The sequence below is a fragment of the Culex pipiens genome, chromosome 3 (assembly GCF_016801865.2).
Source record: "Culex pipiens pallens isolate TS chromosome 3, TS_CPP_V2, whole genome shotgun sequence".
NCBI lineage: Eukaryota > Metazoa > Arthropoda > Insecta > Diptera > Culicidae > Culex > Culex pipiens.
The window spans coordinates 173,890,632-173,951,579 of NC_068939.1; the positions used below are offsets into that span (position 1 = coordinate 173,890,632).

At 36.2% G+C, this 60,948-nt stretch overlaps 4 protein-coding genes across 4 annotated transcripts; 2 read left to right on the top strand and 2 right to left on the bottom strand.

The window, feature by feature from the left end:
* Nucleotides 1-7,604: 7,604 nt before the first annotated feature.
* On the top strand, nt 7,605-20,403 carry LOC128093313 (uncharacterized). The gene is made up of 2 exons (XM_052709643.1): nt 7,605-7,847; nt 20,273-20,403. Exons 1-2 carry the CDS (start codon nt 7,605-7,607, stop codon nt 20,369-20,371), a joined length of 342 nt encoding a protein of 113 aa, XP_052565603.1. The 3' UTR covers nt 20,372-20,403.
* Nucleotides 20,404-20,584: 181 nt separating this feature from the next.
* LOC120417051 (protein ultraspiracle-like) lies at nt 20,585-43,787 on the top strand. Its single transcript, XM_039579004.2, has 7 exons — nt 20,585-20,718; nt 33,593-33,974; nt 34,529-34,730; nt 34,800-34,949; nt 42,604-42,774; nt 42,841-43,066; nt 43,127-43,787. The coding sequence occupies exons 1-7, from the start codon at nt 20,625-20,627 to the stop codon at nt 43,369-43,371; spliced, it is 1,470 nt and encodes a 489-aa protein (XP_039434938.1). The 5' UTR covers nt 20,585-20,624; the 3' UTR covers nt 43,372-43,787.
* A 1,057-nt stretch (nt 43,788-44,844) lies between these two features.
* Nucleotides 44,845-55,747, bottom strand: LOC120417050 (uncharacterized). Its single transcript, XM_039579003.2, has 9 exons — nt 54,598-55,747; nt 54,404-54,540; nt 53,759-54,344; nt 53,420-53,698; nt 47,767-47,863; nt 46,132-46,871; nt 45,939-46,075; nt 45,228-45,813; nt 44,845-45,162 (listed from the first exon to the last, which is right to left on the bottom strand). Exons 1-9 carry the CDS (start codon nt 55,314-55,316, stop codon nt 44,877-44,879), a joined length of 3,567 nt encoding a protein of 1,188 aa, XP_039434937.2. The 5' UTR covers nt 55,317-55,747; the 3' UTR covers nt 44,845-44,876.
* Nucleotides 55,748-58,559: 2,812 nt separating this feature from the next.
* LOC120417044 (esterase E4-like) lies at nt 58,560-60,465 on the bottom strand. Its single transcript, XM_039578992.1, has 4 exons — nt 59,747-60,465; nt 59,554-59,690; nt 58,906-59,491; nt 58,560-58,845 (listed from the first exon to the last, which is right to left on the bottom strand). The coding sequence occupies exons 1-4, from the start codon at nt 60,463-60,465 to the stop codon at nt 58,560-58,562; spliced, it is 1,728 nt and encodes a 575-aa protein (XP_039434926.1).
* Nucleotides 60,466-60,948: the final 483 nt, after the last annotated feature.

Consider the following 60,948-nt stretch of genomic DNA (forward strand, 5'->3'; position numbering starts at 1 on the left):
CAATCTGTAATTTTTTTTTGTTGAAAAAAACATTTGGCTTCTCTTAAAATTTAAAAAATTAATTTCGGAAACATCGAAAAATTTAAATAATGTGCAAATTTTAAAAATGATATAAAAAACCCCGAAACAAGTTCAATGGCTTCTAAAATAGATTGTTTGGTGGTATTATGCAATTTCGTGCCGATTTACAATATTTAAAAAATAACGAAATATTTGTGAAAACTTTCGATCTTTCCAAAAAAACTTTTCAAAGATTTCAAAATTTTCTCTTATATTTGAAAGGACGAAAAGTCCGTATTTAGAAACTTTTCAAACTTTTACTCGATTTTATATCTTGAAATATTTTTTCGGATGCATCGGAAAAAAAAGAAATAATGTGCAAATGCGGATATAAAAAGGACCTCAACGGTTACTAAAATAGTTTTGTTTGCTATTGTGCAATTATGTGCCGATTTCCAATAATAAAAAAATCAAAACATTTCGATGCCCGTGTGCTCTCTTGTACTAAGCTTTCTAGGATGCTTAAATAGATAGAACAAGAAAGCACACTGGCATCGATTTGTAAAAGTTCCGATTTTTCCAAAACCATCCAAACCATCCATAGTTTTAAAATTTTACTATCCACCCTAATATTAAAAAAGGGCGAAAAATCTATATTCAGGTAATTTTCAAACATTAGGTGATATTTTAAAAATTTGAAAATATTTTTTTGGGAGCATCGGAAAAAAATAAAAGATGTGCAAATTTCAAAAAGACCAAATTAACGATTTTTAAAATAGTTTTTTTTTGCTATTGTGCAGTAACAAAAAAGTTTAGTTAAGGTCAATGCAATTTGTAAAATGTTTTCGTTGAAAAAGTTGTTTGATCATTTGTAATCTATTTTAAATACATTGTACAATGTTTTTTTTTGCGATTATGGTCAAATAGGATACTTTAAGGTTTTTTTTTATTCAAATTTAGGTTTTTGAAATCACAGGTCGGAAAAAGATTACATCACAGAAAATGAAAAGAAAATCATTTTTTTTCATGAATTCTTTGCAATTTTAATTTTTTTTTTACACATGCAGTACTGTTAGAATATTTAAAGCTTTATGCTTTATTTTATACTCTTTGTTTAAAAATTAGGAAAGTTTTGCTTTCCGATAAAAAACATTTTCATGATTTCATGATCAAAATGAAAATCAAAACAAAATAAGAATTAATATCTATTAAAAATGCCAAAATCCGCAATTTTCATAAAATTCATTAAAAAATATTCTTCAAATATCTTAAACCCAATAGTACCACAATAGAGTCATCCACCCTCATCACTCCAGTGCGCTACATATCTTCGTTAGAGGCGAGAGTTTGCTTCTTGTAGCATACTTTGGGCCCGCCGCTGGCTGGCTCGCTCAAACAAACCGCCAAAAATATCCTCTCGGCGGAGAAAGCAAAAGTCGAAAACCAAGCCAAAAGTGCTTCTCTTGTCGGACATGATGCAATCAATTCTAATTGAGCAAACGCCACACTTTTGACACACACAGCCAGACACAACGCTGTTCGGCTTACCCTAGGTCATGGCACTTTCGGAGGGGGAGGCAGAACACATAATATACTACCCCTCTTCCCACTTGCCCCTCAATTTAGGGTACTTTTCACCTGATCGGTGATGATGCTGCTGCGGTGTGCGGTTTCAGTTTTGTGTGTTTTTGATATATTTGCGCCAAACGGGTGATTGATCCTTGCCACAAACAAGTTGGCTCTCTATTTCTATCTCTATTTTGTGCTGTGTAGGGCGTGGAACACAAATCCCACTTTGCGGAGCAGGTCAACGGGGTTGGCTGCTGTTTTGTTGTTGTTTGTGCGATGCTTGATGATACCAGGATTAGGATACGACACACTGTAGTCAAGTGTCAATTAGTGGAATGAGTTTAACGGTGGACGACCCTATTGCAGTGGGATCATGTTTTTGGTTTTCTATTTGTTGGATTGGAATGAACTTAGTTGGTTGTTGACGTTCTAATCAATTGATTTACACTTCGTATTTTTTAATTTTCTTAAGGAGCTATTACACTACCGCAAACAAACTAACTCGAACTATTTCGTGTTTGACAGTTTGCCAGACTCGCAAACTCGCAAACAAGGCAAAATGTATGCAGGCTGACGTTTGAACAAACAAATCCAGGCAAACAAACAAGGCAAGCAAACTGTCAAAAAGTGCGAGTTTGTTTGTTTGTTTGCCATAGTGTAATAGGTCCTTAACTTTTAAAATCAAATTCGAATTCTGCGACCCCATTTAAGTCAAATTTGAATAGTCGATTGCTTTAAAAATTACAAAATGCATTATTTTAATATGTCATCGCCGCTTTTTTGGCCACCATCTTGGATTCAAAAATTCAAAATCACTTTATAGTAGTTTGGGAGTCATACCTAATCTCAGCAATCAAAAATAAGTCAGTTTTTTTTTTTCGTGATTCGATTATCCGAAGTGAAATTGTTCAGAGGCCTTCGGATAATCGAGTCTGGACTGTACTACCTTAGGAATAGTTAATTAACCTATTTTTACCATTTATAATAAATATTTCCTTTTATCTTCTTATTTCAGGTTCGTATTCATCAACAATAAATCAGTTTTTAGCAGTTGTGTAAGTAACATAACCAATTTTTGACATTTATTTAGAATTTCGCAACTTTTTTTTGAAATTTTCAATGTTGTATTTATTTGATTGGGATGGAAGTTATCCATGCAAAAAATTTTAAACTCTTTTAAGGAAGCAAAACAAAAAAAAAGCTTACTAAAATTTAAATCTTCACTGATTTTTTCTGAAAATCCTGTTGTAAATTATTGAGATTACATTGTATAATGTTATTTTATTGATTTAAAAATTCAATAATTATTTTTATTTTTAACCAATAATTCTGAGTCTCACATCTTAATTCACCTTAACGGTACACATCAACCATAGCTTTTGCACCCAGATTTCTGATACAGACATTTTAGTATCTTCAAAAATACGGGAACTATCAGTATGATTTTTTATTCATCCCCTAAATTACTGTATTCAAAGTTATTTACAACAAAGTTTGACTATTTTTACAATCAGATTCTTGCAGGATTGGGTTCGTAAGTTTGACAAATTTGGAATAAGAAGACAACAACTTCCTTGGCTGCTGTGCACCCTTAATTCCAAGCATTTTTTGGCTAATTTACTAAGTCTCACAAATCTTTATTGTATTACTCTTAATCTCTGTTACTTGCACTGTACCCAGCGTAAAGATAAACCATTAAACGCAGTCAAATCTCCACCCACGAGCTGATTCTTTCGTCCTTGAGCCAGAGCCAGAGAGTATCACACGAAGGAACCACGAAGCATCTGTTGATATAGAGGGAGGGCAGCAACAAAAAAGAATCTATTAGCGGGATAAGAAAGGGAGAAAATAAAACCCTCACCATAACCATACAAAAGTGAAATTGAAAAAGATTGCAATATATGACTCCACTTGGCAGTGGTGTAATGTCACTTAAAAAGAGAGAAAAAAAAACAAACAAAGCAAACTGCGAAACTTCTGTATTTGTATTTACAATGTTGAGCGCTGTGCTGCCAACAACTACATAAAAATAATAATTATATTATTGAATTTTGTAAGTCACCAAAGCTGGATAATAAATGCAGTCAGTCATTGAAATGACGGCTACGCTAGTAGTACTGGTAATTTTTTTGTTTATTTGAATTTGTAATTTTCTTTTTTTTTTTGTTAAAAGTGCCAAAACAACATTCCTGGAGTTTCTTTTAAAAACTCCAGATTTAAAGAAAAAACGACAAAAAACGACAAAAAAAAAAATTAAATGAGAAAAATATATTACAAAAAATATGTTCTAACTTCTTGTCCAACTTTTCTCGCTAGTGTTGCCATCCAGAATAATTTAGTCACATTTTCATTAAGACACACATAACACTAGGTATCACACAGTTTGTAGCGAAATTGGATATCAAAAACAACAACAAGCAAAATAAAACTTCATATTCCTACATATATAAACATCAAGACGCAGACTCCACGAGTTTTAATTTGTTGCTGTATCTACAGTTATGTGTGTGTGCGAATGTATCGAAATGTGCTTCACACCGACACCACACCAAACTGCTTTTACTCTTTATCCCGTTTTCCGCTACTCGTCGTCGTCATCATTGATCATCTCGTCATCAGCGTCATTGAATCGCTCGATTCGCGCGAACCATCGAATCGTTTGATAGTGTGTGTGGTTGCACTATCGCTAGACTGGTTCAAGTTATTGCAACACAAAGACTTAAAAAAACATTTATATTTAAACTTTTTCTTTAAATTAATTTTAAAGGATTTTTTTCCATTGTTTAAAGTTTATTTCAAGACCGTTAAATATAAATATATTTGAAGGTTTTTGTAAAAAGCTCAACAATAAAAAAAGGCCAATGCGATTTTTTTTAACATGTTCTTGTCTCTCGGCCCCCTTTAAAATTTTCTCCGAAAAATCAGGGGGCAAAAAAATATAATGTTGGAAAATTGAATTTTAATTGAAAAAACTTGATTATGAAGTTTTGGTACTGTATTCCAAATAATTTTTTTCACGTTTTTTAGTGAAAATTTAAATGTCTAGCGATATTATTTTGCCCCCGGATATTTTTACACTGGAACGCCCAAGTTACACGGGCACCCAAGCCTCCCAAAAAAGGTGGAACGGTAACTTCAACTCGCTAGTTCTCGGGCATTATTCAACCAATCGGGACGATTCTTGTTTCCAGTGATTTGTAAGAATGTCTAGATGGTCCTAAAATTTTGCAGAACTTGATTTGAACAAATCTGTAATTTCTGCGACCGAAAACATCGTTCCACCTTTTTTAAAACGACTGCCTCCGCGGAATTTTTGGCAAATTTTTTTTACACGCGAAAAAAAAAGTTAGAACGATGTTTTTGATCGCAAAAATTAAATATTTGATCAAATTAGGTTCTGCAAAGTTCAAGAATCATCTAGACATCCTAACAAAACACTGGAAAGAAGAATCATCTTGATTGGTTGAGTTATGCCCAAGAACCATTGAGTTGGAGTTACCGTTTCAACTTTTTTGGAGCCTTGGGCATTTGAATGTTAAGGGAAAATTAGAATATAGAATTTGTAATACACTTCATAAAGTTTCCTAAGACATTTTTTATATTAAATTAAATAAAGGAATTTAAATCTCTCTAGAAAATTATATTATTGGGACGTAAAACTTTCGGAAAAAAAATTCATTGATAAATCGCCCTTTTTGATTAAAAATACATAAATAAACGTTAAACAATGCATTTTAAATAGTTTACAATCAATTGTACATTTTTTTCCAATGAAAATTTCAATTTTCAGCAATATTTTTTCCTCCTTATTTTCTGAAGGATGTTTAAGGGGTTACATACATGTAAATCGCCAAAAATGTCAGAGGTTGTTATGAGCATACACTTTAACTTTTTATAAATCTGTTTCCAGGACATTAAAATATACATTTTCATTTATTAACAAAACAAATTTGAAGACATTTGGTTGTATGATTGCCGAGATAAAGCTATTTGAAGTTAGCAGTTTCAAAAAACGGGTGCCACGATATCTCAACACTGCTTTGACCAAATCGGCTCAAAATTTTGGTGAAGCCTCATTAAACCGGTCCCGTGTCCATGACGAAGGCCGATTTTCAAAAAGTCTATTTTAAAAAAAAAGATAAAAATATTTTAAAGTTTTTCATATAAAATATCGCCAGTTTTTGATTTTTGTATTTTTTGAAAATGCAAAATTTCAAAATCGGGCTTCGTCATGCACACGGGATATGTCTTGGGAGTCTTCACCCAAAATTTCATTCAATTTGGTCCATCCCATCTAGAAAAATCGTGGCACCCGTAAATCAACTTGGTGTTCAGAGAAAAACGCTCACAAAGTTTGACAGTTCGCTTTGCGCATGGCAAAATTTGGAGCTCAAATTGTCTATAACTCACTTAAATCATGAAATATCTTTATGAAACTTTCAGGAGTGCTTGAAAAGCACCTTTTAAGTGGATTTAACAAATTTCTGTAATATGAAATCTTGAGATTTTCTACATGTATGTAACCCCTTAAAAGGGGTAGGACAAAAAATAAATAAAATTTGCAATGGCCTTAGTTAAAAAAACAAACCTTAAATGAAAAAAAAAAAAATGTTTTTGCAAAACAAAACTATGCGGTGCTTTGCACCAAGACTTCACTAATAAATAAAATATTTTTAAATATTTAATATTTGGCCAGTAGTATTTTAAATTGTTTTCAATTGATTGTCTTCATTGACATTCTGAAATTTAAAAAATAAAAGTTTTTTGCCCCCTGATTTTTTTGGCTGATTTTTAGAAGACATAAACTTTCAAATGAGCATCGACTTATAAATAATAAGAGATTGCTTAAAAGTAAATATAAGGTTTTAAAACATTGAAATTTGACCAAAAAAAATCACTGTTGGTTGGTTTGCACAATAATTTTATAGATTTCAAAATGTAATACAATGAATCAAAAAATTCAGAATTTTACTTCACCATACTTTTTAAACCTTCTATATCTTGTATTTAAATTTGCTTATTTGTTTAATGATCGTTTTGAGAGCAACTATTGTTTTTTGCTAAATTTTTGATTTTTTGCCGTTTTTTTTTTCTTTTTAACATTTTCAAATTGTTGGTTTATTTGTTTTCTTGCAAATATTCCAACAATCGAAAAATATAAATAATAATTTTATAAGGGTTGAAAATTCAGCTAAGATCACATATTTTTGTCATTTTTAAACTTGGTGTGGGTGGCAAATAAAAACTTAATTTCAAATTTCGTGCGTACAAAATTCTAACATTGAAGCAAAACGTATCACAATGTTCATTACACATGACTCGTGCCCGAGAGAAGAAAGCCATGCTTCCCTCGGATTTTTTTCTCTTGATGAACGTCCAATGATTTTCTTTTGATGATGATTATTCCATCGCTGGACATGAGTCAATAAGTGCGTTATACAGTTGTATGGAAAAAAATAAAGTTTTTCAAATTGAGTAGGCTCAAAAGAATTTTCTGGGCAAAAAAGGGTTTTCTCATACTAAATCCCATACAAAATTGAATTGCTGTGATGTAAAAACGATTTTGTTATTACACCCTAATGAATCATACTGCCAAAGATGCACCAAAATTTAAAAAAAAACTTGACGTAAACTTTGAAAATTATTTGCAACGGCCTAAACAAAATTTTTATTTTTTTGTTTTTTATGTGTTTTTAACCGATTTGAGTCAGTAGTATTCAAAAACACCCAAAAAGCAAAAAAAAAAAGTTTTGTTTATGGACCATTAAAAAAACTCTAGAAATCTAGAGTTTATTTTAAAAGGTCCAATAAGCTATTGTGTTTCATATGTTTATAGGTCCTTTTCAAAAAAAAGCTCTAAGAATGTTTATGTAATAAAAATCGCAGATTTTGAACCAGTCTATTGTGCACTTCGTCCGTATGTATCTGTGTTTTGGTGCAACACCGTCATCATCATCATCACCGTCGTCGCCGTCGGTGACTCCAATGAAAGGCAAACTTTGCCAATAGAGGAGAGACACCGGCGAGCGCTCGGAATGAGCGATTCTGGTCTACCTTGTGTGGCTCTCTCTCAGCTCGGCTCAGCAGCAGCAGCCGAAGTTGGCCTCTCGGAAAGTGCGCGCTCGTGCTCGTCGCTCGGTGGCAGTCCACTTCCAGCCGGTTCGCTAAACGGTTGCATCCGCGCGAGAACAGAGTGCCGGGCGAGATCGTGGAGAAGATCGTCGTCGGTGATCGTGGGAGAGCAGCAGCAGCACCGACGGGGGAGGAAAAGAAGAAAAGTGCGTGGAAAACTGCGATTTCGCTGACTTGATTTCACTATCACTATCTTTTTTTTGTTGTATCGTGCGCTCGCGGTTTCGTTACATATGGTTGCAGTTTGTGGAGGAAAAGAAGAAAAAAGAAGAGGAAAATTGGCGCAAACAATGAAACAAACAAAAAAATAAGTGAAAAAACAACATTGGAAGAGGCTTGCTTGCAATCAAGAAAAGAAAGAGTGTTTTTGGTGCGTAATTGCAAGAGGTTGGTTTCGCTTTCATCCGTTTGTGGAACCGTTTCCGGTGTGCTGTTAGTGGATGGGGAGGGCCACTCACGATCCTGCTAAAGGAGAAGATTCTACGCAGTGGATGTGTGATTGGAGAAGGCTGAGTTGAGCTGTAGGATCTACCCGATATTCTGCGATGGAAAAATTTACTAGCTGAATTTTTCTTCTCGTTTTTTTTTATGAGGACAGTGAAGAGGAATTTAAAATCAAAGTTACCAAAAAACTTAATTTATTTTTGGCAGATTTTTTCAAGAACATAAAATTCAACAAATATGTCAACGGCCCAAGTAGTACCTGTAAACAAAATTAATTTTTTTTTGGCTTTTTGGGTGTTTTTGAATGCCCCTGACTCAAGGCGGTTCCAAAAACACACAAAAAGCAAAAAAATATTTTTTTTTGTTAATAGTACCTTTTAAAAAAATACTTCAGATATGAAAATTAAAAAAAAAACTCATTGGGAATAAAATAATACTAAAAATAGCAAATTTTCAAAAGAAAATGATTATAGGCAAAACACTACCTATACAAAATAAAAACAAAATAAATTGTTTTATGAAATATTAAAAATAAATTCAGAAAAACATAAAACAAGAAAAGTAATATTGTTGTAGATTAAAAGTTTTATTATTGGTTTTTGGTTAAAGACACTTTACCACTGCAGTGGAATTCGTGTCGTAAACTTTTTCATGGTTTTAGTAATTATCTATTTATTTTGATTTTAGCTTAGGCCGTTGCAAATATTTTTTGAAGTTTATTTCCCTCGACTCTGACCAAAGTCAAGGGGAGGGGCAAAAAAAAAAGGTTTAAAAATTGAATTTACGAGCCACGTTTTTTACATTTGCATGAAAAATGTGTTTAAAAATGCATTATACACATGTTCAGTTGTTATTTTTATTGCAAAAAAAAAAAGTTTTTGCGGTTCTGTACATTGGATTTTCATAAAAATTCAAATTATGTTTAATCCAGCCCAAACATGCTAAATATGATTATCAATGCATAAAAATGCGTTTTAGATTGTTTTCAGTTGATTTGACTTCTATTTTCAATAAAATTTTGATGTTCTTGAAAAAATAAATTTTTTGTTCCCTGATTTTTCGGACCAATTTTGAAGGAGGAGGGGGTAGGGGGGCACATAAACTTTGAAAAATATTTGCAACAGCCTTATAAAACAAATTTAAATGATGTTTATGTCAGATGCTTTAAGCCATTTCACAATTCAATTCAAAGTTTTTTTCCCCCAATCTTGAAAAAATTCTTTAAAAACAGAGGACAAAAAAATATTGCTGGAAATTTAAATTTTCATTGCAAAAACTTGTAAAATTTACTACTTTGCTATTTGAAATACGTTTTTGATTATTTTTAATCAAATAGGGCACTTTTCGACTTTTTGCATATTTTGAATTTTTGAACCACAGATCGGAAAAAGACACAAATCATTAGAAAAAAAATATTAAGCTCATTAAAAAATTTAAAATGTTCAGTAGTAGAATAAGTGTTATCTTTTTGTGATACTTTTTGGTTCAAAATTTTGAAAATAGGATTGGCCTTAAGAAGCTGCAATAAAAGGATTTAGATTTTTGCCAAGGCTGGTTCAAAATTTATTTGAAGCTTTTGTCATTAGGCTTTGGTCGAGGTCAAGGTTGCCGCCTTTTTAAAAAAATAAAAATAATAAACTAAATTTCAAATTTCAAGCTTGATTAACAAAATTTTGAAACAAAATTTATCATAAAATGCTTTATACATAATTACAGTTACGGTTACTGTAAAAAAAAAGCAAAATATCAATGATGAAAACATTTTTTTTCAGAACTTTAACGTCTTTTACCGCTTTTGTTGCCAAAATTCTAAACTTGTTGAATAATTAAAAGGTGTTTATTGTATTGAAAACTCATAAATAAGCGTTTAACAGTGTAGTTTACAATAGATTTTTCATGTTTTTGCAATGGAAATGTGAATTTTGTCTACCTTTTTTTGTTGCTTTCTAATTTTAGGGGAAATTTTTAAGGGGGGGGGAAATAAACTTGAAATATTTTTTTTGCAATTCCGTCGTGAAACTACTTACTTTTCCTGTCATTCTTGAACGACGAAATAGCCTACTTTTCTGTACCAAAAATAACAGAATCGAATAGCAACACTTTTCAAAATAAATGCTGAAAAGTTCTACTTTTCAGCACTGAAATGGGTGCTGAAAAGTTGAACTTTTCAACACTTGTTTCGAAATGTATCACTTTTCAACTTTTTTTTATTCAAACGATTTATTGACAAAATACATGAAAATTTGACTTAAAATTTCGTGTTTTTCGGAATTGCAAAAAATGTTGTATGGAACTCGATGCAATACTTGAATTTTTCAGCACTCGTCGTATTTTTCCAACTCGGTGAACCTCGTTGGATAAATGTACGACTCGTGCTGAAAAAATCCTCTTTTTGCAACTTGTTGCATAAACTACTATTTTGAAATTAACTATTAAATATTGAAACAATAAATAAATAAAATAAAATGAAGCCAAATACACAAAAACTGAAAACAAGTATTTTTTTTTAATTTAGGGTGATTTTTTTTAGTTAATTGGATAGACCTAAGAAAAAAAAATTTAAAAACTTTTTTTGCTTGGTTAAAGAAGGCCGAAAGAACGCAATTATTTAACAATTCTTATCAATTTATTATTTTTGTGGTTTGGGTGGGTGGGTCGAGAACAGAACACTGATGAAGTCTGCAAGTAGTAGACGAAATACGTGTCTGTCAAGATATTAAAAATATATAGCGGAATTAAAAAGAACAACTCGTCTCTTTGTATTCATATTATTATTTTTTCTTCTTTTCTATTTATTTCCCATGGCCACAAAAGTAATAATATTTGAAACAGTGCAGTATTCAGTATTATAATATTTTTTTGCAATTTTGTTAAGATCTGATCGAACTTAAATTTCCAAGCTGTAAAAATGTTTTTATTTTTTTTTATTTTCGGTGAGAATAGACAAGACACAACGAAATTTGTACATCGATTTTCAAATTTGATGCTTTTTGGTGCTCTAAAAACCCAGTTGATGGCACTTTTTTCAAAACGCATTTGAAGATTGATGCATTTTTTGAAATTTTTCCATAAGAAATATAATTATTCGGTAGGCTTAAATTGACTTTAATTGGATGAAAAAATGCTGAAAAATGTACTAAAAATTTAGTTAGGTGTTAAAATTTACAAAATCAGGTGTTAAAAGTAACAAAATCGAGTATAGTTTGCAAAAGATTTTTTTAAACATACATTATAAGTTGATTTTGTTTAGTCTGATTCCATTGAATAAATGAATATTTTTCAAACCATGATAAGTAAAAATTTTAAGCCAAACTTTAACAAACAAAAAGACTGTTAAAACGCTGTTTTTTACTAGCCGATAACATTGACAAAAGCCACACGAATTTGCATGGATCCAACACATTTGTGTGTTCAATGTCGAACGAGCAGCCGATTTGCATGAGCTTGGAGTTGTTGACACCCGCACAAGACTTTAACAAAAGTTGTGCAGCAGCAATTTGCATGCACAAATGTTACTTTTATTTCTTTTTAATTATTTTTTTAGCTTTTTCAGTTATTTTTATTATTATTTTCAAAATCAAAATGTTTATATTAATTATTTGATTGATGATTTTAATGAAATAAAAATTTGAAAAATATTTTCATCGCTCCATACATTTATCTCACATTTCGTCGACAGTGTCTATCCAGGGAAGATCCTCTCCAAGTGAAGGAAGTTGAGTGACATTTATGGGTGACATTTTAACGCTGTCGCGCATCAACATTTTGATTCTCGCGCGTTCTGAAATAACGTTTTTTTTACCAACAAAAATGCGTGTTTTCATTTTGCGAATGAATATTTTTGCAAGCGCAACTTAAATCATCGTTTTGACAACGTGCATTTGTGCCGTTCGTCGTTAATCGCGCCGGATTCAGCAAATTTCGAATCGAAATTCAACAGAAACACTTTAGCGTTCTGCACTTTGGTCGGAATCGGCAAAAAGTTTAACCTAATTAGTTAGAAAACGTCACAAAACAGACGGCGCACTTTGTGTGTACAAATTCCTCGAAAGCAGCGACTCTGGTGGACTGGTTCTGGGTAGAAACCTGGTCAAATTAACCGACAACACATCAGCGGAAAGTAGCGCCAGCACTTTTTTTTACGTTTGCTTTTCTTTTCAGCATGCGAAATTACTACACTCAACTGTACAGTGAAACAATCTTGATAAAATTACATGTAAAACTTTTTTTCACTGAAAACAATAAGTTTTTTTTTAATGTTGAAAAATTTGATGGTTGAACATTACCTCTTTATCCATGTGATTTAATCTCAATTTATGTTGAATATGTGAAATTACACATGAAAAGATGTAAATTTACATGTTGCTCAATTTCAACATAAATTGAGGAAAAATTACAACCGAATAGAAGTAAATTTACACGAACAATTTTGACACCTTTCTAATTTCTTTTTTTTACTGTGCAGATTTTCAGTTGCATTCGTGTGTGTTCGTGAGTGTGTGACACCCGGTGCGCGTTGCACTTCACAGGCAGATTCTGTGTTTTATTGCACACATTTTTAATTTTTATTGCATCGTTTGCGTCGACTTTTGTCGCCGGAGATGTGTCGTCCTCTTCGTCGGCCGCGGCGTCCCTGTGACAGCTTCAGTCCGGACAGACGACCAACAGTGTGTGTGAGTTTTGCATATAAATTAAATCTTGTTCGGCTTTGTAAATGCATTCTCACTAGTAGGGGCTCACGCGGTGTGTTGCTGGCAAAAAGTCACAACACGAAACGAAGTGTGTCAACAGGATGAAAGGAAAAGTTAATGAATCGTGTAGACTTTTTTTTGCTGATTTTCTGCATTTTGATTTATTTTTCAAAATTTGGTCTCATTTAAATCTTATCTTTTTCGCAAAAAATATGTTTTTTAAATTAATTCAAATTTAACTATTTTCTAAAATTAAGTCTCTCTGCAAAATTTTAGTCAGATCGGTTGTTGGTTGAAGCTTGTGCAACTATATTTTAATTTTGAGGATTTTTTTTTGCAAAAGTATTTACCAAACCAAGATTTAGTATGCTTAGTACACAGGACTAACCCTGCCCCACATTTTCGTAAATTGTTGTCCAAAGGCAAACAAACTAATTTTATGTTTCATAAATGCAAAAAATAATAATAAATAATAAAATATTAAATATTAAACATATTAAACATATTTGTTTTGCTTTCGTTATCTTTAAATCAGTAATTTACATGGAAAAAAATGCATTTAAAACATATTTTTAACTTTTTAATATATATTTTATAACATTTTATAATTATTTTTTCCATTTTCAATCAAATGGGTCAAAGTCAAGGGACATGAACTTCAAAAAATATTTGCAGCAATCTTACTTGAATGAAAACTTGCATAAATAATTCAAACAATTGAAATAAAAATCGATAGAAATTTTCAGTAGCTTAGGACGAAAATGGTCAAATTTTCATACGAGGCATAACTTTCTTAAAAAAAGTTCCATTTTATAAAAAAAATCTCTTCATACACAGTAAAACAAAGCTGTCAATATTAAATAAGGAATATTGACAGATTTTCTGTCAAAAAAAAAAATATTTAGAAGAAGAACACAGAAAAAAAATTATGGTAATATTCATCAGGAAATGGTGACAGATTTTGTGTAAAAAAAAGTGTAATATTACATCAGAAAATGATGAATTTTTATCAGTTTCTGGTGAATATTCATCAAATTCACATTTTTACATATTTTTTAGGTAATATTACTCAAAAAAGAGGTAATATTCAACTAATCCTACTGTTTACCTAATCTTTCATCATTTTTTTCAAGTTTCAAAAATTATACTTTTTTACTGTTATTCTGTTATTTTTGTTGATTATAATAATGTGCAGGACAGATGACATGAAAACTGTATCTTATTTCAGATATAATATAATTATGACTTTTTTTTACTATGTAACCGATTTCTCTGTGCAAAAATATCCGTTCTAGCCTATTTATTCTTCTTCATATACAATATAAAAAATGAGTAAATTTGCTCGTATTGATGTAATATTACTCCGTTCATGTTGAAAATTTGAAATTATCTTAGAAGAAATACCCTCAAATGTGTAATATTACACATTTTCTGAACTTTTGTAAATTGCTAATTTATTTGTATTTTTACTCAGAACAAAAGTGCGAATTCACTCGAACCGGAAATGATAAATCACATGTAATCTCAGTTTGTGATTTTTTTTGGTAGATTCGACGTAATCGGCTGATTCACACATAAAATCATGTTTTTACTTATGATTTGTCGCAAAATTACATCAAATTGCATTTAAATTTCAATTTGGAAATATTTTTTTTGCAATTCCGTCGTGAAACTACTTACTTTTCCTGTCATTCTTGAACGACGAAATAGCCTACTTTTCTGTACCAAAAATAACAAAATCGAATAGCAACACTTTTCAAAATAAATGCTGAAAAGTAACACTTTCCAACATTTTTTTGATTTAAACGATTTATTGACAAAATACATGAAAATTCGACTTAAAATTTCACTCAATGGGTGTTTTTCGAAATTGCAAAAAATGTTGTATGGAACTCGTTGCAAAACTTGATTTTTTCAGCACTCGTCGTATTTATCCAACTCGGTGAACCTCGTTGGATAAATGTACGACTCGTGCTGAAAAAATCCTCTTTTTGCAACTTGTTGCATAAACTACTATTCTGTGTACTTTTTATAATGTGTAATTAAAACTTGTTCAAGTATAATTAAGGTAAAATAACACATCTTACAATTCATCCCATAATCAATATACATACTGAGAAAAACACCTTTAGTAAGTACTTTGAAAAAGAAAACAGAGTAAATAAGTGAACATTGAGTGAACCTAGTTGTACCACAAAGTATGTTCAATTATCAGATTCGGATGTTACTATTACCTATAAACTTTTTACACAGAAAAAAATGAATTCCCAAAATCGTAAATTGTGTTCATGAATTTAAGAACCACGAAGGATTTTTTCATGATTATGGTGCATTTGCACTATAACCGTGAATATATAACTTCGTGGTTCTAAATTCATGAACACAATTCACGATTTCAAGAATTGACTTTATTCCGTGTAATATCAATATTCAACTTAATGGTGTCTCGGTTATTACGCCAAAATCCCTAACTATAAGTTAGTTCAATTCTAATCCTGTTTTGAATAAGTTTTCCATAATTTTGATTTTTATTCAAATTGGCAACACTGCTTAAGTTGCAATTTTTTCTTACGTTAAAAGTTGTTGTTGGTCCCCTAAACCAGAACATAAAATAGAAGAAGAAGACAACTTAAATTTTAATTGATTGTGTTAAAAACTTGATTCAAAAGATGACTTTCCTTAATCAAGTCTACTAGAGTTGTTTTTATTTCAAGATGAGTCCAAAATTTCTTTTTTCTTGACAACACTTGCATTTTCTTCATCAATGTATTGATAAATGTAAAGCTATACCTTAAACGCAAACTGCAGTCTCCAGGTTTATGTCTCTCCTCTCGGAACTACCACTCTGAACGAACGAAAACCAACTTACCTTGAGAGAGTTCCTCTTACCGCAAGTGCCGCGAGATGCAGTCTCTTCCTCTGCACTTCTGTCGACTTAAGGTGGAGGGGACTAAGATTTCTGTAGAATTCACTTTGCCCTGCGGACATCGTTTCGAATCAGCAGCCCAGTATGGGGAAAGAGAGGTGTGCAATTAATCCTTTTTCCCCTTCAATTCAGGTTACGCAAGTAAATTTGATTACTGGTCAGATATGTTATTTTTTAAGGTATCCCTGCAGCAGAGCTTGTCCTACTAGAGCTCAATCTTGATTCCAATTGTGCTCGAACGCCTCCACTCACTTCCAACCAGTCGTAAGGCGAGCTGCTACTTGCGGGTACCGTTGATTCAGAACGGAACGCAATGCTGCTCAGTCCCTGTCACCCCGTACGGGGAAACCTGTCATATCAGTCAACTTTTCCCTCCCGTTGTTTGGTTGCATCCAGTATATGGATTTGCATCTGCATATTAATAAAACGAGAGTTCGGAAAGGAGTATACCTTTCAAGATCGTACAGTGCATGTGAATGGAAAAGTGTCGAGTAGGGGGTAGCTGGTTCTGTTTTGGTCTTATGGTTATGCAAGGGACTTGCTATGAAAATCACGTTCAGCAATTTCGAAGAAGTCGAGTAGTACCTCAAAGTCCTTCTCGCAGCTGCTTAGGTAATCCAGATGATTGTAGTATAAGACAGGTAACACCACTCTGGAGGCAGGAGGAAAGATAAGTGGTTCCGATCATAGATCCAGCCGAGTGTTGATACTCGTTCTGGACAACCCAAGGTCATCCGGACTGCTGCAGAGGAAAACCGCATGCATGAAAACGAGAGAATTGCATGACATGTCGTTACTTGGGTGGACTACAACTGTGTACTACAGTGTGGTAATTAATATCACGAAGGGTAGTATGCAGTGCAAATCGTGACATTGTTTAGTCCATTTCTTAAAAACTCCTCAAAACCCTCAACTTCAGACGGGGTTCTTGTATAAGGATTCTACCGTCTCGACCAGAATAGCTCCCACCCTCCAAATAAGGCCCAAGCTCAAACCCATTCGTCAGTCGTACACCACTTTCGGTCATCGGTTTTCACCTTACCCGTTGTACCGTCTTGTTCTTCTTGCGCGTGGTGATGGTGACCTTGAAAATCGCGAGCTCTCGCGGTTTTTTTGCTTCTCTTTTCTCTGCTGGTTGTTGTTGTTCGTCGTCGTAGTGATTCTCGTTGTTTTGGCTTTTGTGCCTCTTTTTTTGGTGGATTTTTTTTTCGTACCTTCTTTGGCACAGTAATGCTGGAATGGGTTTTGAGGCATGGTACACAAACACATGAAAATGGGCGAATGTGTGTAGGGCAGAGAAGATATGCAGCTTTGCAAGTGATTTTTGGTGAGTGGTTTCGCTTCAAAGTTTGGGGGAATGATGATGGACTGTAATGTAATTTATGTTTTTTTTCAAATAATGTTTAATATTAATTTTTTTTTCGAAGAAATTTTGGGACATATTTTGACGTTCGTATTTTTCAAACTTAATTACAATAACAAATAAATAATAATTATATTTCAACAATTTCTAATTTTCTGAGCAAGTACTACAGTGCAGACTCGTTTATCCGAAGTTCGATTATCGGAAGGTTTGTATGGGACTTCGGATAATCGAAACATGAAAAAATATATACATATTTTGCGTATTTTTTTATTTTCCTTTTTTTCAATATATTTCATACCCGCCATTTTGGCCGCCATCTTGGATTTAAAAGTTCTAAATCACTTTAGAGTAGTTTAGGGGTCTTACTTAAGCTCGACAATCAAACATAAGACAAAAAAAAGAAATCCTTTTTTTATTCGATTATCCTAAGTCCAAACTAAGTACAACTTTTGCGTATTCATCGGTTTCTTTAGATATCATTTTATTTATTTATTTTTTTAAAATCAGGGCTCTTTAATAATAATGGCCGGAAAACTCAAATCTGTTCGAATTCTTCAAGAGTTTGAACCATTTGATGATTTTTTTGAAAAATTGTGATTTTTGAAAATAATCTGAAATATTTCAAAATTTCAAAAATCGTTTTTAGATGCAAAATGCTTTTTACAATATTTTTTTGAACTTCAAGAACCAAAAGTAATTTTCTGAAAAGGTTATAATAGTAATGAACTAAATTTTATTTTTTTTAGTTTCACTTTTTCAGACACATATTTCAGATGTGCTTTTCCTACATAAAGTTATTTAAATTCCAAAATCTTACTTTTTTCAAAAATTCACGTTAGGCTGCCTATAACTTAAAAACGGTGCATTTTATCAAAAAATATGTTGAGTAATTTTCGAAACCAAATTTAATTTTGCTTGTAAAATTTTCATTTGAAATTTTGACAATATTTCAGTTTTTTTTTCGAAAATCATGTTTTCCCAAAAATCTTTTTTTTTTCCAAAAATCTTTTTTTTTCTAAATATCTTTTTTTTCCAAAAATCTTTTTTTTCCGAAAATCTTTTTTTCAAAAAATATTTTTTTTTTCAATGTTGTTTTCCAATGTTTTTTTCCTCCAAAAATGTTTATTTTCCGTAAAAAAAAAATTTAAAAAATCCATATTTTTTTTCAAAATTATTAGTTTTTCCTAAAATCAGGTTTAAAAAAAAAATGTATCCGGTGCCAGATTTTGCACCACCCTAAGCTCTTGCGCAAAAGATTCAGTCCTCTTAAACACGTGAAAAATCGAAAATAAAATTTTGGGAATTCAACTTTTCGTAATAAAACGTCAATAAAAAAACGGGATTTTTTTCCGGGTCCCTATGTTTTCTGAAAAGTCCTAAGCATAACCTATTTTATCAGATAATAAAAAAATATATTGTGATTTGATTACATTTCTGCATTTTTTTTAAATTGTCCAATTATTATTTTTGCTATTTTTTCAACGTTATGACTGATTTGTAACACTTTTTCTTCACTTAAAAACAAGCAAAATAATTTAAATGGACCAATGTCGATTTATAAACAGAGAGTCTATCCTGCTCACGTAAGTTGATGTTCCATTAGGAACGAGCAGGATAGACTCTTTGTTTTCATTGTGACATCGGCCCATTTAAATAGTTTTGCTTGAAAAGATAAAAAAGCCCAAGTTTTAATTCAACACAGTTTTGCAATTAAACAATAGAATTTCAGAAAAAAACCTCTGATTATTGAGAAAATTTTGAAGGGCGTCTACCTACCTGTAAATCGAAAGAGAGGCTCGAAGTGATCACGATGTTGGTAGTGAAGTTAAGAAAATTAATTATCAAAGTGCTTAGTTCCAAATCCGGTTGGTTACAATATCACTGAGTCACATTTTGACATTTTTTCCAACAGAATCGCGTTTTAATGTTTGACCTAAAAAAAAATAATTAGAGCACGCAATGTAAACAATAATAAACACATTTTGTTTGGCTGCCCATACTGTGCATTTTTCAGAAGTTTGGTTGAATTTGGTTGCCGGAGTCCCGAGTTATAATAAAAAAAAAGTTTACAGTAGTCGGGCATGCACGAGTGTCAAACGCGTTTTGACCTGAAATCCCGTTGGCCAGTTGTCGCACTTACAGGATTTTTCAGAGTGTGTCAAGTTGTCACGATCTGATCGAGACTTCTTTCATGTAAAGAGCGGCAACAATGCAGGGAGTCTTTTTCTGGGTTTTGTTGAATATCTCAGTATTGACTTCGGATTTTGGAGATCTGTGAAGGTGAAAAGGTGAGGCATCGCACAAAATTGCGTTTTAACTTAATGTGGCACAAAATCGACGTGCGACAAAATGCTGTCAGATCGTCGTCCTCAAACTTCGATGAAAGAGATACTGGCAGTTTTGTCAGAGGATTTTAATTCTCCGGTTTGAGTACACAGAATCCACATATGACTCAACAAATCCAAACAATCGATCTGTTCAAGTACCAATCCACTACACCTTTCTTCCATTAACGTACGGTCTCTTAAAACGCGTCATCATCACCACAACCAATATAATAATAACGCACGTTGCATCACCCGGGCCTGGTCGCGTGCTAATTGAAAGCCCTAAATCAGCAACAACAGCCTGCAGGCTTGCTTTCTTTCTTTCTCCGTTTTTCAAGGTTATCACCTTTGCGGTGTGTACAATGGTACTTTCTTTGTTCCTTCCGTTTCCTTTGTCTGCAATAACACCACCACCATTACGAGAGTTGGCTGATAACGCCAAAGTCGCGTGGGCTTTCGAGGGGGAGAGACACGTTGGACCTATTTCGACCTAGCCTCAGTTTCAGAGACTTTCTGTTCTGTTAATCCCCAAGTTGGTGCATCTACCCTACCGGCTGTCCCTCCAGCTGTAGTGCCCTACAAACCGGGCGTTTCTGGTGTTTGTTCACCGTAATTAGTTCAGCAAACCTCGTAATTCCGCGACGAGTCTGTCTCAGGGTCATCGCGTCAGTTAACCCAATTCCGGGAGCGCTCGCGAGCAATCTCCCGAAGGTTGTCTGAGTGTTTACTCCTGCTCCTCCTCCAACTCTTGGGGGAGGGATTCCTGCGCCATGACAAACAATAAATCATCCAATTTTATGCAACTGCATCGGGGCAGGGCGTCCGCAGACGTCTGCAGATCTTCAGCTCAACTCAGTCCAACGCGTGCGACAACAAGTTGGTTCTCAATCAACCTTATTCATTCAGTGTTCAGTGATGGCTCGATCGTGCGCAGAAATCAATTGTCAAAATGTAGCGGAATTCCACGACGTCAGCTGAATTAGGCCAAAGTTACCGCAGTGTACAGTGAAAGTGAAGAACGCAAAACACCAGATTCTTCAAATTCTTGCGAAGATCATTGAGCCTACCACGTCGCTGAATCATCGCAGTGGAATTCCAAAAAAGTGCAGTGATTTGTGCAGAAGAACCCGGCGAGAGCAACCTCGGGGAGTTTCTCGGAACCTAGAGCTATGCTGAAGAAGGAAAAACCGATGCTTTCTGTAGCGGCGATTATTCAGGCGCAGGGTCGCTGGGACCGGACACTGCCGCTGGCAGGGCTGGCAGGTAAATTGTTTTTGGGGAGATCGGTTTGAAGAAGAGAAATAAACTCTTTCCTTTTGTAATACCGTATGAAGATATCAATATCTAAACAATGTAGAGTTTAAAAAAATGTTAATATTACCGTTATTTGAAAAAAACATTTCTTTTTCGAAAATTCACAGCTCCATTATCAGATTTTGCACCATCCTAAATTCTAGCGCAAAAGATACCTTTTAAAGTTCTCTAAAACATATAAAATATCGAAAATAAAAGAATATATGATTGGAAATAAACAAAAAATTACTAAAAAGTGAATCTAAAAAATAAAAAAAATCTTATTTGATTTTTTTTTCAAGATGCATCGTTTTAAATATTTACTTACATTTGTATGACCAGCAAGCAAATTTGTATGGAAAAAATAAAAAATGCAAAATGGCTACTTTCGACATAAGAAATACTTGGACAAAGTTTCTTCAAAATAAAACTCAATACAATGTTTGAAATTTTGATAAAGTTTACAAAAGTGTTTATGTTATTAATTTTTGTTTAATAAATTCTTTTTTTATGGTCTTTGAAGTCTCTATAATTTTTTTTTTCAAATTCAATTAAAAAAATCATTTTTGCACAGCATAGCACAGAGGCATCGTTTTATAAATTAAATTTTCATGAAATTGATTTCCACAAATTTATTTTTCATGATAGTAATTTTCATAAAATTAACTGCCATAAATTAAATTTTCATATTTTATTTTAATTTTTTATTTTTTTGAATTATATTTTTCATATATTTCAAATTTAATGCTATTTAGGGCGGTACTAGAAGCGTTTTCAAAGATTTTAGCCCGACAAAAAAAACATCTATTTTAACCGATGGTTGATCATCATGTATTTAAGAAATGTTATTAGTATGGATTTTAAGGATGGATGGGTTTTAAGAACAATAGACGTAATTTTTGGATCACCCTAACTAACCATAGAGTTTAATCGGTTTAATCAAACAGTTTTTTTTATTGGTTCATTTATAAAAAAAAGTTTGATTTTGCATTTTTAATCTTTCCTTTTTTTTTTTCAGCCCTCTAAAAAATAAAAAAAAACGTAACTCAGTGTGTGAAAGTCAGTAATTGGCAAACATGATGACAAAACATGCAAACTGATTTATTTAACCCTCTACAACCCAACCCCGCCTTTGGACGGGCTTCGATTTAAAAAATCGCCAAAAATCAATTTTTCAACGAATTTTTGATCTTTAAAAAGCATTGGAAAGAAGAACTCCTAAAAATATTAGAAAATGTATGGGTTGGAAGTTTTACTAGTTTTATGTGACTTTGCCAATGTTTTTAAACTTTGGCTGTGTTTTTTACTAACATTTCCTATATTTTAAGTAAAAAGAAGTATGCTGTAATTTTTCTAGTGTCCCAGACTATGCCTCTACGCAATTTTTTACAATTTATATGATAATGGTGCCATTTTATAGCAGAAAATGTGAAAAACAAGCAAAAAATTGAAAAAGTCACTGTAGAAACAATAAAAAAATAGATAGGCAAAATGTAATGATAGGGGGTGGTAGAATAGGCCAAAGACTACCAAAAACAAACTTAAAAATGAAAATTAAAATACTAAAAATGAAACAAGAAAAACATAAAACAAGAGAAGTAAAGTTTTTCGTAGAACAAAAGATGCTCAAAATGACCTCCTAAACACGGGAAAAATAAAAAAAAATCGAAAAAAATGGGCAAGAGAGGGTTAAATTTTTTAATTTATTTCAAGTTTTTGTCTCCACGCCTTTTATTTTTTTTTCAAAAACCAGGGGGCTATTGCTAAAAAAAATTCATTAAAATAACTTTTTTTTTTCGATATGTCCAAAACTTGAATTTAGTACGTTAGTATATATTTTAAATTCAACATACTAATTCAATTTTTGGACAGATCGAAAAAAAGAAGTACATCTTAAGGATTTTTTTTCTTGAATTTATTGTTATTTTGTGAAAGTAGCATAACTGTAATTACAAATAACTCTGTGCTACTTTTTGCTAAAATTTTAAGCATAAGCATAGCATTGTTATTTTGTGAAAGTAGCATATAATTGTAATTATTTACAAATAACTCTGTGAAAATTTTAAAAAAGTAAGCTTGAAACTTCAAAAATATTTTTTTTTAATTCTAAAATTCTAAAAAATACTATTATTTTAGAATTCTTTTATATTTTTTTGGCTTTCAAAACCGTTTGTTTTACAGCATACCCGAGCAGACGGAAATTACATGGGAATATTTTTTTTTTGATATTTGAAAATACTAGGCCTATAACATTTTATGTTATTTATAACAGGATTTGTTATTCATCGTTATGATTTTTTTTTGTTATTGGATTGTTATTTTAATAACAGACTAATAACATCTTTAGTTATTCTTCGAACAAATCTTTGTTATTATTTTTTGTTATTTTAACAACTAATCCTATCATCCTAATAACAGTTGGAGGTATTCTTGCATAACAAAAAATGTTATTCCCAAATTTTTCCGGCTTTCAACCAATATCAGCCCGAGCAGACGGAAATAACTTGGGAATAACATTTATTGATATTTGAAAATACTAGGCCAATAAGATTGTATGTTATTTATAACAGGATTTGTTATTCGTCGTTATGAGTTTTTTGTTATAAGATTGTTATTGTAATAACAGACTAATGGCATTTTGAGTTATTCTTTGAACAAATCTTTTTTATTATTATTTGTTATTTTAAGAACTAATCCGATCATCCCAATAACAGTTGGAGGTATTCTTCCATAACAAAAAATGTTATTTCAAAGTTGTTTTGGCTTTCAATCAATATCAGACCAATAACAAATTTTGTTATGATAACATAAACTGTTATTAAACCCTTATGCAAAAATGTAATTTTCAAGAAGATTCCATAACACTTTCTGTTATTTTAACAGTATTTGTTATTGAAATGGCATGAATTTTGTTATTACCGTCTGCCTGGGAGACCAAAAAACAAGTTTTAAGTTTGTTATTAAACTTTTTTGCAAAGATGGATTTTTCAAGAAGATTCCATAACACTTTCTGTTATTTTAACAGTATTTGTTATTGAAATGGCATGAATTTTGTTATTACCGTTTGCCAGGAACAAGCATGACCGGTGAAATAATGCATTTAATTTTGGACTCAAATCTAAAATGGTAAAGTTCATTGAAAAATATAAACGCACTTTGATTTAAAGTTAAATTGAAACTATTTCGTTTGAATTGAAGCACCATATTGTTGAGAACGGGGCTATAAATTATAAAATAATATTCTACAAATCGTTGAAATTAACGTGATTCTGTTGCAAGGGGGCACCAGTTCCAATTTAGATACATTGGCCCTATGTTTTCCTGTAAGTAGCTTTTTATATATTTTTGTTCAAACCTCGATTACGATAAGAGATTATTGCAACCACTTCAACAAGACATGTAGAAACTGCTATTACGGTTAACACATGATTACACCTGGACAGATGTTTCTATTTGCGTTGAAAATTCTCTTCTCCACTGTCAAGACTCAAGAACAACTTCTAATTCAGCTCAATGAAGCCGTTCTTTACATTGTACAAGCCTGCTGCAAGTTGCAAGAACAAGTATGTCTAATGCCTGTTTGCGTTTAGATATAAATAATAATAAAAGTTGTTGCGTATACACAAGCCTCGAAGAGAACCAGCTGTCCCGGTTTTACCTACAGGGCTTGTTGTGTACAATTACTCCGGATACCAGAAACTTGCTTCTCCTTCTGACACTTTGTTCGGGCCCAAATTGATTGTGCACTTGCACCTTACAATTACGCTCTGGGGCCAGACCTCTGCAGGGATCCCAGACGTTCGCCAGATGTGACGGGGATCTCCCCCTGGGATGTACAGACTGATCCCAGCCGAACTGATAAAGAATGCGTTTTTTCAAGTACGTCGAAGTAACCAATTAACCATTAAAAATCCATTGGAAATTTGATACTTTTACAAGATTCGTTGAATTGCTTCAAGGTTACTTTTTTGCTGTGTACATTTAAATTCGGTCTGAATCGAGAGATCTTCTCGAGCAAATCTCGCCCCCTGCTCCAGTCAGTTTGTGCACATCAGGAAGATTGCAGCAGACTGCACACAGGAGAGACGGGACGACCCAGAAAGAAAGATGATGATCTAACTGCATTTCAAGGTTGGGGATGTTATTTTTTCTCTTTGCATCGTTGTGAAATTGTGTGGTCTGGTGAGGATGCATCTTTTTTGCCTTCGACAGTCTGCTCCGGTGCATGTAAATTTGCATCGCAAGTGCAACTTGAATGAAATCTTTGTGGCTGCTGCTTTTGGCATTGGCTTGGGGAGTGAATCGTGGCATTGTAGAATGCACAGTTTGAAATATTAAATCTAAATCAGCTTTTAAAAAAACTTCCAGATTTATATTGTTAAATTTCTAAAAGTACCAACTCTTCATCGAATAACGTCTCCTTCGTGAGAAGCGCCCTGAAAAATGACGTTTAATGTTTGTTGATGCCAAATTTGCATGCTTGGTGCAGCTACAACAAAACTGCGCCGAAATACAATATCCAAGACACGTTCACCGATTTCTGCACTGGTCAGCTAAACGAGGCAATTTGTCCACCGTAGGAGGGGAGCGTTCCGATTACAAACTTGGTGTTTTGTTTTCTAGCAAAGAGCCGCCTCTTCGAGTGCACAAGTATAACGTATGACGGCAATGACTTTGAGAAATTGGTCGTCACGAGCATGACATTGGATACAGGATTATGGCGAAGTGGTTTTGTAATCATATAAAAAAAAGACGGACAAAAAAGACAAAAAAGACAAAAAAGACAAAAAAGACAAAAAAGACAAAAAAGACAAAAAAGACAAAAAAGACAAAAAAGACAAAAAAGACAAAAAAGACAAAAAAGACAAAAAAGACAAAAAAGACAAAAAAGACAAAAAAGACAAAAAAGACAAAAAAGACAAAAAAGACAAAAAAGACAAAAAAGACAAAAAAGACAAAAAAGACAAAAAAGACAAAAAAGACAAAAAAGACAAAAAAGACAAAAAAGACAAAAAAGACAAAAAAGACAAAAAAGACAAAAAAGACAAAAAAGACAAAAAAGACAAAAAAGACAAAAAAGACAAAAAGACAAAAAAGACAAAAAAGACAAAAAAGACAAAAAAGACAAAAAAGACAAAAAAGACAAAAAAGACAAAAAAGACAAAAAAGACAAAAAAGACAAAAAAGACAAAAAAGACAAAAAAGACAAAAAAGACAAAAAGACAAAAAAGACAAAAAAGACAAAAAAGACAAAAAAGACAAAAAAGACAAAAAAGACAAAAAAGACAAAAAAGACAAAAAAGACAAAAAAGACAAAAAAGACTAAAAAGACTAAAAAGACTAAAAAGACTAAAAAGACAAAAAAGACAAATAAGACAAAAAAGACAAAAAAGACAAAAAAGACAAAAAAGACAAAAAAGACAAAAAAGACAAAAAAGACAAAAAAGACAAAAAAGACAAAAAAGACAAAAAAGACAAAAAAGACAAAAAAGACAAAAAAGACAAAAAAGACAAAAAAGACACAAAAAGACAAAAAAGACAAAAAAGACAAAAAAGACTAAAAGACAAAAAAGACAAGAAAGACAATACAAGATAATCATAGAATTGAAATTACCGAATATTACCTAGTTAGTTGTTGAACTAATGATTTTAAAAGTTGGTTTGAACTAAATTATGAAATGAAACTCAAAACAAATTTACTTGAGAAAATTTCACTTCTTTTTCTAACAACTCAATTTCCCGCGTCAAATTAAGTTTTAAAAGTTAGCCGGGAATGCTCAACAGCAGCAGCACCCCCTGAGGCAACTATTTTTAAAACTCCGTTATCGCAGCCAACCTGCCAGCTGCTTCCCCTCGCCGATATCCTTCAAACCCATTAGGGTGGAGCCTTTTCGCTGCCACCCACGCACACACCAGTTGCGCGTCAACCGGACCGTCCTTGGGGAAGGCTAACAGCGAAAATCACCAGCAACAACAACAGTTTAGCTATAACACACCGAGCTCAATCGAGAAAAAATTGACTAAGGTCATGAAGGTTGTTTGGGATCGATAAAAAGCATGTACTGCAAAATGTGTGTATGTATTTTTACATAAGGACACAAGCTGCTAGTGCGCAGCGGTTTTATGTACCTATTATGTGTAGGGGAAGGTGGGGTGGTGGTTCCTGAAGGTTAGACGAAGAAAGCCTTTCACTCGGCTTCTTCCGAACGTTACATCCATCGGTATGTACTGCTACGTTTGAGAAAGAGATAGAACTTTGTGTGGCGTATCGCGCATGCTTGTCTACTCCAGCGCAAGGATCTTCTTCGGTTTCATTGTTGTTTTGTTGTTATTTTGGTGAATGAAGTTAGTGTGATTGAATAGAGTGTGCTTGTGACAGTGTTTCTATCTGTCTGTATTTTCTGTTTGGAATAAGTTTATTTTTTAACTTTGTTTTATTCTCTGTTTAAAAAATACTATGGCCTTCCCAATATCAAAAGGTATCAACCATGTAGACCGTTACCACCACCACCTCACCACAGAATCCGCAGTTATCACTTGTCTCGTCGAAGCGGAACGTCATCGTCATTGAACGGATATTCCCAAGTTCTGCGATGATGTTCGTGTTCATGACGCGATATATCCAAACAATGTATCTCTTTTTCTTCATCAGTTTTCACTTTTCGCTTCTGCCCCTCCCCCTGCTGGTTGGGCGAACTGAACAATACTGAGTTTTGATATTGTAGGAGGCAAGAAGAAAAAAAAAATGCAATGCTGCTTCTTTTCTCCGGTGGAATGTTGTTGTTTGTTTTGATTCGTATGTGAACATTTGAACATTAATTTGTGCTTCCAAAGAATACTTTTTTTCATTACATTTTATTGTTTTGGTCACCGAGATCTGCTTTTAAATGGCTATAACTCAAAAACGGTGCACCAAATCGAAATTTTACAAAAGTCCTTTGAAATGAAGATTTTGTGTGTATATTTATTATACTTTCCAAAAAAAAAAACACTATTTTTTCAAAAAATCGTATTTTGGCAAAAAATAAACGTCCGTCATACCATCTCCTAAGTTGGCACAATTAAGGGGTTAAAAAAATTTTTTTTTTAGAGTGTAACTATTTTTTTCTGAATAGTCCTACACGGAGAAAAATGAGTTCCCAAAATCGTGAACAAGCGTTCATGCAAATGGGAACCACGAATTAAGTGTTCAAATCCCATGGCACGATTTTCAAAAACGTACCATGGGATTTGAACACTTTGTTCGTGGTTCCCATTTGCATGAACGCTTGCTCACGATTTTGGGAACTCGTTTTTCTCCGTGTAATCGTAGCCTACAATTTCGCCAAAGACACCAAATCGATCAGAAAATCCCTTCTTGAGATACAGATTTTCCGATTGTTTTTATACCTTTTTCTTATGGACAGCCTCCAAATTTGTATGAAGACTAGGGTGTCCAGAAAAAATGACCCCCTGCTCCACAAGCGAAAAACGGTTCTTTGGGTTATTTTAAGCATCTTTGCCAATTTTGAACGAAATTGGTTGAGATTAACCCTTTGATACCCGAGCCTGAAGTTGGTGAAAAAAAGGTTTTTCATAAAAAAATGACTTTTCTAAATCGCTAATAACTTTTCAGGATCGAGTTTTACAGCTTTGATATGCTCTACAAAGTTGTAGAGCATTAAATTTCCATTGAGAATCTCACTTTTGGGAATATTTGGATGGCAGTAGCGCACCCCCATTGTGCTCATATTTGACCCATAGTCCTGTGGAGCGAAAAAAATGTGCCATATTCTGGGCACCCCCACAAAACAAATAATCTGTTTTTTTTTTGCGAAATTATAGAGAACTGCTCATATCTTAGTATGCTTGAAAAAAACGCAAAATTTTGTATGGATTCTTGATAAACAGTCCGGAGGATGGTTTGGAACTTTTTTCATTTTCTTACTTTTAACATCAAATTCGAGTTCTGTGACCCCATTTTAGTAAAATTTTAGTTGTTGATGGTCTTTCAGCATACCAAATACATTTTCTCAGTATTTGGACACCGCCATTTTGGCCGCCATCTTGGATTTAAAAATCCTGAATCACTTTAGAGCATGTTTGGGGTCATATTCAAGCACAATAAGCAAAAAAAATTATTCATGATTCGATTATCCGAAATGAAATTTTTCCGAGGCCTTTTTTTGTTAAAATAGTAAACCTATATCATTTTCAATATTCTCATTTCATTTCAATTTTCATCGCATTTTATTTAACGAAATAATTTTTGTTTTACTATGTTTTTGGGAAAAAAATAATGTTTTAAAAATTCTATACTTTTGAAAATAATTTGACTTTTTTTTATTATGGATACCAATAGACTAAAAATTGCGTATAGATTCGCACAAATTTAAAATTCTTTTTTTTTCATTCAAACATAATTACCGTAATTTTTAAAAATGTTCTAAATTTCTTAAAAATGCGAAAATATGCGCCCTTAAATAAAAAAAAAGAGTTAAAAAAGTACATTTATTGTAAGAAATTTTAGTATTTCACATTAAAAACTGAAGCTCAATTTTAAAATAAAAAAAAAAGCTTTTTTGATAGCGCGCATCACAAAAAATTAACATTTTGATACCCATCTTGTAAATGGCGAACATCTGATTGATCTTTTCAGATAAAAAAAAATTGTGAATTTTGAAACCATGACTTACTTTTAAAATGGCCCTTTTGAAATGTGTGTCTTGATTCTAAAATTTACAAAATATTTTTTAAGTTGCTGAGAGATTGGAAATGTTTGAATGAGACTTAAAAAAAATCAAAATTTTCTTTTTTTTTTTCTTTAATTCGCTGCATTTTTTATTTTTATTTTTATTTTTATTGAACATTTTCTATTTTTTTTGTTTTTTTTTCTGGAATGAACAATCATGGACACTATTTTACAAAATCGAAAAACGTGAATTTTTCAGTTAAAATTAAACTTGAAGTGGCTATATCTTGAAAACGGTGCACTTCATCAAAAAATCTTTAAAATTACTTTTTTTTTAATTTCTCTTGTGTCCAAAAAACACATAAAAACAACATAAATAATTGTCTCTATGTCTGAAAAGTTGGGGTTTTTTGCCCCTGAAACATATCAGATAATTTCAAAAATAATAAAAACATTGATTTTGGGAAATAGATTTTTTGTGAAAAGTTTATTTAAAATTAGACTTGTTTCCTTGTTCCTTTTTTTTCTGAACAGTCCTCATCAATACGTACAACTTTTCTGAAGACACCAAATCAAAAAATTCTTCAAAATTTACAGATTTTATGGGATTATTAGGTATACGGTCGTAATACAATGACCTTACATCTTTTAAAAAATAAACAAATGCAAGTTTAATACTTTGAACAATATCCGCAAATGCCACATTGAAGTCTACTGATTAGATTTGAAACATGTTTTTTCATTGATACACAACATCAAAGCTACCAATGCTACATGATGCGCATTCTAATTTTTCCACTTTGTAATGCAAAGCTCGTGCTGCCTGCCGGTTGGTGTTGAGCCTAATTTGCAATTTAAATTTGCAACCGAATTTCGGCGCAACCTTGGACTATATATCCGACAGTATTATGCTACAAACGGCATTCGCAGTAATGTTGACGTACGAAAACAAAACAAAATAAAGCATTTCTTCTGCGTCACGCGAATTTTATCCGAATTTGGGAAAAAATTGATTGATGATCAGATTATGCTAATTTGCACTAGCTACAACTTCCTGGTGAATTTGGCAGCTTTTTTTTCTCTCCAAATTTTCATTGTCTGTAGATCAGTCCAGCGATCCGGCGCGATCTGGTTGACCAGAACAAAGTGACAGTACAAAACTGGCAGCAGACCGTATAGAAAGGCTACGGAATGAGAATGGCCCGGTCGGGCCGGAGCATTGTGACTTTAGTTCTGCCAAATAAATGTACACTGGCCTGCGAAAGAAACAAAACGCGCAAACAATTATATCGGCGAATTAAATCAGTGTGGCATATAATGACACTAATGATATACGATTTAATTGAATTTATTCTCGCCGTTTTTTTGTTGTTGTTTTTGTGGTCAGCCGGCACGGCGATGACCACCAGGATTTTTTTTTTGTCTTTGGCAGCTAAGTAACAAATTGTCCCATAATTTGTTGCTATAAAGGTTTGTGATGCTAGTTTGTAACCGATTGTGGCATTATTTGTTGGAAAATTGATTTGAATTTTGATAGCAATTAAATAAAATTATTCTCAAAAATGCAGATAAATAACCTGCAGGCCAAGGATTGATACCTAAGAGCATGCAATGGCACTGACCTTGTTGCGTGCTCTTCGGTTGACGTCCACGTAAGGAACATCCTGGAAGGAGCGCAACTAACTACATCCGTAGTTCTGTTAGATCATCCGAATTATCTTGATCAGAACAGTATAGCTCTGGTTCCTTGCGAGTGTCCTATTTTCTTACCTCCACGTTGGCTTGGTTTTCATGATGACCTAGCTGGTGGCCTGTGGAAACGGATCGTAATTCTTTGACCACCGCGGGTCAGAGTCGAGACGGCTAAAAGAAAGGGGCGCGACAATGTGGGAAAGGGAAGTAATTTGTGATTGTAGACGGTATTGTTTCGATTCGCAGTATGTTGAGTCAACTGCTGTGGATGTACCTGAAGCATCGCACAACGGGGTTTCTCTTCTTTTCATTCTCAGCTACCACCTATCTCCTATTTTTATTTTGCTCTACTGATTCTCACTTCTTCATTCATTCTTCTATATTAATCATTTGATTTTGATTTTACTAACTTTTGATTCTCTTATCTCTCAAAGCTTTTCCACTCTTTTTTACCAATTGATACTGCTGTAACAAACTTTGTTTTTTCCTTAAAAATATACGTTTCCTAAATGTACAAGTAATATCAAGTCTATTTATCATTCGCCTAATCTTTTTTGATTTTATTGCGAATTTATTTATTTGAATAATTCTTTATCTGTCCTATAAATTATCATTACTATAATCTTAGCTTGTTTTGTATCTCTTTTTATTAACTATTGTCTAATTTTACATCTAATACATCTAGCTTCTCATTTTTATTCTTTAAAATACGCTCATCATTCTCTTACTATTGATTCTTGATTTTTGTAAAATAAATTCTCTTTTACTGTCTATTGTTTTCAATCTTCACCCTTTTTTTTCAAACAAGTGAGGTTCAAGCCCTTACTCAATTTATGGAATGATTAAAGGATTAACACAAATATTACTATTGTACTTTTGGTAAACTTTTGAATAACATGCTTAGGTTCAAAACATTGTAACAAAACACCGCGACAGAAGAAATAGCAACAGATAAACACGACTCAACAATAGGGGAGATTTCAGGAGAAAACAATACACAGTAAATAACAATAAGTTTTTGAATTCAAACTAAAAATAAAACAGTTTTTGCTTTAATGAACGTTGATAGGCACACTATAGATGGTTAGGCGCTTATACTTACATCAAACCCTACGTAATGTACCACCCCCGGCCGAGTTAAAATGCGTAACCGGAAAAGAAGGTGTGCATGCCTGGCACGAACACTCAAAGCGTGTTCTAGCGTGCTGCTCGTACTGACTCAGAGCAAGGGTGAGATGTAGGTGTAAGGGCAGTGCGTGTTCGTCGGGAACCTGGTGCATAAGATCGGTCAAGGCCCGTTCTTACACTGAAAATTGCGAATTGCGAATTGAAATTAAATAAAATTATTCTCAAAAATGCAGATAAATAACCTAATTGAGTGAGTGAGTGAGTGAGTGAGTGATTATGATATTGGTAGTTTTTAAGAGATTCAGAATGTATTTAATTTATTCAAACATTTCTGCAAAATATATTGAAAAAAATAATAAAAATGTAAATAGGGTAATAAATGGTACCCAATATTTGGGATGAACTTACTGAGGAAAGGCTATAAAATCACTCGAAAACTGAACTTTTCAATTAGACCTCCTAGACCCAACTTCATGCATACCTATCAACTCAGAATCAAATTCTGAGCAAATGTCTGTGTGCGTGGTGGGATGTTGATCAAAAAATTGTCACTCGATTATCTCGACATTGGCTGAGCCGATTTTGTCCGATTTGGCCTCATTCCATCCGTCTTGGGGTCCCATAAGTCGCTATAAAAATTATGCAGTTTAGTTATGTACTTCAAAAGTTATGCTAAAAAAAAAAACGTTTATGACTAAAGTTCGAAAGATTGTAAAAAGGGTGGTTTTTGTAAGAAACCCCGTCATGTCATACATTTTCAGAAAGGTACAAACATTAAAAATCTGACAACCCTATCAAAAGTTATTAGTACTTATGTGTTATTTATGTACTTTTTGGAAGCCGGATCTCATATATCATGATGAAAACGTTGTCCGGATCTATCATGCATCCTGTCGTTGGATAGGTAATCAAAAGACCTTTCCAACGCGTTCAAAACATTGAAGATCTGACAACCCTATCAAAAGTTATAAGCACTTAAGTGTTATTTATGCACTTTTTGGAAGCCGGATCTCAGATATTTTGATGAAAATGTTGTCCAAATATATCATGCGACCTATCTTTGGATAGGTAATTATAAGACCTTTCCAACGAGCACGAATTGAATTGCAGAGTTGACTACCCTATCATAAGTTGTAAGCACATAAGTGCCCTGAAATATGAAGATCTGACTACCCAATCTGATGGTATAAATAATAAGTCAAATTGATAGAACTCTTAAAGGTCCGCAATATTGTGTCTATTTTGGATTGCATTACCCTTTAAATGTGAGGAAGGCACCAACCACCTAAAGGTGGATTAAGTAACGTTTTTTCAACTCAAATTAAATAATTGTATTTTCTTCTCTCCCCGCAGGTTTCGATGCCGCCCTCGTAGGACACATGGGCCCGCTCTCACCGCCGGACATGAAGCCCGACCTGAAGCCGGACATTTCGCTGCTGAACGGCGGCGTCGGCGGCCCCTTCTCCCCGGGAAATAACTGCGGCGGTCCGGTGAGTCCGGGCGGTGCCGCGTTCAACCAGCAGGTCGCGGCCGCCCTGCAGCAACAGAACCTCAACAACAACCAAAACAGTCTCGGCCAGCAGCAAAATTCCGTGGGTGGAGGAGGTGGTGGTGGTGGTGGATCTACCACACCCACAAACCAGCAGTATCCGCCGAATCATCCGCTCAGTGGTTCCAAGCACCTGTGCTCGATCTGCGGCGACCGGGCCAGCGGCAAGCATTACGGAGTTTACAGGTTTGTCGAATCGCCTAATTAGATGCAAATCGTGTGATCCCGGGAAGAACCGCGGACTCGAGAAGAGAAGCTGCGCCGCCGGCTGCTGGAACGTGAAAATTATTCGCTTGACCTCGACATTTAGACGTTCTATCGGTGTGCATCGAACAAAGCGCGATCATCGTTTAGAACGTTAATACTTTAAAGCCTACCCCTCACTAAACCACCGTTAATGGGCGAACGCCGGTTTGTTTTTGCTGTTAACCCTTCATCGCGCCGCGCGCTCGTTTAACTCCGTTGATTTACATCTGGCCGGGGACGCGAACGAATCCGCGAAAGTTCAACCGCGGCTAGTTCGCGCTTCACGCTCGGCGTAGCTTTAAATGAAGCGTCAACTTTTATCATTATTAATAATATTGCACACTAAAGTCAGCGCGGACTGTAATTAATTACCACGCGCGTGACATTTAGAAACCGTCATCATCAGCGCACAGGAAACCCCTCTCGACTGGTCACACCGTACTTTGCATCTCCCCTCACTTAAACCAACTCACGATTTCAACTCTCGATTTTAGCTGCGAGGGCTGCAAGGGCTTCTTCAAGCGGACGGTGCGGAAGGACCTGTCGTACGCCTGCCGGGAGGACAAAAACTGCACGATAGACAAACGCCAAAGAAACCGCTGCCAGTACTGCCGGTACCAGAAATGTCTCGCCTGCGGCATGAAGCGGGAAGCGGTCCAGGAGGAGCGGCAGCGGAGTTCCAAGTTTTCCATCAAGGTATCAAGCACCGAATTCCGCTCCGAAAACACTATAAAAAATCTAATCTTGTGTTGAGTTTTATTTTAGAGCGAGGAAATCAACTCGACCAGCTCGGTGCGGGACGTGACGATCGAGCGAATCCACGAGGCTGAGCAGCTGAGCGAGCAGAAGAGCGGGGACAACGCGATCCCGTACCTGCGCGTCGGCTCCAACTCGATGATCCCGCCGGAGTATAAGGTAGGGGCACTGTGTTTGCTGAAACTACAACTATTATTTAAAAAAGTAGAAGCTTTTTGGGTGTTTTTGAATACCGGCCTTTAAAAAAAAATGCTGGGGGGTTCAAGGCCCAAATAATTAGGCACGTATTTTTTACGTAGCCATTAGATCAATTCAAAAAAAAATCGAAAAATGGCAAAAAAAAATTGTTGGGAAATCCTAACCAGTGCTGAAAATGTCAGGGGTCATGACGCAAAAATCGGCGTCGCTGACACGATTTTTTGAGATCCATTCACTGAACCGCAAAACCGTGACATAAACAAACCCGGCGCAGTCGTGAGTGCCCTAGCTCGTTGAGCAGCTGCAATGCGAGGCAGTAGTCGACCAACGCTCATTCGACGTTGCACGCACACACATAAAGAAACAAGTTTTTACACAAAAAGTTCGTATTTTTGCGTGGAAATGTAATTTTGAATAGAGGTTATGGTTGTTTTTAAGTGTGTTGCACAGTCTACAACCATTCAATTGTTTGAAAATAGTCAAAATAGTGTTTAAAGAGGATTTTACGAGTCAGTCATATGACACGAATTGGCTTGTAGTCACATGCTAGCAGTGAACTGACATTTTGGTTTGCTTCATGTGTACGCTGGGTTGGAAACTTTTTGCAGGCCTGATCCTAACTTTTCCTTGTTTTTAACCGATTTTAGCATTCTTGGACGCAAATAAAAGGTTATTAGTAGGACCTTAACAATAATAGTTTGAGGATCGTGTCTGGACCAAAGAGCCTACGCCTGAAAATAATTTTATGGGATTCCCCGGATTTTTGAATATAAAAGCACGAATAAAAAAAAATTAGGGAGTTTTTGTTTCCTAAAACAATATTTTTTTTCAAAAATAAAAAAAAATACGGATTTAGGGAAATTGAATTTTTGTTAGAAAAAAAGTTTGATTTAAAATCGCATTTTTTCCGTCTACCCGCCAAGGTTGTTGATCGATAAAATTTTCGTGGATAATATTATCGTCTGACGATAACGATAATGGTTATCGTTATCGTCGGGACGATAACAATAATCTATCGTTATCGTTTCGATAATTCGATCGGCGATAATCTTATCGCCGATAATGGACGATAACTCAATTTTAAAATCATTCTGAAATCGATTAAATCAACCATATCATGTTAAATTTTCGATGTTTTCACTAAGAATATTTTTTTTGAATATGTAGTTAGTTTTGAAGTATAAATATGTACTCAAAATTCTTCACAAAATACCGTATTTTTTTTAAATACTCAAATTTTCATCATTTGCAATATGGGTATCAAACGAAGCGAAATTTTGTATGTTTTTTTTCACTTTATTCACAAAATACCGTATTTATGGAAAATACTCAAATTGTCATTATTTGCAATATGGGTATCAAACGAGGCAAAATTTTGTATGCTTTTTCAATTTATAACAGTTTTTTGAAAATACTAAAATTTTCAAAAAAACCCGTATTTTTCGAAACTACTAAATTTTTTAAAATTTGCAATATGGGTATCACGAATTGAAATTTCGTATGCTTTTTCAATTTATCAGAGATTTTTTTTCATAACAGTAATTTTTTTACAATTTTGCAAATTACCGTTTTTTTATCAAAATACTCAAATTTTCAAAATGTGCAATATGGGTATCAAACGATGCGAAATTTTAAATGCTTTTTCACTTTATCAGAGTTTTTTTTTGGAAAATACTAAAATTTTCACAAAATACCGTATTTTTTTGAAAATACTCATTTTTTTAAAATTCGCGATATAGGTATGGGACCATCCACAAACCACGTGGACACTTTTTTATGTCCACGTGGTTTATGGATGGTCCCTATCAAATTGAAATTTGTATGCTTTTGCCTTCCTCACTGAGGTAAGGCTATAATCCTGCTCTAAAAATGAACTTTGTATAAAAACGTCGTAGACCCACCTTCATGTATACATATCGACTCAGAATCGAAAACTGAACAAATGTCTGTGTGTATGTGTGTGTGTATGTGTGTGTGTATGTGTGTGTGTATGTGTGTGTGTATGTGTGTGTGTATGTGTGTGTGTATGTATGTATGTGACCAACAAACTAGCTCATGTTTCTCGGCACTGGCTGAACCGATTTGACCCGAACCTGTTGCATTCGACTTGGTTTAGGGTCCCATAGATCGAGTTTTATAAAGATTGAAGTTTCGATAAGTAGTTCAAAAGTTATGTATAAAAATGTGTTTTCACATATATCCGGATCTCACTTAAATGTATGTAAACTATGTCCGGATCCACCATCCGACCCATCGTTGGTTAGGTTATCGAAAGACCTTTCCAACGAGTCCAAAACATTGAAGATCTGGCAACCCTGTCTCGAGATATGGCCCCTTAAGTGATATTGGTGTACTTTTTGGAAGCCGGATCTCACTTAAATGTATGTAAACTATGTCCGGATCCACCATCCGACCCATCGTTGGTTAGGTTATCGAAAGACCTTTCCAACGAGTCCAAAACAATGAAGATCTGGCAACCCTGTCTCGAGATATAGCCACTTAAGTGATATTGGTGTACTTTTTGGAAGCCGGATCTCACTGAAATGTATGTAAACTATGTCCGGATCCACCATCCGACCCATCGTTGGTTAGGTTATCGAAAGACCTTTCCAACGAGTCCAAAACAATGAAGATCTGGCAACCCTGTCTCGAGATATAGCCACTTAAGTGATATTGGTGTACTTTTTGGAAGCCGGATCTCACTGAAATGTATGTAAACTACGTCCGGATCCACCATCCGACCCATCGTTGGTTAGGTTATCGAAAGACCTTTCCAACGAGTCCAAAACAATGAAGATCTGGCAACCCTGTCTCGAGATATAGCCACTTAAGTGATATTGGTGTACTTTTTGGAAGCCGGATCTCACTGAAATGTATGTAAACTATGTCCGGATCCACCATCCGACCCATCGTTGGTTAGGTTATCGAAAGACCTTTCCAACGAGTCCAAAACAATGAAGATCTGGCAACCCTGTCTCGAGATATGGCCCCTTAAGTGATATTGATGTACTTTTTGGAAGCCGGATCTCACTTAAATGTATGTAAACTATGTCCGGATCCACCATCCGACCCATCGTTGGTTAGGTTATCGAAAGACCTTTCCAACGAGTCCAAAACAATGAAGATCTGGCAACCCTGTCTCGAGATATGGCCCCTTAAGTAATATTGATGTACTTTTTGGAAGCCGGATCTCACTTAAATGTATGTAAACTATGTCCGGATCCACCATCCGACCCATCGTTGGTTAGGTTATTGAAAGACCTTTCCAACGAGTCCAAAACAATGAAGATCTGGCAACCCTGTCTCGAGATATGGCCCCTTAAGTGATATTGATATACTTTTTGGAAGCCGGATCTCACTTAAATGTATGTAAACTATGTCCGGATCCACCATCCGACCCATCGTTGGTTAGGTTATCGAAAGACCTTTCCAACGAGTCCAAAACAATGACGATCTGGCAACCCTGTCTTGAGATATGGCCCCTTAAGTAATATTGATGTACTTTTTGGAAGCCGGATCTCACTTAAATGTATGTAAACTATGTCCGGATCCACCATCCGACCCATCGTTGGTTAGGTTATTGAAAGACCTTTCCAACGAGTCCAAAACAATGAAGATCTGGCAACCCTGTCTCGAGATATGGCCCCTTAAGTGATATTGATATACTTTTTGGAAGCCGGATCTCACTTAAATGTATGTAAACTATGTCCGGATCCACCATCCGACCCATCGTTGGTTAGGTTATCGAAAGACCTTTCCAACGAGTCCAAAACAATGACGATCTGGCAACCCTGTCTTGAGATATGGCCCCTTAAGTAATATTGATGTACTTTTTGGAAGCCGGATCTCACTTAAATGTATGTAAACTATGTCCGGATCCACCATCCGACCCATCGTTGGTTAGGTTATTGAAAGACCTTTCCAACGAGTCCAAAACAATGAAGATCTGGCAACCCTGTCTCGAGATATGGCCCCTTAAGTGATATTGATATACTTTTTGGAAGCCGGATCTCACTTAAATGTATGTAAACTATGTCCGGATCCACCATCCGACCCATCGTTGGTTAGGTTATCGAAAGACCTTTCCAACGAGTCCAAAACAATGACGATCTGGCAACCCTGTCTTGAGATATGGTGTACTTTTTATTCCGGATCTATAAAATAGATGAAATTTGTGAACAGCTCTTGTTGGTAATGAGTGAGGAAGGCTCCAACCACATAGGTGGATTAAGTTAGTTTTTCAATTTATTAGAGATTTTTTTTTTTTGAAAACGGTATTTTTTTAAATTACCTTATTTTTTAGAAAATACTCAAGTTTTCAAAATAATTTTGCATGCTTCATACATACATTCTAATTGTGTATTCTCCATATCATATAAAATTTTGCTTCGTTTGACACCCATATTGCATATTTAAAAAAAAATAGTATTTTCGAAAAAGTATGGTATTTTGTTAAAATTGTGTTCCGACTATAACGATAAAGCTATCGTTATCGAGCCTCGATAACTTTTTTCATTATCAACCTTGGTACCTACCATTTTCTGATCGATTTTCATCAATACCTTCAACTTTGCCGAAGACACCAAATCGATTAGAAAATTCCTTCAAAAGATATCGATTTTCTAATACTTACGTACCACTTTCGTATGGACAGCTGCCAAAATTGTAGACTTGCATGAGCCAAATAAAAAAAATTACAGACAAAATCCATTTCCGGAATTCGTTGAGAATTGCTCAAATGATAAAGATCCAAAAAATGTCTTCGGATTCGTGAACAGAGACAAATATAAAATGCATTATACAAAAACTTTTGAATTATAAATATCTTTTTAAATGGGTATAACTAGTTAACGGTGCACTCTATCCTAATTCCAATGCAAATTTAACTTTACATACAACAATGTCTTCAAAGACTTGTTTTGTATTTGTCTTTTAAACTAGCCAATACCCAATTCCAAAAAGGACATTATAAAAATAATTTTACGAAAAAAAAAAACTTTTTGATTGATCCGAATCAGGTACACATTTCTAAAAATTCGATAAAAAGCAAATGAATTCCTTAAAGGAAAATTCAAATTTTCAAATTTCAAGTTTTCGTCATCTGGGGCGAATTGGGACTTCTGTTTTAGCTACGTTTTTTCACCTTTTTATAAACATCTTCTGAAAATGGGTAAAACGAGTTAACGGTACCACTTTACCTCTCCATTGAAAATTATGCTTTACATCCAAACATGTTTTGAAACATTTTTTTACTAGTTTGGAAATTCGATCGATCCGAAGATTTTTTGCAATTGCAAATTTTTAGCTGTTAAATAGACATTAGCAGTGGTCCTCAGCCAGCTGAACCTCGCGGACCATTTTGGCTTTTTTGTAGTTTCGTGGGCCGCTCATAAAACATTTAAATTACCGAATATGGTTAAATTTGTGTAGTTTGAAAGTTGAATTTTGAAAAACTTACGTTTTGTACAACTTTTTAATTTGATTTTCAAATGTAATTAAATGCTCTTCATTTAAAAAAATGTCACAATAAATACTTCCATAAAAAGTGCAAACATTTAATTTTCGATCACGTTTAAATCTAAGTTTTTTTGGGTTTAGAAAACCTATAACTATTAAACTTTCTATTCAGCTAGAATAATTTTGCTTCTATTTTCAATATATGTTTTAATTTTATTGAACTTGGAAATAAATTTTCCAGAATTTGATCTTTTCAAAGCTCGACCCCTGAGCTTTGTCATAATGAGTGTCATAGGTTTGATGCTTGTTTGGCAAAGAGTATGATTTGATTCGATGTGGAATTAAAATCGAAGTGTTCAGTATATTGCTGAAGCTTCCATTTTTACACATGGACACCACTTCATGCTGCGAGAACCCACTTTGGCGCAGTCTCAGGGCTTAATCGATGGCCGGTAAGCTGTCATCGAGACAAGGAGGTTCTCCGATAGTGGAAATATCACATTTGTACAATGAACCGCTACATATGTGATTTTTCCCTATCTTAATGTGGGTGTCAGATTAGGATGCAGGTTTTTAAAAAATTAGTTTTTGTAGAATTTAGGATTTTAACTATAAATATCAACTTTTAATACTTTGCCTTTAGTTATTTAGGGACAAAATTAGTAACTGTGAATTTAGTAATTCTATCAGAATCGGTGATTTTCATTCAAGTAGCATAAAAACCATTGTGATTTGTCAAAATTTCCGTAGAGTCTCGATCAATCAATAGTGAAATGATATCGGACTAAGTTCGTTGATCTGTTGAACTAACGGTTGTCGGATTATGATTGTATCGACCATTGTTGCGAATCGAGGATCTACTGGAATTCTGACGATCAAATGGTCGCCTCTATTTCAATTCACGACTTGTAAAATATGAACTGTTGTTCATTTTTTTTTTTTTTTTTTTTTTTTTTTTTTTTTTTTTTTTTTTTTTTTTTTTTTTTTTTTTTTTAAGAAGCCAGACAGGTTTTAAAAGAAACGTTTTAGATTTTTTTTGGCTATTAATAAAAATGTCGGGGATTTGAGATAAGAGTAGCTTTCGGATAGGTTACTTTAAATCTTGTATTCAATTCAAGCTAGGTAGTTATCCGCAAATGAATATTTGGACTTATATGAATAATTGAACATTTTGGACTTATGAATAACACACAACTGTGCATTTATTCTAGAGTCAGATCCATACAGCGTCAGTGTTTATTTGGTCGAAGTGTACTAATTCATTGGCAGATCTGATTCTAGTTGTAATGTACGACAAGACTACTGACGGACGTGACAGGACGAGGGCCCAGTTTAGAGGTTTCGACATCAACGATGTGCGGCTGGATCACCCTCCAAAAAAAAAAAAAAAAAAAAAAATTGATCTTTTCAAAGCTCGACACTTTTTAATTTCGCAAACAAAAAAAAAAAATCACGGAAATTTGTTTGGTGATGAAAACACCGATAAAAATTTCATCAAAACCATCCTTGCTTTAATTTACTTTTAAACTTTTGGAAGGTTTAGAGTAATGCAAATTATTTTTTATTGAAAAAAAAATATGAAAAAAATAATCAATCAAAAACAAAAGACTCTAGATTTGTACTGAAACAAACAACACTTTCACATCTCTGAATGACAGTAATAATTTTCGACCAATTTACATATAATCCATCGTGACCACTTTTTTATGAACATTACATAAAACAACTCTCAAGCTTTAGGCACTCGAATCTCTTCGTTTTAATGTCATAAGATCCAATAGGTATTTTTTTTTCGCTTTAGGTCCAAAAGGTATTTCAACATTATTTTAGCCGACAAATACAAACTGTCAAGCCTTTCGCAAATTTTCACCAGTGTTGCTGTGTGAAGCAAGAATTAAGCTACAAAAAAAAAATATTCAAATTTATAAATTGAAATTATTAAAAAAAAGTAACATTATTAAACCAGTCATTCGTTTATTATCATGCAGAAATTTTTTGAAGTATAGCAATAACAACCCTTAAAAATAATTACATTTGGTTAAATTTGTTTTGGTTGATCAGTCATTGATTAAGTTTACAGGAAAAGAAATAAATACATCACTTAAATTTTAACTTAAAGCAATGCTAAAAAAAAACTCCATTCACTTCCTCCTTCCAGGGCGCCGTCTCCCACCTGTGCCAGATGGTGAACAAGCAGATTTTTCAGCTGATAGACTTTGCCCGCCGGATGCCCAACTTCACGAACCTGCACCGGGACGACCAGGTGATGCTGCTGCGGTGCGGCTGGAACGAGATGCTGATCGCGGCCGTCGCCTGGCGGAGTATGGAGGTTTGTCCTTTCAGTGTTTAGATTTTGTTGGTAAAAAAAAAATCATGAGTAAATTTTGAATTTCAGTACATTGAGACGGAACGCTCGCCGGACGGCAGCCGGGTGACGATCCGGCAGCCGCAGCTGATGTGCCTGGGGCCAAACTTTACCCTGCACCGGAACAGCGCCCAGCAGGCTGGGGTGGACACGCTGTTCGATCGCATCCTGTGCGAGCTCGGCATCAAAATGAAAAGACTGGACGTGACTCGAGCTGAGCTCGGCGTTCTCAAGGCTATTATTCTATTTAATCCAGGTGAGTGAAGCTTTACAGGTTGTTGGTTTCTGGAGTTCTCATTTTTTTCAATTCGCTCAGACATTCGAGGGCTCAAATGCCAGAAAGAGATCGACCACATGCGGGAAAAGATCTACGGCTGTCTGGACGAGTACTGCAAGCAGCAGCATCCGTCCGAGGATGGGCGATTCGCGCAGCTGCTGCTGAGGCTGCCGGCGTTGCGCTCGATTAGCCTCAAGTGTCTCGACCATCTGAACTTTATTCGGTTGCTCAGTGATAAGCATTTGGACAACTTTATCATCGAGATGCTCGACACGCCGATGTAAAATAAGATAAATGCATGATCAAAACCATGAGAATGAAAAAAAGCTCTAGAATATATAGCGTTTCACGGTATTCTTCTCCTCATCACATGATTTTTTTTTTATTATTCTATTGTTAGGGTTACTTTCTGCGCAACTGTAGAAAGCTTGAAATTTAGGAATTTTCTTATTTCAGAAAGCAAACGATACTATGAAGTTTTTAAGCAAATTGTAGGACTCAGTAACTTATTAAATGATAAATATATTTTAATATATATATGAACTATAAAGTAAAGTAATGAAAATGAAAAATGGTGCAAATAGATTTTATGAAAAATCGATCTAAGATTACAAAACACTCTGTTGATACAAAAAAAAAGATGAAATAAAAGTTTAACATTATTCGCATATAGATAAACTTAGTGAATCAAACAGCTAAACGCGTTGAAGTTACTTGAAAGAAATGCCCTTTTTTAATTTCTCCAATATTGGTAGGATTCGTCACGTACTATCGCTCCAATTTCCACGCACGAAACGATAAAGATCATATTCATATCGTGCCGACGATAGTCATTGTTATTATCACCATACAATTTCTCATCACCCCTCAAGAAAAGAAAATTCCCCCCCAAAACGTATGTCAACAAGTTCGTTATCACCTCATCCCATCTTGGACAATCATCCGCCTCCATCAGTCGAGAGAAACTCTTGCGGAACTCACTACTAGAAAGTGAGAACTCAATTTTTCTCGAGCGAAGAGAGTGAGTTACGCAATTTGACAGCTAGAAGTCACTCAATCCTAATCCAATTTTCGTGCGTATGAGCTCTAACTCAAATTTAATTGGAAATGTGAGGTATTTCTTCGTTTAAAATTTTGAGCGGAACTGCAGTATGAATAGGGACAGCCGTTTTTAAGAGCACTTCAAAGCATCAAATTTGGAAATTGATGTAATATTTATGTTGTACTGTGTTTATTCAAACCGAAACCAACCAAAATATCAGAATAAGGTGCAAAAAAAAATAAGGCTAAAACAGATGACGAAAACGTGAAATTTAAAAAATTCAGCAATTTTCCTTTCAGGAATTCATTTTCCTTTTTCGAATTTTCCGAAATGTCTATCTGAATTCGATTCCACAGCCAAATTTTGTTCAAATATTCACAATTTACAGCCACATCATTTTATCATTTATTCCTTGAATAGCTAGTGCGTGGCACGTTTAGTTAATTTGTAGTTTTCACAAATCGATGTCCGTGTGCTCTGTTGTACTAAGTTTGCTGGGATTCCTATCCAGTTAGAATAAGAGAGCACAAAGCATCGAAATGTTAAAACTTTTTATAAATAATAATTTCACAAGCTCAACATTGTATTGCAGCAAATTGGAGCAGTGGGGAAAATGCTCTTATATAACGCAGACTGTCTTCTCAAAGTCAAAATGATGTTGGTTTGTGACAGTTGTTAATTTTTTTTAAACGAATTGCTCATATTTATGTAACGATCTGTTTTAATTTCCCCTTAATTTTAACAAATTTATAGCAAATTTGTATTCTCTAAAATAATTTTCCTCCAAAACTCCATTCGGTCCGGATTTGGATTCCGGATCATCCGCGGCGGCCAATTCACCTCCAAACAGTCCAAATCAAACGGTTCTGTGGCATCACTTGGCACCGTCGAAACCGGTGTCCACCGGAATCCTAACAGACTCTCGTCTGGCGTTGGATTCCCGTATTTGGCAAAATTAGTTACGGTTTTCAATTCAATCTCACGTATTTTGTACTCGTTACAGTCTTCTGGCAACGGTTTAACGAAAGGAGCACTAAATTACAACAAAAAAAAAAACATTATTAGTTTAACATTATATGAATAAAATGCAAATATTACCTAAAAAGATAGTAAAGATCATCACTGTGACTCGCTCCCGGGATGTCCACCCCCATAATGGCTTTCACATAGTTCATACGACCGTCGTACGAAAAGTAGCTGTGGAAGTGCTCTACATTCGGTTGATATCGAGCGATCCATTCGGCGCTCAGCTGGGACGTTACGACAAAGGTGTAGTCTGAAGCGTAGTCACAAAACGCGTTTAGCGTGTTCTGGCCAACTTTCCGATCACCAAAGTAGAACTGCCGAACCTTTTTCCCCACTCCCTGACGATCCAACTTTTCCGAGCAGCCCAAAAACTGCGGCACCAGCAATTCTTCCTGGTTGTACTTGTGGAGTCGATTCCGGCTCAGCTTAACTCCAAGCAAACCTTCGGCGCTGCACAAGCTGGACATGATTGGCATTCGGAGTGTGTCGTACGATTTAAGAATCTGCTCCGGCGGTTGGCAAATGATGCTGTCCGCGGTGAGTTCGCGCTCGATGACCGGCCGGAAGGCGTACCTCATCGGGCAGGACTCCTCACCGGGGCTGCAGATCTTGAGTTGAGCTTGAGTTAGCGCCGCGGCAGGCGCTTTCATGAGGGTGTCTGAAAAATCGGTAGAGTTGAGTACGACCTTGTTTTGCATTGACTCAGCACTCGGTTTGCGTTTGTTTGGGAGTTGGGTAAACGGTTTTTGCACGTGCGCTCGTTTAAGTTGTGGAGATACGTACTCAGAACCTCGCGATCCGAGCTGCCTCGGCAGCCCAGAAGCTTCGCCAACTTTCTAGCCTTTTCTTCCGGGTCGAGCTGAAACACCGATTCCGTACAGGCGTCCCCACTTTGGAAAATCGCCCGGTGGAAGTACTTTCTAAAACGAATTCAAACGGTTATTGACAATCTTAACATCAAAGCAAAGATTAGTACCTGGAATTCGGAGAAAGGTAGTGCAGATAAGCTGACCACGCGCCGGCACTTTGACCCATCAAAGTTACGTTCTCGATATCCCCCCTGAACTTGGAGATGTTCTCATGAACCCACTTCAGTGCAAGCCGTTGATCTTTGAGTCCAGCGTTCCCACTAATACCAGCACCCGGTAGACAGAGGAATCCCAACGGTCCAACGCGGTACGCCACAGTGACCACGACCACTCCCTGCTGGACGATGTGAACCGGATCGTAGATGAAAGTACTGTTGGTACACGCTCGTAGTCCTCCACCAGGGATGTACACAATCACGGGATACTTGGAGGCACCTTCCGGTGGCAATCCCGGCGTGAAGACGCTCAGATGAAGTGACGACTCAACCCCAATCACGCGCAGGTCGTGAGGTCCCTGCACCTGAACAAAATCATCTCGTTCGTAACTACAGTCCAAGACGGGTTGCTCAAACTTCTCCAACGGAACCGGTGGCCGAAATCTCAACTCCCCGACCGGAGCTTTGCAGTACGGAATGCACTTGAAGTAGTGATAACGCTCGCCATTGGGCAGTTTGGACGTTACGCCCTGAACTCCACCCTGGCGTACTTCCACTATGGGACGCTCGAGAAAGGGCCAAAATCGGAGCAGGATCTGCTTAAGCTGATGCCAGGCGTACCACAGAATTACGACCAGCTGTAGCTTAGCCCACTTGAGAGTCATGGTACTAGGTTGAACTCTACAGCACGACTAACTCCGCACTAAAGGCACGTTTAGCCGTAGCGCCATTGCGCGGAAAATGACGATAAAAAAGGCTTGTTTGGGATATTTGAACGACTTAATACGGGTCCGACAAACCAGCCTAAAGAGAGATTGTGTGTGTGTGTCTCTCTCTCAAGGAAATGGTCATAAAGTGACAAACCGTTTAGTTGAAAGCTACTCACGCACGAGCTGCTCATGGTCAAAATTTCGCGGTTCCAATTTCATGAGGAGCAATTAACTTCCTTTCAGAGAAGCACATTTGAACCGGTTTGTAGTATTGTTGGAACCCTAACGTCTCTAGTGTTCCACGGTCTAATTCTAAGTAAACAAAGAACCCCTCGCCAAAGCAGTGTGGTGAATAACTCATTGTCACCACACACAAAACAAACACAACGTAGGGAAGTATTGTTATTTGTTACGAATTCAATCTGTGATAATTAACCTGTAAGTAAAAGTGAAAATAAACGATCTCTTCTAATCCAACCGCCGAGAAGGCAAGTTGCCTCTCTCGGAGTACCTGAAACCTTGGAGTTTTACTTACCCGAAGTCTGGTCCGCCGCTACTTACCGTCCGCTGGAGTTATCCGCTGCTGCATCGATGGGATCCTGGAACCTGGAAAGAAACGGTGGGTCGTCCGCAGTTTTCTGAGTCGGCCCCCTGGCCGAACATTGGTGCCGTGACCAGGATGGTCAAGCCGGAGGTCCACCGCCATCGTTTTCCACCGGTAACTATCGCCATCGCAGAAGGAATCCAGCTACAAAATGGCTCCGTCGCCATCAGTGTTTAGTGTTGAGGAGAGCCAAGTTTTGTCCGTGTAATTGTTTTTCCGCAAGGCCATTTGGGTCAAGTTTTTGTCGGTTCGCTTGCAAGATGCGAGTCCTACCGCCTCGGTGCGCGGATCCAGGAACTCTTGAGCAGGTGAATCACGGAGCAACAAGCCTCCACTGTGGGACCCATTGCGTCGGAACGTCGGGTTTGTGCTGTGCGTAGGCAAACCGGGGTTGCCCAGCGTCAACCTTTAGACAGCAAGCTTGTCTGTCTGCGATTGCTTCCCGTGGAAACAAAGCACACGTGCGTAGCACAAAATGGCTGCTTCAACCATTTTGCTAGTTTAGCTTGTGACCCAGAAAACAAATTTAGAAATTAGGAGAGCAATTTAAAAACATTCGTTTTTGGTGGGGAGTATGTTGGAACCCTAACGTCTCTAGTGTTCCACGGTCTAATTCTAAGTAAACAAAGAACCCCTCGCCAAAGCAGTGTGGTGAATAACTCATTGTCACCACACACAAAACAAACACAACGTAGGGAAGTATTGTTATTTGTTACGAATTCAATCTGTGATAATTAACCTGTAAGTAAAAGTGAAAATAAACGATCTCTTCTAATCCAACCTCCGAGAAGGCAAGTTGCCTCTCTCGGAGTACCTGAAACCTTGGAGTTTTACTTACCCGAAGTCTGGTCCGCCGCTACTTACCGTCCGCTGGAGTTATCCGCTGCTGCATCGATGGGATCCTGGAACCTGGAAAGAAACGGTGGGTCGTCCGCAGTTTTCTGAGTCGGCCCCCTGGCCGAACAAGTATATTTTTATCAACCCTGATTGAGTTTAACCCTTTCATGCCTAATGGGTAATGAATGACCCATAAATGAAAATTTTAAAATCATTATCACCCATACCTAAATGTTAATTCCCAAATTCAAGCCTGAAAGGGTTAATTGGAGTTATTGTTTATAGTTGCCGCGGTCAGTATCTACACAGCTAAAAAAGTAGTAATTCAGCTGCGTGTAAAAGGCCTGGGTGTAAAATAAATATTGCATTATTTTATGCAATTTTATGTAATTTTACACGCTGAAATATGTAGCCCATCAGTATGGGAAACCTACTCGACCGAAATGTCAAGCTCATATATGCGTTTATCCTTACAACTTTTCATCGGTCTGATGACCGAGCGGACTAAGGCGCCAGTCCTTACTTTGGTGCTGGGTTTGAATCCCGCCGGTTGCAACTTTTTTTTGTGGTTGCAAAAATTGTACATGTAGTGTGTAATATTAAGTGTTTATTTTGACGAAGGTGATGTGCATGCTTTTGCATGCGATTTTACCGTCGGATTTTTTGCTGTGTATTGTTGGCAATTCTTTTCAATGTCACGCCGGTTTTTGTTCCATTTGTATTTATAACTTTGAAAATGTCGCGTTTGATTCGTGTTATGTGTTTATTGCACTCGAGCGACAAATTTGGCTGCTCTTTAGTTGATTCTACGTTTTGTGAGGATTTATTTGATTCTTTCGTTCAGATTTTTGGAACATTTCAATTAGGTATAAAATGGGTTTTTTTTAATCTTCTGTGGGCCACTAGTACAGAACCATGAAATCAGAAATCTCATCATAATTCAGACTTTTTTTTTATTATAATTGTTTTTGTTCAGAAATATACGATTAGAGTGCAGTCATCCCACATATACAGTCCAGACTTGATTATCCGAAGGCCTTGGAAAAATTTCACTTCGGATAATCGAATCACCTAATTTTTTATTGTTGGGCTTAAGTATGACCCCTAAACTACGTTAAAGTGATTTAAAACTTTTAAATCCAAGATGGCGGCCAGGACAATATGGCGGTGTTGAAATATTGAAAAAATGCATTTTATTATTTAATAGGAAATCAACTATTCAAATTTGAGTAAAACACCTCCGTGTTCGCACGAGAGCAAGCAGCAGTCAAGTGCTCAGTGCTCCATCGTTTTTTCGATTTTTTTCGCCGTAGTTTACCGTGATTAGCCGCGAGTTTGCTCCACCAGCATGCCAAGGGCCGGCCGTGGCCGTGGCAGTTCGAGTGCGGCCTCGAAAAACCCGCGAAGTTCGTCTACCGGCCGTGTGCAAAAAGGTAAACAAACCAACGCCGTGTCGACCGCCATCGCGCAGGGGAGAGTGAGCGCAGAAGGAATCGACAAAAAGTTACTACATCCCGGATATGTTCCAAGATCACCAGTGCGAACCCGTTCCGGTACTTCCGGTGCCACAACCAGTGGCACATCAACATCCGCCAACATCCCCATCAGGAACGAGTTCCAGATGCTGAGCGATGACGAAGAAAATAACAACAACAACACCGACGGTAGCAGCACTACCGACGACGACGAATACGATGGACGTGCACGGAAGAAAGTGTCGACGTCAAAAAAGAACAATTCTCCAACGGAACGAAGACCACCTCCAATTTTTGTTTTGGACACGTTGGCGGACGATGTTGACGAGTTGCTGGAAGGCCTCGGATATTGTCTGAAAATCGGTAAGTCGGCAGTGCAAGTGATCACACTGAACAGAAAAGATTTCGACCTGGTGCTTGAAGAACTGAAGCGTAGCAACTTCAACTTCTACACATACGACCCAGAGAAGCCCCCTGTTAAGGTCGTCTTGCAGGGTTATCAAGACCGTCCGATCGCCGACCTGAAGCGACACCTCTCGAACGCCGGAATAAAGCCACGGGAGATAAAAGTGCTCTCGCGAAAGACAACAGTCACGGGTACGCATACCTTGTACCTGTTGTACTTCGACCGCGGCACCGTCAAGATCCAAGATCTGCGGCGGACTAAGACGTTGGACGGTTTTTGGGTAAACTGGCGGTTTTACACCAAGAACCCGACGGACGTAGCGCAATGCCACCGTTGCCAGAAATTTGGCCACGGCTCGCGGAACTGCAACCTCCGGCCCCGCTGCGTGAAGTGCGGTGAGTCACACCTCTCGGAGGCGTGCGCACTGCCACGAAAGGCGGACTTGGGGGAAAACGCAGAACAAACCAAGCCGCGCGTAAAGTGCGCGAACTGTGACGGCAACCATACCGGCAATTACCGCGGATGCGTCGCGCGCAAGGCCTACCTCGAGGAGCAGGAAAAGAGGAAGAAGAAAGCAGCAGCATCTCACTCCCCTCAGCGAAGTACGAGCGCAGCCGTTCCTGCAGCTGGACAGCGTACGGTTCCAGCGGACAACCCAGCGATCCCTCCTGGATGGGGGCGTTCGTTTGCCAGCGTGGTCGCTGCCGGTAGCGGCGATGCGGCCCAGCAAGGAGTCACCGGGGAAGATCTCTTTTCCCTGCCGGAGTTCTTTGCTCTCGCGGGGGAGATGATGACGCGGTTTCGGAGCTGCCGTAACAAGGCGGAGCAATTTCTGGCCCTCGGGGAGCTGATGATCAAGCACATCTATAATTGATTATTTTTGTCTGTGATCTAGTTTTAAGCTTTCTCTCTATCTATCCTTTTCCCATTGCACTTTCTGTAAGTTTTTTGAAAACTTTTTCTTACTCTTGTCTATTCCATAGTTATAAGTAATAATTTTTCGATTGAATAACGATTTAAACACAGCTGAAAGGAACACCAAAACTCTGTTATGCACCTAAATGAACTCATTGTAACTTGATTATTCACAAATAAAACCGAATTGAATTGAATTGAATTTGAGTAAAATGGGGTTGCAGATCTCGAATTTGATGTTTAAAACAAGAAAAAGAAAAAAAAAACGAAAAAAAAAATTTTGTTCGTGATTCGATTATCCGAAGTCCCATACAAACCTTCGGATAATCGAACTTCGGATAATCGAAACTTCGGATAATCGAGGCTTCGGATAATCGAGTCTGGACTGTATGAGCAATTCTCTGATTTCGGTCATTCGATTTTTTTGTATTTTTTAATCCGGCTGAAACTTTTTTAGTACCTTCGGTATGCCCAAAGAAGCCATTTTGCATCATTAGTGTGTTCATATAATTTTCCATACACATTTGGCAGCTGTCCATACAAAAATGATTTATGAAAATTCGAAAATCTGTATCTTTGGAAGAAATTTTTTGATCGATTTGGTGTATTCGGCAAAGTTTTAAGTATGGATAAGGACTACACTGAAAAAATATGATACACGGTAAAATTTTTTTGGTGATTTTTAATTTCACTTTTTTTCACTAAAACTTGAATTTCAAACAACACTATTATTTAATTGTCTAATATGTTTTAGGGGACATCAAATGCCAACTTATCAGAAATTTCCAGAATGGGCAAAAAATCTTTGACCGAGTTGAAGAATCAATACTGGATCAATACTGATTTTTGCCTTCCTCAGTGAGGTAAGGCTATAATCCTGCTCTAAAAATGAACTTTGTATAAAAAGTTCGTAGACCCACCTTCATGTATACATATCGACTCAGAATCGAAAACTGAACAAATGTCTGTGTGTATGTGTGTGTGTATGTATGTATGTGACCAACAAACTAGCTCATGTTTCTCAGCACTGGCTGAACCGATTTGACCCGAACCTGTTGCATTCGACTTGGTTTAGGGTCCCATAGATCGAGTTTTATACAGATTGAAGTTTCGATAAGTAGTTCAAAAGTTATGTATAAAAATGTGTTTTCACATATATCCGGATCTCACTTAAATGTATGTAAACTATGTCCGGATCCACCATCCGACCCATCGTTGGATAGGTTATCAAAAGACCTTTCCAGCGAGTCCAAAACATTGAAGATCTGGCAACCCTGTCTCGAGATATGGTCACTTAAGTGACATTTATGTACTTTTTTATTCCGGATCTAAAAAATAGATAACATTTGTGTACAACCCCATCAAATCAGCCATTGTTGGTAATGAGTGAGGAAGGCTCCAACCACATACGTGGATTAAGTTAGTTTTTTTCAAAAAATCGAGATATTGGTCGCAAAATTTTTCAACTTCATTTTTCGATGTAAAATTAAATTTGCAATCAAAAATTATTTTAGTGAAATTTTGATAAAAAGCACCGTTTTCAAGTTTTGGCCATTTTTGGGAAACTTTTTTGGAAAAAGTCGCAATGATTTTAAATTAGTGTCCATGTTTGCCTACTTTTGAAAAAAATATTTTTGAAGAGCTGAGAAAATTCTCTATATTAAGATTTTATGAACTTTGTTGATACGACCCTTAGTTGCTGAAATATTGCCATGCTAAGGTTTAAAAATAGGAAAATTTATGTTTTTTAAGTCTCACCCAAGCAACCCACCATTTTCTGATGTCGATATCTCAGCAACCAATGGTCCGATTTTCAATGTTAGAATATGAAACATGCGTAAAATTTTCCGATCTTTCCGAAAACAATATTTTTATTTTTTTTAAATCAAGACGATCATTTCAAAAGGACGTAATATTGAAAGTTTGGCCATTTTAAAATTAAATTTTCTGAACTTTTCGAGAAAAATATAAAAAAATAAAAATGGTAGAAATGGGCCAATTTCGTAGAGAATTGTTCATAGGAACTTTTAAACAAGTAAGCGAGAATAAACAATTGTTTCCTTCGCTATTCGTTTATGGACACCCATTTATGTTGGTAGTTCTTCTATTTAGAATTGTGAATGTGCTAAATAAAAGATTTGTGAGTTAATAATCGTTAGATTTATTGACTTTATTGATTTTTTCATTAAAACTCCTCAAGGAAAATCCACTATACGACAGAGGTCTAGTCTAGCAACAATAATACACCCTATATCTCACAAACCGTATATTTTGGAAATGATTCCACGCTCACAGTAGATTGGTATTCTCCCGAATCATCTTCCGCCAAAACTCCTTCCGTTCCTGGTTGGGATTACGGATCATTCGAGGCGGTAAGTTTACCTCCAAGCAATCCAAATCGAACTTGGTCGTGTTTGGCGCCGTTGGCGCCACCGGCCTCCACCGGAATCCCAACAGACTCTCGTCCGGCGTAGGATTGCCACACTTGGCAAAGTTGGTAACGGCTTTCACTACAATCTCACGCATTTTGTACTCGTCGCTGTCTTTCGGTAACTTTTTGACGAAGGGGGCACTGAAATTTGTAAAGATAAGTGTAAATCTTACAGTTATCAAGATTATGAGTTTGTTCTACCTGAATAGATAGTAAAGATCGTCACCGTGACTCGCTGCCTCAACGTCTACATTCAGAACTGCTTTCGCATAGTTCAAACGGCCATTGTACGAGAAGAAGCTGTGGTAGTGCTCTACATTCGGTTGATATCGCGCGATCCATTCGGCGCTCAGGTTGGATGTTACGGCGAAGGTACAATCCGTCATGAAGTCACACAATTCTGAGAGACAATTTTGGCCAACCTTCCGGTCACCAAAGTAGAACTGCTTGACCTCTTTTCCTACACTTTGACGATCCATCTTTTCCGAGTGGCCCAAAAACTGCGGAACCAGCCATTCCTCCTGGTTGTACTTGTCCAGTCGATCCCGGCTCATCATAATTCCCAGCATTCCTTCGGCGCTGCACAGGTTGGACATGATCGGCATCTTCAGAGTGTCGTACGATTTGAGAATCTGCTCCGGCGGTTGGCAAATGATGCTGTCCGCGGTTTGTTCACGTTCGATGACCGGTCGAAAGGTGAACCTCATTGGGCAGCTGGTCTCCCCGGGACTACAGATCTTCATTTGAAGCTTCGTCAACAGTCTCGCTGGGGCCTTCATGAGCGTTTCTGGAAAATGTTTGAACTTTAGTGTTAACTTATTCATAACGTTATGAAGATGAACCCACCTAGAACTTCACGATCTGTGCCTCCTTGACAGCCCAGAAGCTTCGCCAACTTTCTAGCCTTTTCTTCCGGGTCGAGCTGAAACACCGATTCCGTACAGGCGTCCCCACTTTGGCAAATGATTCTATGGAAGTACTTTCTAAAACGAATTTAAAACAGTTATTGACAAGCATGACTTCATATCAAAGATCAGTACCTCGAATTCGGAGCCAGATAGTGTAGATAAGCAGACCACGCGCCAGCACTTAAGCCCATCAAGGTCACGTTCTTCTCATCTCCCCCAAACTGGCCAATATTCTCATGCACCCACTTCAACGCAAGCCGTTGATCTTTAAGTCCAGCGTTTCCGCTGATACCAGCATCCGGTAGACAGAGGAATCCCAACGGACCAACACGATAACCGACTGTGACCACGACCACTCCCTCCAGAACTATCGGTTCCGGATCGAAGATAAAGGTACTGTTGGTACAAGCTCGGAAACCACCACTCGGGAGGAACACAATAACCGGATATCTGGAAGGACCTTCCGATGGCAAGCCTGGTGTGAAGACGCTCAAATGAAGGGACGACTCCGTTCCAAAGATAAACTTTTCCAGCGGAGCTTGATAGTGAATAAAATCCGGTCTTTCGTAGCTGCAGTTGAGGATGGGTCGCTCGAATCGCTCCAACGGAACCGGTGGCCGGAATCTCAACTCTCCGACCGGGGGTTTGCTGTAAGGAATGCTCTTGAAGTAGTGGTATCGCTCGCCATCGGGCAGTTTGGCCGTTACGCCCTGAACACTTCCCTGGCTCACTTTCACAATTGGGCGCTCGAGAAAGGGCCAGAACCGAAGGACGATCTGTTTGAGCTGGTGTATTATGTACCAGACGGATAAAACCAGTTGGAGCTGGAGCCACTTTGGTGTGACAATCATGGTATAGATTCAGGGAAACAAGTTTGAAACTCACTCGCGACGATCAAATTATATATCCAAATTATGATTATTTCGCTTGTTTTTAGTATCTTTTGCAGATTTAATTCGAGTGTTAATTAAATGATCTTGACTATTGAGAAGAAAATTGCACAAAAATATCAAAAGTAGGTAGAACTTTGTTCAGCGAAACAAGAGTCAAGATTCTCGGCAGCAAGCTGATGATCAACTGACTGATTAACCCAAAATGCTCAGATCGAAATCGAAAGCGAAAGTTAACCGGCTGCCCGATGGCTTTCAGTGTAAACAGGTTCATTGTATTTTTGACCAAACCTGTTTCAGTTTATACGTGCACTTTTAGCATTTTCTTCTCGGTAATTAATTTTCAAGGTCAAGTCCGTGTCATCTTTTATCCAATTTTAAAATAAACATATTATCTCTGAAGTGACTATTGATTTTTTTTAAGTATACTTTATTACCACGGATTAATTAAGATTTTATGGATCTGAAACTATATTTTATTGGTTTATTTTAATTTTTCAATCTTTACAAAAGTTATAAAAATATAAAATTATCAAGTTTGTTAACCGATAAAATTATCGTCGATAATATAATCGTCTGACGATAGCGATAACCATTTTCGCTATCGTCATTTCGATAATTTTATCGGCGATCATCTTATCGCCGATAATAGAAGGTAACTCATTTTTAAAATCTTTCTAAATCGATTAATTCAACCATATCATGTTAAATTTTAATGCCTTCACTAAGAATAAGTTTTTTTTTGAAAATGTAGTAAGTTTTTAAGTATAAAAATGAATTCAAAATTGTTCACATAATACCGTATTTTTTCGAGAATACTCAAATTTCCATAATTTGAAATATGGGAATCAAACGAATCAAAATTTTGTATGCTTTTTCAATTTATTATATTTTTTTTATTGAAAAATACTAACGTTTTCACAAATTAACGGAAATACTCAAATTTTCAAAATATGCAATATGGGTACCAAACGACGCAAAAATTTGTATGATATGAAGCATACACAGTTAGAATGTATGTATGAAGCATGCGAAATTTCGCTTCGTTTGCATATTTCAGTATCCTCCAAAAAAAAAAAACTCTAACAAATTGAAAAATTATACACAATTTCATATTCTGATACCCAATTGCAAATTTTGAAAATTAGAGTATTTTCAAAAAATAGGTAAGGCTGGTACAAATTTTATTTTAAGTTTTTGTCTCCCCCCCCCCCCCACCCCCCCTTCAAAATAGGCTCGAAAAATCAGGGGGCAAAAAAATTATTTTTTCAAAAAACTTTAAAATTTCAATGGAAATTGAAATGCAATCACCTGAAATCAATTTAAAATGCAGTCCCCTACGTTCAGAATCACTTTTAGCATGTTTGGGTTGATTTAAAAATCTTTTGAATTTCTGAAAATTTGAAAATACTCATATTGCATATTTTAAAAATTTGAGTATTATCGAAAAATGCGATATTTTGTGAAAATTTCAGTATTTTCAATAAAAAAAACTCTAATAAATTTAAAAAGTATACACAATTTCACTTCGTTTGGTACCCATATTTCATATTCTGTTACCCAATGGCATATTTTAAAAATTAGAGTATTTTCGAAAAGAATACGGTAATTTGAGAAAATTGCAGTATTTTCAAAAAAATATATTATAAATTGAAAAAGCATACAAAATTTCAATTTGTTCGATACCCCACGGTGGGGGGGGGGGGGGGGTTAGTATAGGTAGTAATATCATGAAAACGGTTCATTTAATAACCAATACAAACAAAAATATGTTGATTATTTTAAAATCCAAAATAAAATATTAAAAGTGACTTACAATTGAGCATAAACTCAACCAATTATACTTTTCTGTAGTGATTTGTGTACTCAATGGACCCAGAAACATTTCTCAAAGAAAATTCCCCCCAGCAAAAAAACGGGAATATTTCACACTTTCATATGTATATGATAGTTTTCTTGCTATTTCTCAAAAAATACTACCCCCTCAAAAAAGACCCCGTGACCCAGGGAAAATATACCCATTTAAATCACTCTAAGCCATTCGACCAATTCTCATCACTTTTGCAGTTTTCCGCTTTTCATTTTTAGATACATCAACAATGGAGAATTGCTTGCTCACTTTTATTTGAGCTATTTGTTACTTTGGAACAGTCAAAAACACTTTATGAAAGCTGTTTATTATGATCAAAGTTCTGATACAGTCCAGACTCGTTTATCCGAAGCCTTTTTTTCGGTGTCTTGTTTTTGATTGTTGAGCTTGAATATGACCCAAAACATGCTCTAAAGTGATTTAGAATTTTTAATTCCAAGATGGAAGACAAAATGGCGCTTTTTAAATACTTAGAAAGTGTATTTGGTATGCTAAAAAGCAATCCATAACTAAAATTTTAATAAAATAGGGTAGCAGAACCTTAATTTAATGTTAAAATTAAGAAAATTAAAAATCATGTCAATTTTTTTTTGCTCGTGATTCGGTTATCCGAAGTCCCATACAAACCTTCGGATAATCGAATTTCGGATAATCGAGTCTGGACTGTAGGCCGATAATAGAAATAGGCTGAGAAATGGTATATTTCCCCCATATTGCAAATTATGAAAATCTAAGTCGAAAAATACGGTATTTTATGAAAATTTTAGTATTTAAAAAAAACTCTAATAAAGTTAAAAGGCATGCAAGATTTCGCTTCGTCCGTACTTTCGAAAAAGACGGTATGTTGTGAACTAATTTGGGTACATATTTTATTTTGAAACATACTAGATTTAAAAAAAAATATTCTTATTGAGAGCATTGAAAATTTAACATAATATGTTTGAATTAATCGATTTGAGAAAAAAAAATTAAAAAAGGAGTTATCCTCTACCATCGGCGATAAGATTATCGTCGATAGATTTATCGAAATAACGATAGCGATAGAACTATCGTTATCGTTATCGAGCCTCGATAATTTTATCGTTAATTCAATTCAATTCAATTCGGTTTTATTTTTGAATAATTAAGTTACAATGAGTTCATTAAGGTATATAACAGAGTTTTGTAGTTCCTTTTAGCTGTGTGTTACATCGTAATTCAATTGAAAGCATTATTACTTATAAATATTAAAAAGAAGGCAAGAGTAAGAAAAAGTTTTCAAAAATCTTACAGAAATTGTTTTTCGTTAACAACCTTGAAAATTATATAAAAGAATCACATTCATTTTTATCTTTTCAAAGCAAACCAGTATTCTCTCGAATCAGCTTCCTCCAAAACTCTTTCCGTTTTTGGTTTGGATTTCGAATCATCCGAGGGTGTAAATTCACCTCCAGACAATCCAAATCGAACGTGTCCGGCGATCCGTGCAGTATTGGTGCAACCGGCCTCCATCGGAATCCCAAAAGACTCTCGTCTGGCGTCGGATTGCCATATTTGGCAAAGTTGGTAACGGTTTTCACTACAATCTCACTTATCTTGTACTCGTCGCTGTCTTTGGGTAGCTTTTTTACGAAAGGGGCACTAAATTGAAAGGAGAAATTTGATCAAGTATAAAGTCTCACGACATTCAGTTAACATTACCTGAACAGATAGTAAGTATCGTCACCGTGACCAGCTCCCCTCATTTCAACACCCATGATAGCTTTCACATAGTTAAAACGACCTTCGTACGAAAAGCAGCTGTGGTAGTGCTCCACTCTCGGTTGATATCGCGCGATCCATTCGGCGCTCAAGTTGGTTGTAACGGCAAAGGTGCAATCCGTCATGAAGTCACACAAAGCGGTGCGACAATTTTGGCCAACCTTCCTGTCACCAAAGTAGAACTGCTTGACCTCTTTCCCTACGCTTTGACGATCCATATTTTCCGAGTGGCCCAAAAATTGCGGCACAAGCCATTCCTCCTGATTGTACTTGTCCAGTCGATTCCGGCTAATCATAATTCCCAGCATTCCTTCGTCGTTGCACAGGTTGGACATGATCGGCATCCTCAGGGTATCGTACGATTTGAGAATCTGCTCCGGCGGTTGGCAAATTATGCTGTCCGCAGTTGGTTCACGTTCGATGACCGGCCGAAAGGTGTACCTCATCGGACAGCTGGTCTCCCGGGAACTACAGATCTTCATTTGAAGCTTCGTCAACAGTCTCGCTGGGGCCTTCATGAGCGTTTCTGGAAAAAGTTCGACATTCAATGTAGATAAATTCTTTAAAACGTGATGAAGATGAACCCACCAAGAACTTCACGATCTGTGCTACCTCGACAGCCCAGAAGCTTCGCCAACTTTCTAGCCTTTTCTTCCGGGTCCAGCTGGAACACCGATTCCGTACAGGCGTCTCCACTTTTTAAAATCACTCGATGGAAGTACTTTCTAAAACGAATTCAAACGGTTATTGACAACCTTAACATCATATCAACAATCAGTACCTGGAATTCGGAGCCAGATAGTGCAGATAAGCTGACCATGCGCCAGCACTCAGCCCCATCAAGGTCACATTCTTTTCATCTCCCCCAAACTGGCTAATGTTCTCATGAACCCACTTCAGCGCAAGCCGTTGATCTTTAAGTCCAGCGTTCCCACTAATACCAACATCCGGTAGACACAGGAATCCCAACGGTCCAACACGATACCCGACAGTGACCACGACCACTCCCTGCTGGACAATGCGTACCGGATTGAAGCTGAAGGCACTGTTGGTGCAGGCTCGAAACCCCCCACTCGGAAGCATCACCACAACGGGACACCTTAAGACACCTTCCGACGGTAATCTCGGAGTGTAGACGCTCAAATGAAGCGACGACTCCGTCCCGTTGATCAGCACGTCCATCGGAGCTTGTAAATGTATAAAATCAGGTCTTTCGTAGCTGCAGTTGAGGATGGGTTGCTCAAATCGCTCCAACGGAACCGGTGGTCGGAATCTCAACTCCCCGACCGGAGGTTTGCTGTACGGAATGCTCTTGAAGTAGTGGTATCGCTCGCCATTGGGCAGTTTGGCCGTTACGCCCTTAACACTTCCCTGTCTCACTTTCACAATTGGGCGCTCGAGAAAGGGCCAGAACCGAAGGAAGATCTGCTTGAGCTGATGCGATATGTATTCGACCACTAAAACCAGCTGAAGCTGAACCCACTGGAGAGTAACACTCATGTTACCGTGTGATGTTCCGGCCAAAAGCACAGGTGTCTCACATGAATGCTAGAGAAAGACTAACTTCAAATTAGGTTTATGTTTGGTTTTTGTTTGCTGTTGACCATAAAAATTAGTTTGCAGGGATGCTTATTTTGAAATGTCTATTTTATGCTGCAAGCTTGAACTTTTTTTGTTGTATTTCAGCTTGTAATTTAATGAACTGCCTAAAATGTTTACGAAACGGCACTTAATTTGAGACATCCCTACTTATATGGATGCACATAAGATACAACTCCAAGTGCAGAGTGAACACTAGCTGAAAAATTTGACATTTTTTTATTTGTTCATGTAATCATCGAAGCATGGTGACGTGAGCTTCATAAGGTTAGAGTTAACGACTTTATTGAATATTTTCAGATGGGCATTTAAACAAATAAATCATTTACTAACCATTTGACACTTGATGTTTACAAAATAAGGTTTACAAAACTTCAGGTTCAC

What these genes read in the sequence shown, in the direction of transcription:
- LOC120417044 (XM_039578992.1), bottom strand. Translation starts at nt 60,465, where the DNA reads ATGAGTGTTACTCTCCAGTGGGTTCAGCTTCAGCTGGTTTTAGTGGTC. An exon ending in TATCTGGCTCCGAATTCCAG is followed by an intron (nt 59,691 to 59,746) that starts GTACTGATTGTT and finishes AATTCGTTTTAG; the next exon opens with AAAGTACTTCCATCGAGTGA. An exon ending in CACAGATCGTGAAGTTCTTG is followed by an intron (nt 59,492 to 59,553) that starts GTGGGTTCATCT and finishes AACTTTTTCCAG; the next exon opens with AAACGCTCATGAAGGCCCCA.
- LOC120417050 (XM_039579003.2), bottom strand. Translation starts at nt 55,316, where the DNA reads ATGATTGTCACACCAAAGTGGCTCCAGCTCCAACTGGTTTTATCCGTC. An exon ending in GATCTTTACTATCTATTCAG is followed by an intron (nt 53,699 to 53,758) that starts GTAGAACAAACT and finishes TACAAATTTCAG; the next exon opens with TGCCCCCTTCGTCAAAAAGT. An exon ending in TGGATCCGCGCACCGAGGCG is followed by an intron (nt 46,872 to 47,766) that starts GTAGGACTCGCA and finishes GTGCGGAGTTAG; the next exon opens with TCGTGCTGTAGAGTTCAACC.
- LOC128093313 (XM_052709643.1), top strand. Translation starts at nt 7,605, where the DNA reads ATGAGCGATTCTGGTCTACCTTGTGTGGCTCTCTCTCAGCTCGGCTCA. An exon ending in GGGGGAGGAAAAGAAGAAAA is followed by an intron (nt 7,848 to 20,272) that starts GTGCGTGGAAAA and finishes GCATCGGGGCAG; the next exon opens with GGCGTCCGCAGACGTCTGCA.
- LOC120417051 (XM_039579004.2), top strand. Translation starts at nt 20,625, where the DNA reads ATGCTGAAGAAGGAAAAACCGATGCTTTCTGTAGCGGCGATTATTCAG. An exon ending in AAGCATTACGGAGTTTACAG is followed by an intron (nt 33,975 to 34,528) that starts GTTTGTCGAATC and finishes TCTCGATTTTAG; the next exon opens with CTGCGAGGGCTGCAAGGGCT. An exon ending in TATTATTCTATTTAATCCAG is followed by an intron (nt 43,067 to 43,126) that starts GTGAGTGAAGCT and finishes CAATTCGCTCAG; the next exon opens with ACATTCGAGGGCTCAAATGC.